The sequence below is a fragment of the Gorilla gorilla genome, chromosome 1, assembly GCF_029281585.2.
Source record: "Gorilla gorilla gorilla isolate KB3781 chromosome 1, NHGRI_mGorGor1-v2.1_pri, whole genome shotgun sequence".
Classification (NCBI taxonomy): domain Eukaryota; kingdom Metazoa; phylum Chordata; class Mammalia; order Primates; family Hominidae; genus Gorilla; species Gorilla gorilla.
Genome location: NC_073224.2, coordinates 181,282,209 through 181,354,297, shown reverse-complemented (window position 1 = coordinate 181,354,297; position 72,089 = coordinate 181,282,209). Strand labels below are relative to the sequence as shown.

Sequence of the window (72,089 nt, the reverse complement as noted above, 5' to 3'; positions counted from 1 at the left end):
TTGCCTGAACTATGTCCATGCGCAAGGGCTTTATGGAAGATGGCATTTAAGAACAATGAATTAGATCATTTGGCAGAAGAAGTATCTAAACAGCTAAGCACTCAGGCTACTGCCCAGCTACTTTTAACCACTTATAGTAAGATACTACAAGAAAGGAATGGTTTAAAGACAGAATTTATCATTAAAAGGGAAAGAGAACAGAAAGATTTGGAAAATTTGCAGCCTGGTCATGTAAAGAACAAAAAAAGTATGCAAGGGTGAAATCAAACAACCTTTTGCTAAAGAGATTAGCATGGATAGAAGGAAGACAGCTCTGTTCATCAAGACAATGGTAGAAAGACCCAGAAGGCATTTTAGAAATCTTCAAGGGTTCCTCTCCTATCACAAGCCAAGAGTTCTAGGAAGGCAGAATGGTTCTGGAGGATGGGCCTAGGGTTCCCTTCATGGGCTCACCGTCCATGGCTGCCTTGGGTCTCTGCATCCTGCATCTTGCTTGGGCAGTGCTCTTGGCTGCCCCAACTATGGCTCAAACAACTACAGGTGTGGCTTGACCCACTGCTCTGGAAGGTAGAAGTGGCAAATCTTGGCAATGTCCACATACTGCTAGGTCTGCAGGCACGCAGAATGCAAGAGTGGTGGGGGCATGGCTTCCTATACCAAGATTTTAAAGTATATCACAGAGAACTGGGGGCCCAGGCAGGGACTTGTCATAGTGATGGAGCTACTATAGAAGAGCCCCCACTAGGACAAGCCGAATGGAGCCATGGAAGCAAAGCCACCACAGAGTCACCACTAGGATAATGCCTAGTGAAGCCATGGGTGCAGGACTACCTAAGAACTGTAGAGCTACCAGTGTAAGCCCAGAAATGCCATGGGGCTGGGGTTGCCATAGGTCTTGGGGATTTAACCCCTATTCTAGTGTGCCTAGGATGCAGGACATGAAGTCAAAGGAGATTATTCTCCATCTTTAAGCCTTAATGTTATTTCAGGTTGGGTTTTGGACTTACTTGGGGACTTTCACTTTTTTGTTCTTGCCTGTTTTACCCTTTTAGAATGGGAATATCTGTTCTATGCCTGTCCCATCATTATAGTTTGGAAACAGATAATTCGTTTAATTTCACAGGCAAACAGCTAGAAGGAATTAACCTCAGGGTGAATCATGCCTTGAGTTTCACCCATATCTGATTTAGATGAGACTTTGGACTTTTGAGTTGATGCTGGAATGAGTTAAGGCTTTTGAGATCATGGGGATGGAATAAATGTATTTTTCATTCTGAGAATATAAATTTGTGTTGGGGGGGAGGGGTGGAATGCTATGGTTTCATGTATCCCCTAAAAGTTCATATGTTAGAAAAAATCCATAATGCCACAGTGCTGGGAGGTGGGACCTAATAAGAGGTGATTGGGTCATAAATGGTTTAATGTTGTCATCGTGGGAGCAGGTTAGTTATCATGAGACTGGGTTGTTATAAAGCGAATCTGGCCCCTGGTGCCTCTCTCTCTGTCCTTTGTGCTCACTTGTACCTTCTGCCCTTCTACCATGGGATGACCCTTGCCAGATGCTGGCACTATGCTCCTGGACTTCCCAGCCTCCCAAACTGTGAGCTAAATAAATTTTTGTTCATTAAAAATTACCCAGTGTCAGGTATTCTATTATAGTAACAGAAAATGGACTAAGACAAGTATCTTTGGTGTCTTGTACCAAATTTTGCATTTGATAGTTTTATTTTATCAATCTTTATGATTTATGCATTATGTCCTATTTTAGTAATCTTTTCCTACTCTAATCTCATAAATATATTGTCTTCAAAAAGTTTTATAGGCTATTTTCTTTACTCTATTTGTAATTTATTTTTACAAATGAGGTAAAGTAGAGAATTAATTTTGTTTATTTACTTGTATGTGTATGAATAATACACTGTCCTAGGACCATTTATTAATGTTTTTCCCCCACTGGTTTATAATACCACATCTGACCTTCATTCATTCAATAACTATGTATTAAAGAGCCAACTATATGCCAGGCTCGGTTCAAGTCACTGGAGAAAGTATTGACACTCAGAAGATTAGGAAGATCTAGGCACAGCTGCTGGCCCTGAAAAGATTTTCTTATGTGATAAACATTTTGCAACATATCTTAGATTCATGTTGTAACAAGATAATATATAAATAAATAAGCAGTTTCATTCTTTAGGCCCAACTTAGGCCGTCACAATTCTAGGAAGTCTTCTATGAGCTCCTCAAGCTGAGTTAAGTCCTTTTTTTGGTGCTCTTTCATTATCTTATAAAGTTTTCACTATAATATTGACCACATTATATCAATGCCTGTTTACATATTTTTTTCCCAGCAACAACAAAAATTTTGAGAACAGAGACTCTCCCTTATTTATTTCAGAATCTTGTACAGGGCCTTGGTTCCAATCATATTTGATAAATAAATAAATTACTATGTAACACTTTGGTTATAACTGTTTGACTTCAGGAGTGTGAAGTACATTACCAAGAAGAAAGCAATGTTGCTATTAGCTAATTGCAAACATATATGAAATCCAGAGGATAATGCAAACAGAAAACAGACACACACACACACACATACACACAATGATATGGTTTGGCTCTGTGTCCCCACCCAAACCTCATCTGGAATTGTACTCCCATAATTCCCATGTGTTGTGTGAGGGACCGGTGGGAGATAATTTGAATCATGGGGGCAGTTTCCCCCATACTGTTCTCCTGGTAGTGAATAATTCTCACAAGATCTGATGGTTTTATCAAGAGTTTCCGCTTTTGCATCCTTCTCATTTTCTCTTGCCTTCACCATGTAAGAAGTGCCTTTTGCCTCCCGCCATGATTCTGAGGCCTCCCCAGCCATGTGGAACTGTAAGTCCAATTAAACCTCTTTATCTTCCCAGTCTCGGGCATGTCTTTATCAGCAGCATGAAAATGGACTAATACAGTAAATTGGTGCTGGTAGAGTGGGGCATTGCTGAAAAGATACCCAAAAATGTGGAAGTGACTTTGGGACTGGGTAACAGGTAGAGATTAGAACAGTTTGAAGGGCTCAGAAGAAGACAGGAAAGTGTGGGAAAGTTTGGAACTTCCTAGAGACTTGTTGAGTGGCTTTACCCAAAATGCTGATAGCAATATGAACAAGAAGGTCCAGGCTGAGGTGGTCTCAGATGGAGATGAGGAACCAGTTGGGAATGTGACTCTTGTTATGTTTTAGCAAAGAGACTGGCGGCATTTTGCCCCTGCCCTAGAGATCTGTGGAACTTCGAACTTGAGAGAGATGATTTAGAGTATCTGGTGGAAGAAATTTCTAAGCATCAAAGCATTCAAGAGGTGACTTGGGTGCTGTTAAAGGCATTTAGTTTTATAAGGGAAGCAGAGCATAAAAGTTTGGAAAATTTGCAGCCTGACTATGTAATAGAAAAGAAAACCCCATTCTCTGGGGAGAAATACAAGTCAGCTACAGAAACTTGCATAAGTAGCAAGGAGCCTAATGTGAATCCCCAAGACCATGGGGAAAATGTCACCAGGCCATGTCAGAGACCTTCATGGCAGTCCCTCCCATCACAGGTCTGGAGGCCCAGGAGGAAAAAGTGGTTTTGTGGGCCGGGCCCAGGGTCCCCCTGCTGTGTGCAGTCTAAGGGCTTGGTGCCCTGTGTCCCAGATGCTCCAGCCATGGCTGAAAGGGGCAAATGTACAGCTCGGGCTATGACTTCAGAGGGTGCAAGCCGCAAACCTTGGCAGCTTCCACATGGTGTTGAGCCTGAGAGTGCACAGAAGTCAACAATTGAGGTTTGGGAACCTCTGCCTAGATTTCAGATGTGTGGAAATGCCTGGATGCCCAGGCAAAAGTTTGCTGCAGGGGTGAGGCCCTCATGGAGAAAATCTGCTAGCGCAGTGCTGAAGGGAAATATGGGGTCAGAGCCCCACACAGAGTCCCTACTGGGGCACTGCCTAGTAGAGTTGTGAGAAGAGGATCACCATTCTCCAGACCCCAGAAAGTTAGATCCACCAACAGCTTGCACCGTGCACCTGGGAAAGCCACAGACATTCAGTGCCAGCCCATGAAAGCAGACAGAAGGGGGCTATACCCTGCAAAGCCACAAGGGTGGAACTGCCCCAAGACTATGGGAACCTACCTCTTGCATCAGCGTGACCTGGATGTGAGACATGGAATCAAAGGAGATCATTTTGGAGCTTTAAAATTTGACTTCTCCTCTGAATTTCGGACTTGCACGGGCCCTATAACACCTTTGTTTTGGCCAATTTCTCCCCTTCGGAATGGCTGTATTTACCCAATACCTGTACCCCATTGTATCTAGGAAGTAACTAGCTTGCTTTTGATTTTACAGGCTCATAGGCAGAAGGGACTTGCCTTGTCTCAGATGAGGCTTTGGACTGTGGACTTGTGGGTTAATGCTGAAATGAGTTAAGACTTTGGGGGACTGTTTGGAAGGTATGATTGGTTTTGAAATGTGAGGACATGAGATTTGGAGGGGCCAGGGGTGGAGTGATATGGTTTGGCTCTGTGTCCCCACCCAAATCTCATCTTAAATTGTACTCCCATAATTCCCATGTGTTGTGGGAGGGACCCAGTGGGAGATAATTTGAATCCTGATGGTGGTTTACTCCATACTATTCTCGTGGTAGTGAATAAGTCTCACGAGATCTGATGGTTTTTATCAGGGGTTTCCACTTTTGCATCCTTCTCATTTTCTCTTGCCACCACCATGTAAGAAGTGCCTGTTGCCTCCTGCCATGATTCTGAGGCCTCCCCAGCCATGTGGAACTGTAAGTCCAATTAAACCTCTTTGTCTTCCCAGTCTTGGGGATGTATTTATCAGCAGTATGAAAAAGGACTAACACACAGTCCCATCTTCTTTTTAAAGGGTATACTCCAGCAAAACTAGGGAAAGAAAAAGACATGAAATCCAGGCAATAGAGGATGCTACCCAGGAGGGTAATAAAGAGAATTCCCCAAATGGCAGCTGTGCAATAGGCATAGAGAGCAGCCTGCCTAGTCTACAGCAGGCGGACAGAGCTCCTGGAGAGATGTCTCCATGTTGAAACAAAAAGAGAAGGTAATGAGATAAATAAAGAGTCTGATATGAGAGTTTTGGAAAACAATAATCAAAGCATAGGTAGATGGCAGATCTGATGAGCAGTCTGAGCAAAATTGAATAACTATATTTACATAGTCATTATAATATAAACCCTAATTTCCAATTAAATTTAACAAATGATATGGGGCAGGTGGGGGATGGGAGATTGTGTAAGAATGCTAAAGGCATGGATTATCACAGAAATATAATAGATGACATCTAATTTTGACAAAATAGGAAATATTAAAAGAAGCACATTTGTTTAGAAATATGAGATAACTGGTGAGATAGCTCAAGGAGTGAACTGAGGTTTCCTTTAGAGTGTGAAACTGGGTTTCATTATAAGTCTCATGACATTTTTTTAAGCTATGTGTATGTATAAATTGATGAAAAAATTTTTTTAACTTTTAAGTTCAGGGGTACTAATGCAGGTTTTGTGTCATGGGGGTTTGTTGTAAAGACTATTTCATCACCCAGGTATTAAGCCTTGTGCCAATTGGTTATTTTTCCTGATCCTTGCCCTTCTCCCACTCTTTGAAAGGCCCCAGTGTGTGTTGTTCCCCTCTATGTGTCCATGTGTTCTTATCATTTTGCTTCCACTTGTAAGTAAGAACATGTGGTATTTGGTTTTCTGTTCCTGTGATAATTTGCTAAGGGTAATGGCCTCCAGCTCCATCCATGTCCCTGCAAAGGACATGATCTCATTCTTTTTTATAGCTGCGTAGTATTCCATCATGTATATATACATTTTCTTTATCCAGTCTATCACTGATGGGCATTTAGTTTGATCTATATCTTTGCTATTGTGAATAGTGCTGCAATGAACATATGTGTGCATGTGTCTTTAAAATACAATGATTTATATTCCTTTGGATATATATCCAGTAATGGGATTGCTTGGTCAAATGGTTCTGTCTTTAGGTCTTTGAGTAATTGCCACACTGTCTTCCAGAATGGCTGAACTAATTTCTACTCTCACCAACAGTGTATTAACTGTTCTTTTTCCCTACAACCTTGCCAGCATCTGTTATTTTTTGACTTTTTATAATGAAAAATGTTGAAAAACTAAGTGAACCACTGTTTTACCAGGAGTTCTAGGTGAATCGACTGCTCCTCTATCTATGTGGAAGCATACAGAAATCTTGCTCATTTGGAGAGTTGATTCATCCTGGAGTGTTTATGTTGAGCCAGGGAAGCTGTTCTTCTGACTCCTTGCTCCTTGTTGAGAAGGGGAAGAAATGCCAAGTGGCCCCTTAGGGCTAATGACAGTGTCCCCTGTGAACATGTGTCAGAAGCAATAATATCTAATCTTGACAGCAGGTCTTTAAAGTGAGTATTATCGTGCCCCATTTAAATGATAAAGAAACTGGGATTCAGAGACATTGACTTGCCCAAGCTGCTCCACTAAATGGAGCTATTATATATTTAGTGGTGGAGGAGGGATCTGAACTCATGTATGCTGACTCCAGAACACAAGCAAGCCTGGATAGCAAATTATCTCTAAAGTCCTGCCCAGACTTGTTTTCTGTACTGCCATGCACTGCTCACATCTGCTGCAACCCCTTCTATGCCCATCTTCTCCCATCCGACAAGCCTAGTTCCAACCCTACCTCTACTCCAGCTCTGGCTGCCTCTCCCAGCCCCCCAGCTAACTCCTGCACCCATAGTCAACACTGGTTTATGTCTTTCCATTTATCTTTTTATATAGATACAAATCATTCTCTTTTAAAGATAAATGCCATCATAGGGTACATAGTGTTGTATTCTTCATTTTTCTCATATGTCTTGTCTTTCCACATCACTTCAGGTTGTTCAAGATCATTTTTTTCCATACATGATCTGTACTATTCTGCAGTATATATTTCCTTAACTCACTTATCTCCTTTATTTTTCTCTAGGGTCATTTGTCAACATTTTATCATTCTGACCCTCCTAGCAACACTTTTGACAGAGGTATTATTATTCTAGCATGTAAAGATGGAGAGTGGAGGCTTAGACAGTTAATTCTTTGGCACTAGCTAACAGCTCTACAATAAAGGATTGACAGGGACTATCCACCATCCAGAAACAACTCCAAAGACTTCAAAACGTGTTCCTTACTGGGCACTGCCTTTGGCCAGAGGGAGCTGTCTCACTCTCTCCCAGCAACGGCAAGGGATCACCACCTGGCTGATGCCCGGATATAAAGACCCTGCCGTTTCTGCCTCAATTTGGACAGCTCTGAAGGATCCTCTCAACTGCAGGGCCCACTGTAGGATGGGCTGAGGGCTCAGTTGCAATTATATTGCAGTTCAGCTTCTCCCTCTGTCTAATCCTTCTCTCTTCACTTCCTTAGAGTTAAATATCCTGAGAGCACCTCCCAATAAACCTGCATGCAATCTCAGGCTCAGAGCGTGTCTCCAAGGTACCTAGTCTGAGATATTTAGTTACATAGCTATATATCTATTCCTTTTTTTTTTTTTTTTTTTTTTTTTTTGAGCCGGAGTCTCACTCTGCCACCCAGGCTGGAGTGCCGTGGCGTGATCTCAGCTCACTGCAACCTCCGCCTCCCAGGTTCATGCAATTCTCCTGCCCCAGCCTCCAGAGTAGCTGGGATTACAGGCATGCACTCTTTGTATTTTTGTATTTTACAGGCCCGGCTAATCTTTGTATTTTTGGTAGTCACAGGGTTTCACCATGTTGGCCAGGCTGGTCTCGAACTCCTGACCTGATCTGCCTGCCTCGACCTCCCAAAATGCTGGGATTACAGGCATGAGCCACCGCACCCAGCCTGTATATCTACTCTTTAAATAGTGCTGTCTGTCATACTCTCTACCTTTGTTCATAGCACTTTCCAGTACCTGATACATGATATATTTATTGGGTTATTCGTTATCTGTTTTCCTGTCTTCAGAATGTATGCTCCGTGCAAACAGGGACTTTATTTTATTCTCTATTGTATCCCCAGCACCTAAAATAGTGCCTGACACTAATTAACAATAAGGAAATTGTTAAATTGATTGAATAAATGAATCCTTTGAAAATTGTGGAGGCAGCATAGACAAGTGGATAAAATCATGCTCCTTGATAGCAGACAGGTCTGAGATAGAGTTCTAGTTTGGCCCCATTCCCAGGGGTGAGCAAGTTCCTTAATCCATTTGAGCCTCAGTATCCTCACCTATAGAATAAGGTAAATAATAGGACCTACCTCATGGGGGTTTTGTGATAACTAAAGGAGGTAATGCATACAAAGCCTTCAGAATACAGCATACCCATTGTAAGCTCTCAAAACTGTTAGATGATGATGATTATAATGCTGAACAGATCCCTTGAAAAAGGTAATTATAAAAATTACATTTCAAAATTATTTTTCTAAACCATTGGGTTAAAATACTGGAGAAAATACAATTAGACAGTGATTATCTCTTCAACCTGCTGCAGGAATATTTTCTCTAATTGCAATGAAGATTTCATTAGCTGGGTCTGCAACATACAGTCCAGGACACAAAAAGCCTACTTGACAAATTACCTCCTGTACTCACTGGGCATGGAGCCTTCCATCTGAGCAACTGGGGCTTTAAGGCATGTAGCTATTACCTGTAGCAGACTGCAATGGCAGGTGTAATTTGGTAAACTAGGGAGGTTGGAGAACTGATTTTAAAGCTAGGTGATACAGAATTAAGAGTATGGAAAGAAGGCTTGCCTTTGGGTCCTTGTCACTCCATCTGCTGGCCATGGCATCCTAAACAGATCACCCATCAATCCATCCATGTATCCATCCATCCATCCATATATCCATTCATTCATGTATCCATCCATCCATCCATCCATCCATCCATCCATCCATCCATCCAACATTTACTATGCATTTACTATATGACGATGCTGTGCTAGACCCTGGAGATAGAGATGAGCCATTTCAGCCCTCAAGGAGCACCCCCTTTTGTGAAAAAGAGAAAAAACAACAATTTCATATTTAAGAAGTAAGCAGTGGCAACAAGTCCAATGTTGCTGGGGCTTAGTCCTGTGCTGGGAAATGGGAAGTCAGGGGAAACTTGTTGGAGAAGTTGATGATAACTGAGTCAGTCAGGAAGACAGAGCAGGGATAAAATGCCAGACAGAGCAAACAACACATAAATAGAGATGAAGTCTTGAGTGCCATGCTTTTTGTATTTTTATGATTTCTGTTGATTTTGCTGTTTAAAGTGACCCCCAAATAGAGGCTGAAGTGCTGCCTAGTGTTCCTAAATACAAGAAGGCTGTGATGTGCCTTATGGAAAAAATATGCATGTTAAATATGTTTCGTGAAAGCATGAGTTATATTGTTGTTGACCATGAGTTTAATGTTAATGAATTAACAATATATATTAAATAAGTTGCCTTTAAACAAAAACACACATAAGATTAGGTTATGTATTGATAGACTGAGAAAAATTTTGTGACTAGAGGCTCACAGGAGCCTAATTCTGTATATCCTGTAGGTGCAAATTTTCATAATTCTGTGTTCATAGTGATTTTATAGAATGGAAGTACTGTGAATAATGAGAATCACCTATATCTGTTATCTTCCACAAGACATAAACCAAGTCCCTTTCCTCAATTTCTTTCCCTGGAGAGAAGCTCTCACGTGTGAGGCAGTGTATAATTGGGTAGCGATGTTTTCCCAGATTCCCTGAAGGTCTAGGTGAACGAAACCACACATGTATTTCTTGCCTTTTAAATATGGGCCTCATCCTTGTTTCTCTAAGCCTCCCTCTATGTTGCCCCCTTGTCTACTTCCCACTAGACAAGGTTTATAGTGTTCTGCACAAGTATTGAGACTCTATGACACCAGGGAGTTTTGCCTCCTAAGATTGCCACCTCCACATCCCTACTCTCCATTCCTGATCTACTTTGCTCCATGCTCCAAGTAAGTTAGAATGAGAGGTTCTCACTATATGTGTGGGAGCACGTGCCTGTCCTCTGCTTCACAAGGCCCATCTACATTAGAGTATGTATTTGAATGTCCTTCTATGGACATTAGGCTCATTTTATAAAGCACCTCCATTCCCTTTGCCCCATTCCCTTTAGGGGATGCCTAGCTGGTTCTTCCTGATGTCTAGCTGCTTCTCTCTACTGGCTGAGTCTGGTGTCTTTACAGGCACAGCATGGGAGCTGGGCAGCCTGTAGGTAGTTTTGGAAAAGGCATCATTTGATTGGTAAGAGGACATTATTCAGAAAGAACAAATTGGGAGAGAGTGGGCACACAGGGATGGAAGTTCTCACTTTGGGCTGCAGGTTTCAGGTGAAACTTGTCAAGCTGATTCTAAAATTAACATGATTTATTAGAGGGCCAATATTAGCAAAGACAAGTTTGAAAAAAAAAAAAAAAGGAGGAGAACTTGCTGCATCACCTATCAGGACTTATCATAAAGCTCTAGAAACTAAAGTGGTGAGGAATTGTCACAGAAATTGACAACTAAGGGAACAGAATAGTGAGCCCCAAACAGCCAGGCATCTACTGGAATTTGACACTTGCTAGAGGTGGCATTAAAAATCAGTGGAAAAAGGACAGGCTATTCAACAAGTGAAATGAGACAATTAGTACACATGGGGAAAAAATAATACATAAAAATCACATTATGGGCCTTAGTATAGGAAATTAGACCTTCCCACCTAAAATCCCATATGTCATAATGTAAATAATAAAAACATTTTCAGCTTTCTCAAAATTTAAAAGTTATATGTGTAAAATAAAGTCTGAGAAAAAGCTGCAGACAGGGAGATAATTTTGCAATGCATATGAACAACCAAAGATCTGTAACTCAAATACAAAAAACTGCTGCAAATCTATGAGAAAAGCCAAACAACCTAATATAATGAGCAAGAAAAATGAACAAGTAATTCCCAGGAGAGGAATACACCATCACCCTCCACAAAAATGAAAAGATGCCCAAGCTCCCCAATCACCCAAGAAGTTAGAATTAAAACAATAATCTAATACCATTTCCCTCCCATCAGACTGGCAAGCATTTAAAAGTCCGACGATACCAAGTGACACTCTGATGCAAGGGTAACAGGAGTGTCTATGAATAATACAACTTCAAAGAGAAATTTGGCAATCCCGGTAAACTTGGAGCTGCAGATACCTTTTGGCTTCACAGTTCCATCTCTAGGTATACGTCTCAGAGAAACTCACACACATGCTCATGGAGAGATGCAAAAACATATTAACAGCAGCACAGTTTGTGACATCACAAATATTGGAAATGACCTACATTTTCATCAAAAGGGAAGAATAACTAAACTGTAGTATGTTTATATAATGGGATGCGATTAAGATGAATGAAACAAATTGACACATATCACTATGGAAAAAATCTATAAACCATCAACAGTAGAGTTTCATAGTTCAGGTTCCCAGACAGACTCTGATACTCTGGTGAGATTTGCAAGAGTTTTTTGGGAAGTACTCTTGGCAACAACACTTGTCTGGGGTGAGGGAGGCAGGATTGTTTGGACACAGGAAAAGCTGAACAGAGGCCATTGCCAATCCCATGAGCATCTCTGGAGCTGGCATGTCTCTACTGAGTTGTCCTATTGAGGCAAGGACTCCAGGTATTTGTACTCTTATAGTTACCAGTCATTGGATAACTAATCATTGGATACCAGCTTCTTTCTGTAGAGGTACAAGACTCAGCTGCCTTGGCAGCTGGAGAGACTGGCCCCCTGACCCTGAAGGACAATCTGGCCATGCACCTCAGTATCCACCACAGAGAGAAAATCAGGCAACGCATCAAGAAGATACATTACTAAGAGGGTTAAGATATTAATAGAGGGTTTCAGGTAGGCTACAGGGGAACTGCTCTTGACAGAAGATAGAGCACGTACAACACACCCGTCTATGGGAAAGCATGTAGGTGACCTGCTGCCATTGAATGTTTCAATCTTGTTGTCTTTAAGGGGCTCTTTATGTATTATGGATTTTAATTGTTTAATTTTTTTTACCATGAAAGGAAAAATATTTTTCCCTTGTGGCTTCTGATTTTTGTGCATTGCTTGAAAGGCAAGTATAAGAATATTTTCCAGTATATTCTTAAGTGATATATTTCTACTCACAACATAGGCCCAACTTCATGGTGAAGGCCAAGACAGCTATTAGAGCCCCCTGTCTGTTGTTATCTGATCTAAGACACCCTTCCCTTCCCCAGAGAACCTAAATCAGGAACGATTCCTCCTTCAGGTACTCTACTGTCCTCTGTCTATAGAGGGTACGCCTTCCACCTAGCAGGACCTTCGCATGCAGCTGCCTCCTTTGGACTGTGTGGATCGACTCTCCACCTGTATTCCAGGTCCTTCCTCTAGCTGGAATGGTTAGAAAACTAACCATTTCAAGTCCCAGAATATCAGAGTTCTGCATGCTGATTGGGTTCTGCCATTTAGATGTTCAGGAGATGTAAAAGGGCAGCGAGGGGGACGCTAGCAAGTGGGACTGTGGAGATGTGAATTTTCTGGAGAACTGCTTTGTAGGGCCCCTTCATTCACTGGTGGCAAGGGCTGCTTGCTTGGCTTCCTGATCCCTGGGTGGTCAGAGCCACAGCTTCCCAGTGTTCAGAGGCAGTAGAAATAGTAGTGGTCACTGCAGCAGTGGTAAATTCTTAATTCTAGCAGGCCCTAATGGTGGCCTCAGAGGTTCTAGTTCCCTCAGTTGGACAGTAAGAATCATCTGGTGGTCATTTCTGGCAGTCTTGAGTAGAACCCAGAGCTGCACCCCTTTCCAACAGTTTTATAAGCATCCAATTTCCTGTGTTAAATCCCCTCTTATATAAAATATTTACATGGTTTCTATTTCCCACACTGAAACTTTGCTGATCCAAATAAGAAGAGTGGCCGGGTGCGGTGGCTCATGCCTGTAATCCCAGAACTTTGGGAGGCCAAGGCAGGCAGATCACTTGAGGTCAGGAATTCAAGACCAGCCTGGCCAACATGGCAAAACCCTGAATCTACTAAAAATACAAAAATTAGCCAGGCATGGTGGCACTGGCCTGTAATTCCAGCTACTTGGGAGGCTGAGGCATGAGAATTGCTTGAATCCAGGAGGCAGAGGTTACAGTGAACCGAGATCACGCCACTGCCCTCCAGCCTGGGTGACAGAGTAAGACTCTATCTCTGAAAAATAATAAATAAATAAATAAATATATAAATAAGAATATAAACAACACCACTAGTAATACTAATAATAAATGCAACACTAATAGTAGCTAAAATTTATTGAGTACTTGCTCCATTCCAGGCACTGTTCTATATATTTCCATGTATGAACTCATTTAATCCTTGCCACAACCTTGCAAGTTAGGTACTATGAGTGACCCCGTATACATATGAAGAAACTGAGAAACTGAAAGATTTCCCAAGGTCACACATCTAGCAGTCGCAGAGGTGGATTAAACCTGGGCAATCCTGACGTAAATACCATAAGAATAACAATGGCCAAGAAGGTGTCTTTCTTACATGTCTTCTCTGTTTCTCCCACTAGACTCAGGACTCCCTAGTCCCTCATCACTTTAACATTATAAAAGTGCTTTATTAATTATTCATACAGAACCAATATAGGTGGGACACGGTGGCTCACACCTGTAATCCCAGCACTCTGAAAGGCCGAGACAGGAAGATCGCTTCAGCCCAGGAGTTCAAGACCAGCCTGGGCAACATGGCAAAACCCCATCTCTACAGAAAGTGCAAAAATTAGTCAGGCACAGTGGCATATGCCTGTAGTCCCAGCTACTTGGAGGGCTAAGGCAGGAGGATCCCTTGAGCCCAGGAGGTTGAGGCTGCAGTGAGCCGTGATTGTGCCACTGTACTCCAACCTGAGTGACAGAGGGAGACCCTGTCTCAAAAAACAAAACAAAACAAAACAAATCTGATTAGAGAAAATGCAATCATATTTATTATGGCTGATATTCAAACTCTTCTCGGAATCTACATTGCAAAACCAGCTCAGCAAGCTCTAGACTATGCCTTCCCTAAATCAGATCTAAATCAGTGACAGAAAACTGTATCTATTGACATAAGGAAGAAATCATCAGGCTTTTATGTGCTCCAGAGAGCTCCAGAAAGACAGGTCAGATCTGGGCTTAACCTTCAGGTTGAAATTCATTTAGGAGTAATTCTGGAGCAGTCGTCTCCAGTAAGAAATGTTTCCTTCTCTTACCCCTGAGTCATCAGCCCAGGTCTTCCAGGGTGAAGTGAAGATGATGTTGGCTATTCTAACTGCCTTTGTTGATCATGAATGTGCCTGGATAAAGCAGGACTTTGGCTCTGGATGCTCAGGGCTCTGGAGAAACTTGACAAGGCCTGTTAGAGAGGATTGGCAACAGGTCACAGGGAAGAGCTTGGGTTCTGGCTTAGATTTCAGGTCCTGGTGGGAGGCCCCAGGGGCAGGAAACAACATGTGGCCTTAGAGATGTGTCTGGTAGACAGGTGCTAGAATTGGGGTTTAGGTGGGGCCTTATCCACCAGATGGTTATTAGGATTGGGGTGGGAGTTCTAGAACAGTCCCCAACCTTTTTGGCACTAAGGACTGGTTTCGTGGAAGATCATTTTTCCATGGACCGGGGATTAGGGGACAGTTTTGGGTTGAAACTGTTCTACCTTAGATCATCAGGCATTAGATTCTCATAAGGAGTGCACAACCTTGCATGCACACTTCACAATGCGCTCCTGAGAATCTGATGCCACCACTGATGTGATAGGAGGTGGAACTCAGGCGGTAATGCTCACCGCTGCTCACTTCCTGCTGTGTAGCCCAGCTCCTAACAGGCCATGGACTGGTACCAGTCCACGGCCTGGGGTTTGGGAGAACCCCTGTTTTAGAGGAATCTGTGGCTGGGATGACTAGATACTAAAGACTCCAGAGCCCAAGATGTTCTATGTCTCACTCCTTCCCTACTAAAGTCAAAATGGATCCCAGAATATCCAGAAGGGCTGAGTCTGAGTAGGAGGGTGAAAGGTGCCAAGTGGTTCCAGTTTTCAAGGCCAGTGGGCATTTGGTCATTGGGTCAGGCCCTCAGTTATACTGCATGCCCACTTGGACACTCTGGAAAGTTGGTCTTTCCCCAAGTGCCCTGTGGTCATGGCTTGAAGACGAATCCCTTCCCCCAAGAGCAGAGCAACTTCCACTCTGGCTGATCACCCCCTGGCCTGTTTCTGGAATCTGACTCCACATCTCTGCTAACAGCACCTCATCCCCCATCTCTCTCAGTCTTGTCAATTCCTGCCTGGCCGTCGCTCCTGCTTGCAGGCAGGATCCAGGGTCTTTCCAGTCCACCTCCAAAATCTCTATCTGTCTCCCTCTCATTGCTTTTTCTTTTCTGATTATAAAAATAATGTGGCCAGGCACAGTGGCTGATGCCTATAATCTCAACACTTTGGGAGGCTGAGGCAAGATGATCACTTTAGGAATTCAAGACCAGTCTGGGCCACATAGTGACATCCTGTCCTACAAAAAAATTAAAAATTAGCCAGGAATGGTGGTGCACGCCTTTAGTCGCTGCTACTTGGGAGGTTGAGGTGGGAGGACCGCTTGAGCCCAGGAGTTCAAGGCTGTGGTGAACTATGGTGACACCACTGCACTGCAGCCTGGGCAACAGAGTGAGACCCTGTCTCTTAAAAAATAATAATAATATATGCTAATCAAAGGGAATGTAGAAACTATAGAAAAGCATGCTGGATTTGGGTTAACGGATTGGTCACGCACAATGAAATTCCATGCCCTCCTGAAACATCACTCAAGCACAGCAAGGTAGTAGGGGGGCTTTGTTTTGAGAGACATGACAATAATGAATCAATGCATGGGGTCTGACTTAGCAGGTCTGGAGAGTGGGAGAAGCAGACCCTCAAGAAGTGACCTGATTTACCTTGTGGAACCCCCAAAGCTCAAGAATTTGTAGCACCAGGGACATCTGGAATTGGGGATGCCAGTGGGGCTAGGATGATGACAGCTGGTAGAAGGTGGGTTGCGGGTTTAAGGCTAGGCACGGTGGCTCACGCCTGTGATACAGCACTTTGGGAGGCTGCCAGGGGAGGATCACTTGAGGTCAGGAGTTGGAGACCAGCCTGGCCAACATGGTGAAACCCCATCTCTACTAAAAATAGAAAAATTAGCCAGGCGTGGTGGTGAATGCCTGTAATCCCAGCTACTCGGGAGGCTGAGGCAGGAGAATCACTTGAACCTGGGAGGCGGAGGTTGCAGTGAGCCGAAATCACACCACTGCACTCCAGCCTGGGTGGCACAGTGAGACTGTCTCAAACACACACACATACACACACACACACACACACACACAGAGAAAGTGGGTTTAAGATGTAGTTATCCCTTAGTGGCTTCCTGCTTCCTTAGCAGGCTACTGACCATCTCACCCCCAAGAGGGTAGTCGCTGCCTGGTCAGTCTCTGGAGAAAGTGAAGCAGAACCTTTCTGGAGTTGGGGAAAATTGGAGGATTAGGTGAAAGTTTACATGCTCAATTTTGAGGTGTCTATATCTTTTCTCCTACTTGGCTCCCCAGGGATCTGGAAGCCAAGCTTAAAACTTGGGTGAGAGATTGGGCAGACACTGGAAATAAACAGGGCCAACCATAAGGGCCACTGTACTTCCCAGTGCCTCCTCCCTTCAGCCAAATCGGCTCTGCTTGGTTCCTTCCTTCCTTCCCTCTCTCCCTCCGTCTCTCTCTCTCTCTTTCTAGATGTAATTCATAGATCATCAAGTTCACCATTTTTAAGTGTGGTTTTTAGTATCCGGAGTGGTTTTTAGTATATTCAGAAGGTTGTACAACCGTCACCATCACCACTAATTCCAGAACATGTCATCACCCCAAAAAGACATCCTGTATCCATTAGCAGTCACTCCCCAATCCCTTCTTCCCACCTGAGACTCCGGCAACTTCTAATCTACTTTTTCTATCTATGATTTGCTTATTCTGGACATTTTCTAGAAATGGAATAATACAATATGTGGTCATTTATGTCTGACTTCTTCACTGAGCATAATGTTTTCAAGGCTCATTAATGTTGTAATATATGTCAGTGCTTTATTTCTCTTTGTGGCTGAATAATAATTCCATTGTATGGATAGACCATGTTTAATTTATCCATTTATCAGTTGATATCCAGTTGGGTTTTTTCTATTTTTTGGTTATTACTTGTTTTATATGCTTGGTTTTAATGCAAGATTTGTTTTCAACAGCGATTTCTAACTAAATAAAAGTCTGAATACTACTGGCTTAGAGAAACCTTTTCATTTTAGGATTTGAAGATGTTGGCTGTTGATTGCCTGAATCTCTTTCCATGAGGAACATGAATGCACCCCTCTCTAAAATAGCATTGGACACCCTGGGGGACCTGAGCCCATGTCCACATCACCTTCTGTGGCCCCCGACTCCTAGCCACACACGATGCACACCAGCCTCATGGAAATCTACACTTCTTGGCACTGTGCCACCGCTTCCGGGGCACCTTCTGCCTAGAGCGCCTTTTCTCTCTTCTCTTCCTGTCCAGATCTGGCTATTTCACCAAGAAAGCTTTTGACCAGAAATCCAGGGCTCCTATTGTACAGCCCTGTCTCTCTACAAAACCAGAAGGAACTTCATGCCACATAGAGCCCTGCAGGTCCCACAGCTTGTCCCAGGTCCCTGGATCAGGAGGGAGGGCTCTTGAACGCGTAAACCCCAGCGGCATGGCAAAATTCTTTCCTTCTCCTTTTGCAGCAACAAAAGGCCCCCAAGCCCTCCAAATGTCTGCTTTTTAGCGTTGCTATTTTGGTTCTATTGTTGTTCTCCCTCCTAAGGAGGAGATGGTAACTAACTGCATTCTGGGTCTGCCCAGAGTATGATATATCGTCCTCCACTGGGCCCTGGGCAGAGAAGCTGGGCTGCATTGATTTCCTGGGTGAAACGGAAGTGCAATTCACAGGCATCTTTCAAAGTGGAGAAAGGTCCTGGGTGTGGGCTGGAGCTGGACCTGTCTCTCCTGGCTCCCCTCAGCCAGGGCTGTGGATGATGCACCTAGTCCTGTTTGTGTGACAGAAAAATCACTTGCCCAGAAAATGCAGAACCCATCCCACTGCTGGACCTCAAATCCAGCATGACTAAGGCACCTTAGTCATCTTTAAATGGATTCTACCCTTTTGCCTGTTTTTTCTGTTGTTTTGTTTTTTTTTTCATTTTGTTTTCCATGTATGAACCCCACAGAAGAGAACACAAGGTGATGGATGAAAATGTTTGAGCAGTTGCTACCCAACTCGTAGTGATAAAAATACTCAGGATATAAAGTGGTAACACCGCTGACGCCTCATAATTACCCAAGTTATGTTGCACTTTTGATTAGAAAATGCAATTATGTTTATAGTGTTATAATCTCACCTGCCTTTGTGTTTTTGAGAAAATTGCAAGAGAATACCTCTCCTGGAGTAGGCTGCCCTTGCTAATCAGTTGATTCATGTCTCTTGAAGTGCTCATTGCACTTAAGATAATGAAGAGATGCGGCTTCTCCGGGGCTCTCAGCTCCCACCTAGACTCTGGGGCTTGTTTTTTAGAACAAACAGCTTTGTCTCAGTTATTTTCTACTCCTCACAGGAAATCCAGCAACTGATTGTCATAGAACTGATTTTTCCCCAAGAATCCGCCTTCCATTCTTTCTTTTTGGTTTCTTTCACTTATTCAATTATGTATCCATTCATCAAGCTGCCATCAATTAAGTGCCTTCCTAATCTATGCTAGGTATTATACTAGGCATTGGGGATATGAAGTGTGAGAAGGCAGGGTCCAAGCCCTTCAGAAGCTCCATCTCATAGAAGTAGTAGGAAAGAAAAGAGACAAGCAGAAGGCAGTGTGACTGGGGCCGAGATAAGAACAGGGTGTGAGAGGGGCCCAGTCAACCCCATCTGGAGTGAATGAAGACTCAAGGCAGGCAGGCTTCCAGGTGGAAGTGATGTTTGAGCTGAATTTTGAAGAAGGTTGGGACCAGGAAGGGTGTCGTTCAAGCATGGGGAAAGGGGTGAGCCTGCAGGGGTGAAGCTGCCCATTTTGGATTTGTCTAATCCAAGATGGGCAGTTGAAATGGGTTGAGTGGCTAGGGCAAAAAGCACAGGCAGGAGTGTGTGCGTGCGTGTGTGTGTATTTGAAGGCAGGAGCGGCAGGAGGTTAGGCTAGAGAGGGGTGCATCGTAAGTAAGGGTCTTCTGCGCTTCCGCGTAAGGAGTGGTGCAGAAAACTCGCCAAGCCATTAAAAAGCTTTTAGCAGCTGGGCACGGTGGCTCACACCTGTAATCCCAGCACTCTGGGAGTCCAAGGCGGGTGGATCACGAGGTCAGGGGTTCAAGACCAGCCTGGCCAACATGGTAAAACCCCATCTCTACTCAAAATACAAAAATTAACTGGGCATGGTGGCACACGGCTGTAATCCCTGCTACTTAGGAGGCTGAAGCAGGAGAATGGCTTGAACCCGGGAGGCGGAGGTTGTGGTGAGCCAAGATCACACTACTGCACTCCAGCCTGGGTAATAGAGTAAGACTCCATCTCAAAAACAAAAAACTTTAAGCACAGAAATGATGTGCTCAGATTTATGCTTCGTGAAGAAAAAAAAAAAATCCCTCTGGCTTCAGTGTAGAGGATGGAGGGGGACCTGTTGGAAGCAGGAAGATTAATTACCTGTGACAATGCAAGAGGCTCTTATGAAATAGAGAATAGAGAACCATGTCAGAGCAAAATTTCTATCCATAAGGTCCATTCCTTCTGTTGTCTGGGTAACAAAGACAATCCCTTGGTATCATCTACCATCTTTGGGTAAAGCATGACACAGGACCAACGAGCACAGGATTTCTTTTGTTGCTCAGAGAAGGCAAGAATTGCCATGAGGCGTGATCCAAGATCACAGGATAAGGAATGCACACACTTTGACTTCCCAATCTGGCTTTGACTGGGTCTGTGACTTGGACTTGGGTATCAGTTCTCCCATCTCAAAGTGAGGAGACTAAACTAAATTGTTCCTTAAGTTTCTTCCAGCTCTGAAATCAATAACGTAATAGCTTAATGAGCTGGCTTTAGAATTATATATGAATCTGAATTCTCTCTGCCACTTCTGGCTGCATGACGTTGGGCAAGTGACTTAAACACTCTATGGCTAAGTTTAAAATGGGGGTAGTAAGATTATTCTTGCAAGGCTGTTGTGGAAACTAAATGTGACACTGTTATGTAAAGCATTTTTAGCACTGTATCTATGTATAATAGATGGCTGTTACTATTATAAACAAAAGTGAAGATAGTTAACCTGGATACTATGAAACAAGGAAACTCATCCCTAGATCATACTATGTCAAGGAACTAGAAAAGTGAATGTATTAGTGCTTACAAATTCAGCTACACGTGCAGTCTTTTCTGCCTCTTAGGCTAGCCAACAGTACTGGGCTGAGATGGTAGTGCTGACACACTGTGACAGAGCACCCTCTAGTGGCCGTAAACATTAACATTTTCATTACAATTATTGAAGAACATGGCTTTGTGGACATGCACGCAAACATCGAGGATTTGGGTTTGTTACTCTTAGATAATGCCAATAAAGCGAATAAAGTCTCACTAATTATAGCACTTCCAATAGTAATTTCTTAGTCAACTGTTCCACAAAAATCATGTTCTGGGCATTGATAAGACCTTGCAGTTCTAAAAGAGACAACTACATTTTAAATTTAAATGTATTAACATTTGAATCTCACATAAAATACTAAGTAGTTCTTTATGAGATTGAAAAGTAATGTGACCACTCAAAAGGATGGTGCAGTAGCACTTGGGTTAGGTGGCAGAGCTGGGGTCTTTCTAGGGGCGATCTTGCTACAAACTTGGCTGTGACTTTGGGCAGCTTGCTTCATTTTGGGGAACCTGTTTCTTATTAAAATATAGAACTGTAAGCCTGAACAATCCTTTTTCCAGCTTTAAAATTCTCTGAATTAAGGGGGACAGGTTATCCATTTTAATATAGAGCTCTGGTTTCAAAGAAATTTGATGTCAACTTTTCTTTATGAACATGGGGTCTCAAGTACAGTAGTTTAAAGGCCATGCAAAGACAAGTTTATACTATTTTAGAAAATCAATCCAAGCCATCTGTAGCAGAGATAGCTAGTCACTAACAAAGATTCATATTTCCTTTCCATAGTGTAGAATTTTGCAGAAGTACCTGTCCAATCAGGACTCCATTTAGCGGCTCCCTTTGCATTCAGGTGGGACCGTATGTTTAGTTCTTCCCAAAGGAATAGCAAAAACCATGTGTATTTCCAAGTAGTTAAGTACCAGGTGCGTAACCCTCCACTCCTCCTCGTTCCCCTTGTCCTCCAAGGGATAACACTAATGTGAAAGGAATCTATCGAAGATGAGCTGCCCAGGAGGGCCACCCAATCAGAAATACCTGCATTGGATTTACTATTTCTTGTACTTTGCCACCTAAATTATTATCATTTAGGTGCCTGAGTTCAAACTGGTTCTATAACAAGACAGAATATGCCTGTACTACTCTAAGGAAAATTAGCTTATAGGAATAAAAATTTTTCTGCAGATACTAACAAAATTTAAAGGGTGCATAGTTGATCTAGCAACTAAGGTTCTATGACTCTTCTGAGAAGTATTAACTGTGTAAAAGAAAAAATATATTTTTAATAGAAAAATGGAAACAACCTGAAGTTCAACTGAAAACAGATCAAATAAATTAAGACAAATATCTACTGCAGAATACTATGTACTTACTGTAAAGGATGAATAGACTTTAGGCACCAACATGGAAAAATGTCCTCAATGAGAATTATAGAAGTTAAAGATATACAGTATGATTCTGTTGGGTTTTTAAAAAAAATTTATAGGTTTTGCATAAAGACTGGAAAGTTGAAGATCAATAAATGATGGAATACTGCTTTTAAGGTAGATTTTCACTTCCTTTACACCTTCTACAGCCTTTAGTTGACAGAATGTGTATTGCTTTCATAATGAACATCTTCATATACTCTACCCTTTAACCAAAACTCTCGCCATTCTCACTCCTTACCTCCACACCTATGCTAAACACTTCTCTCTGGAGCATCCTCCCACAAATGCTATTTAACCAAATCTGATTAGGCGGCTTCTCTTCCCCAGAAACTGATCTCACTGCTCATATTCCAGAGAATTTTCTCTCATTTGTTTAACCATCCATTACCCTGGAAGTCTTTTTGCATCTCAGTGTCTCAGCTATTCATGTTGGGCTTTATCTGTTTTCCCACTTACAAGGCTTCTTTTGGGAAGAAATTAAGATTTCCTCATCTTTGCTTCCCCTACAGTGTTCTATATAACAGATGCTCAACAAATCTTTCTTTGATAAATTAAAATGTGGCATTTTTTTTGCAATTCAATGTGTATATTGCTAATAATTTAGAAAGAATCCAAATGATCACTTTATTTTCAAAATTTTATTTTTATGGAATTTTCAGCATGTTTAAACTTAATTTTTAGAACAAAATCCAAAAGCTTAAAATCAGATATCTTATAATGTGTCACAATTAAGTATGGAGAGTTCTGTCATTTTTGAGGAAAATCTTTCATAATTCTTAAAATGCAGATATTTACAATATTTTTAAATACAGACATATACAACATGGCATATTTAAATGTACAAAATAGTTGAAATTATATTTTATTAAAGAACATTCCAAAATTGAAACTAATTTTTAAAAGTCCACAAACACTGATAGCATTTGGAAAAAAATAGCAACAAGTTTATCAATAACCATGCCGTATGTTTAGTAACTAACTTACTTATACACAACACATAATTTACATGTCAAATCCACAAATCTAAAGATATATGACTAATCTATTTAACTCACGCTAGAATCTAAATACTATTTTATAATTCATAGGTTTAAACACATGTTTCACAGTAATCTATGAAACAGGAATATAAACTATGAAAACATATTTAACTGACCTCTTAAGAGACGAGGAAATGTCAAAAATAGCAAATCAGGCATTTTTTCCCCTGAAATTAAAGTTCTTATGAATACCTTCATAAACACCAAAGGAAGAAAACAAAAACAACTCAGATACTATAACTTAATTCTCAGAACTTAATTCTCAAAAAAACGTCTCAAACTTCTGTTTAGAGCTCTTGGCATAATCACAGCTCCCCTGGGATATTTTTATTTTTTCCTGATTTAGTGGAGACAACTATTTATTCCCTCCCTTGTTCCAGGAAAAATGTAAGGTGGCTTAGAAGATAGACTCAGAATACACTAGAAAGTATAATTATAGGTTAAATAAAAAAGAAAATAGAGAAAGCAGAATTTGGGGGAATAGCACATGAAGCCATTTAAGAAAAGGTCAGGAAATATATCCTAAAGTATATTACATTATTCTCCCACAGTGATTTTTCTGGAAATATTGCAAAATACATTAATTTGTAAGAAAACTAATATTAAAGTACTGGTAAACTAGAGATGCTGACCAAATTGGTTAAATTATTTATTTACCCTGATGAAGCAGATGATTATAAAAATGTGTGTGCTTTTCTTTGTGCTTGGATAAAAGAAGTTTTCCTAAATACCATATATTGGTAGAGTATAGGTGAAAAAAAAATAAAATTTGGGCACCCTTACTGAATTTCTACTGAGAATTCCATCAACTGCTGTCTGCTGACTTGCGACTGGATGGCTTCAACTCAGGTGCTCATGTGTTACATGGCTGTTTTGTGAGCACAAAACAGAGCAACATCAATTCCAGGGCATCCTGACTATTGGTTCCTCCAGCTCACCTCATCAGGACCCAGCAAGAGAAATGGGAGGAAGGTAATGCAGAGGAGACCTGCTCAGGTTGGCATGTTGAAGCCACAGTCTCCTCTGTTGGGTTGAGAGCTGCAGAGGTTCTGACTGCTTACAGTCTGCATGTCACAGACCTCAACCCCACTCCTAGGGGCAGGGAAGGAATGGTATGGACAGAAGACTGGGAGCAGCATTAAATAGCTTCATGGAAACATGCATGGTCTGTCCATCTCTATTTTACAGGCCTAGCTTTCAACAAATAATAGAAAGAAGGGTCTTGTATCTATATGCTGAGAAGTAAGAATGCAGGGAGTGATGATGAAGGAAAGGGTTTGTGGGAAATGGAGAGGAAAGAAAGGTAGTAGGATGTTTCCCTTTCAAGTGTGGCACGAGTTTCAAAACTACAGATTAGGGACTGACCAGAACAAAAATATCTGAAGACTAAAACAAACCACTGCCTCCTATCTTTTTTGAGGATGAATGGTCCCAAGTAATCCTTGTGAGTTTTGGTTAGGTTGGGAAGGAAGTAAGTTCAAATCTATAGATCTATAACCGTGGAAACTGCAGTGCTCTTGGATGGAGTGGCAAAGGCTTCTCCAAGGACTGTGGTGGTGGGAGAAGGGGACAGAATAATGACTGCTATTTTTCCAATGATGCCCTTCAGAATACAGGCAATGCCGACTTATCCATTAGGCACAGTACCTAAGGCCCACAGTTTTTTAGAAGCCCACAAAAATGTTTTAATTTTTTTTAGCCTCATAAGAAAAAACTGAACTTCTAAACAAAATGTTTTAATCTAAAATATTAATACATTCATTTCATACAGATACAATTGTAAAATATCACTTTTAATTTTGTATGGAAGAAGGGGTCTAAGATGGCAAAACTATCTAGGGCCCACAAGAATCATAATGCAGCTCTGAATACAGGGTCAAACAAACTGTAACTGAAGCAATATAACTTGAACTGGAAACTGAAGATAATTTAAAAGGATTAAAGAAGAATGGTCAAGGCTAAAATAATGGAGATGGAGAGTCTGAGCTTACTGATCCTGTTCCACCGGTTTTTCTTTTCTTGAATGTTACTTTGGAATTAGATTAAGTCTAACATTGGGGAAGCGCTAGTGTCGATTTCCATTAGCCAAGCCAGAAAAAAAAAAAAAATTAGGTCATTATTTTATAGTCATTGTGCAATAACAAAGACAGAATCAGGATGAAGACACCTGCATGTCTTTAAGTCCTTTAGTCCTTTCTCCACTTCTGTAAACATTATTAAAGGCAGGTGTTCCTTTGAGACTCTGCCTCCTGAACTTCCTGTATCATAGGCCCCCTCAGTTCTAGACTTCCTCTGTGCTTCTACAAGGCCCTGGGGCTCCATTATCCTCAGTAGTAGCCCAAGGCTGGTAGTGCCAGCAATGTGGGTACCTGTGGTTGCAAAACTGTTTTAAGAATATGACAAAAGAAAAAGGAAGCAGGGAAAATGATAGAGGAAGAGAGAAAGAAGTAACCAAGTTTAACATACTAAAATTATACTGTCAAAAAAATGGGGAAGGATTTATATACTAATTGTGTTTTTTAAAATAGTAGCACTGAGGTATTTGTACTTCACACTTCTCTGTATTTTAAAATATACTTTATAAGACAAATGTACTCTATAGTCAGAAAATACTAAGTATTATTTTGAAAACTGTGCTCTCAAGGCCCCAAACTCTTGACAAGTATCATCCTTGAGATCCTCGCAATATGGCTTAGATTAGCAAATATGGTTAAACATTGGCACACAGGGCAGGGAGACTCAGATTTGAGAGCAGAACTTTTAACAATTTCCATTACTTTCCATCACCCAAATTCATCAGTATTATAGGGAAATGTCAATCAAGAAAGCTAGTATAAAACACTTTTTTTTAGTATTTGTTCCCCAATATATCATGAGGAAACAGGTCAAAAGGAAGGTGAGTACGAAGGAATCAATCACTGCCTTTCACAGAATCACGCAACTTCGGAGCTTGGAAGGGAATACTAAGCCATAAAATTCAGGCCCTTGATTTACTGGTGAGGAGCATGGGGTCCACGTTATGTGTTTTGATTAAGGTCACACAGCAAAGTTGGTAACAGAGTTAGGGTAAGAGCTCAGGTTTCCTGACTTTTAGTATCGTTCCTCTTACACTCTCAGCCCTCAAACTAATTGTTTTATAAGCTACACTTCATTGTTTATCCTAAGTGCACACAGAGAAATGGAAAAATACTACCCTTTTTTTTTAAAATGTATGTTAATTTGGAAACTGTATTAACTCAAAATATAAACTTCACATGCGTAGTCCAACGATTAGAATGAACAATAAAATTTTAGTTCTGGAAGGACATTAAGAAGTTAAGTTACAGTTACACAAGAATTAAGGCTCAGGGAAAGTAAACTATATCTCCCCAAATCACAAAGTTGAGACAAGAACCAGGTCACCTAAAGCTGGCTCACTGCTTCTTCCAATACTCCTTATTCTTCATTGGCTATTGATTACAAACAAAGCAAAATATAGAATCAATCTGATTTAGATATAAGGAAACATTAGTAAGAATGTTTGGTGAATAGGTATAAATCAATTATCTGACTACTAAGAAATAAACTAAAATCTACTGAATTTCAATAAATGAGGCAGCATGACTGCTTATTTTAAAATTGGCTTAAATGCAGATCATAATTCTGAGTTTTGGTGTCATTTGAAGATGACGTAAAGCTTAACAAATGTAAAACAAAATTCTAATGTTTAAAATTCTCTAGATCAGGGGTTGGAGAATAATAGCCAACAGCCTATGTTTTATGAGGCCTGTGAGTTAACAATGGTTTTTATCGTTTTAAAGGGCTGTAAAAACACACACACACACACACACACACACACACACACACACACACACACAAAGAAGAATGTCTCATAGACATCATATGTGGCCTGAAAAGCCAAAATTATTTACAAACTGGCCCTTTATATTAAAAAAGTTCACTGACCTCCATTATAGATTCAGAAAGCATATGAAACTGGGCTGAATATGTAATATGTCCTGAAAGGCTTGTTTTAAAAATTAAATCTCTGATTTATTCCAGCTTTATTATCATTTGCCTCTTTCTCCTAGTAGTAGGCAGTAGAAAAAAAGTTTGAGTTATGATTACCTATGTTCCAGTTAAATGAGGTTTTATCACACCTACTAATGTAAGTGGACTCACAATTGAAGCTAATTATTTTACGTGTGTAAAATTGGTTAAAAATTTGCAGATAGCTGAGAAAATGGCATATCTTATGATACTGTTGCTATACAATGAAATGGAAGCTAGTGTCTATGATTAGAAACCGGTAATTTAGTTCTCTCCTTTGGGTTTTTCCTGTTTTTAAGACTTTCTTGTCATGCCTCTCCTGGCCTCCTGTTAGATTTATTAATCAGTAGTTCTAAACCATATTAATTATCTCAGTGACCACCCATCCATATCTCATTTATAGCCATAAACAAATCTCAGCAGAATATATGGAAAGAATGGAAGTGCTTTTAAATGAAATATGCGATACCACAATGGAACATAAATGACTAGTTCAGGGAAGAAATGACTTAGAGACATAGTCCAAATCCCAAGCTGAACACAACAGTAAAGCCGACCAGGTTGCTAAGTTTCACAGCCTACAGCATTGCTCAGTAAAGGACTAGAACACCGTGGTGGACCCTGGTTTGCAGAACACTCTGATAATCACTATATGAAAACAAATTTGTATCTCTTCCTTTTCACATGATTTATGTGGCAAAGTTTGGATTCTGTGAAACAGAGAAAAAATACCAAAGCTGTGCCAATGTTAGCTACAATCACTTCAAGGTTATAACTTTGAAAGTAAGATCTACTGTGTCAAGATTAAAATGTCTTAACTTTAAAATAATCACATTAACAATTCCTTTGTACAGTTCTCTTCGGTTACTCCATTCTCTTGGTTGCTTTTATAATTGGAAAGGAACAAATTTTCTATTTCAGTCAAGAATTCTTCAGCCATAAAGCAATTGGTCACTTTGCTCAGAGTCTTCCTCATACACTCCAAAAGCTAGTTGAAAAGAAAAGTTTTATATTTAAATACAGAAAAAGTATGAGGGTTTGCATTACTATCACTATTTCATCCCTTTCCAGACCTCACATTTCCTAATGCTCAAATGAGAAACACTCTCCTTAAAAATGGTTGAAGATTAACTTGTGTTTAATAGTCACAGAGCTGGAATGTAGGAAATTGCTGCTGAGGAACACTCAGCTTAGTACTTTTATGATTTTACATAAGGAGACAAACCTGAGATTGTTTATGTGATGCTTTCTACTTTGGACGTATTTGTGACTTTTCTCCATTTGTAGTTATACTTACAAAGCAAAATAATCCTGAGTATACACACACACAAAAATCTAGGTACATAAAAACATAGGATTCTGCATTTCAAAATGAGGATGCTAGCTGGAGTCTATTTCCTTGGAAATGTGCACATACTTTTTCAACAACACACAAAAAACTGCATATAACAGAAAGGAGTAAAACATACTAAAAAGAAACTTAATGTTTAAATTTTCTATCCCCAACTGCTATTTAAAAAGACAAATGTTGCAGATCTACTAGCCTTCAATCATTACAGAAGCAAAACCTAGACGTGAACTGACAGAATTCAAAACTCTTATTTCCTATTAGAAAGTTAAATAAAATGACTATTTAAATTTAATCGTTGGATTTATACCATCATTCTTAAAAATGACCAATTGTTAAGGCTAAAATGGAAACATGGCACTTCAAATTTAATAAAATAAGAAAAATGTTCTCCATTGTGTATAATAATAATCTGCTAAAATCAGCCGACACTGACAAATTTATTCTAAAATAGAATTTTTTCTATGTGCAAGCTTGGGCAACAAAACACGTTACTAATTGTCTCCTAGAAATTAATTTTCCAAAGGAAAAACTAATAAAAGAAATATACAGAAAATTATCCACAAAGTATTAGGCATCATGGGAAAACACATTGAGATGAATAGCTTCAGAATCTGTGAACAATGGAACCAATTAAAATGAAGACAGCTTACTTTCTGCAAACAAGTCAGGTCAGAATCCCGGCGAAAGATTTTATCCATGGGGACGCTGCTGTAGGAAGAAATATGAAAACAAACTGGTGAAACGAATACTATAAACCAATCAGTTTCATAATAAACTATCACGGATGCCATACATCACAATTTTATATTTAACTTGGGTTTTCTCTGAAACATAATTTAATGAGCAACACTGCAGATGTGCAACCATCTCAAACCACAGTACATACCTATGGGAGAGCCTGTATTTTTCTATTATCCATCTTGTCTTTTCAAATACTAATCCCCACTGAGGTTCTTCTAACATCTGCTGTACTTCAAATTTGTAAGGTAAGCCTAGAAAAGCATAAAGAAGCACATTTTCATCAACTATTTCTTAACTCTCCAATCTCCTTTTAATTATACTTAAAATTCCCTTCGGTGTTTTTACAACCATAGCTTTGCAGATCAGCTGAACAGCACTTTAAACATAGTGGGCATTCATTAAATATTTATTGCCTGATTGTACTTGGTCCACTAAGCATATTAATGCCAAGCTATTAATAATAATAATGAGTAAAAGTGCCATTTACATGACAATTCTACGCATGGCACTATGATGGGATGATCACGTAATTTATCACCTAAACCAAGAGACTTTTTGAATGAAAGAAGGTACTATTAATAATTATGCCTGAACCACAGGTTTAAAGTGGGATTATCCTAGACAAACTAAGACATATTGCCATCCTAGTGATAATTAAAAATCTATATATATACAGGTTATTAAGCTTACAACAATGCCGTAAGGCATTTTTTTTTTTTTAACAGGTGAGAAAACTGAAGCTGAGATACATTAAAAAACATATTTAGGCTAGCAAAGTGGCAGGACATAGATGTTAAAACCCAGCAGGTTTGCCTCACTTCTGAGCCCAAACTCATTCCGCCTCCCTAGAAGAGCTAATCTAAGACTAGACAAGAGGATAGGATGAACTCTGGGGAGGCAACAACTGCTTTGGGTCAAAGTTGTTATACTAAACTCTGGAGGAAAGAAAGAAGCCCAAGGGGTGAACATCATATATTCATCTAGAACGGAAAAAATACCAAACGATGAGTTATCTTAGCAATTTTTCACATATCCTTCAAGACCCCCATGCAAATGCATCTATAGCATTTTTTTAAAAGCTCAGCTGATTCACTAGCAAAGGCTGATACCATCATAGTAACACTTATAATGAATACTATGTGCCACCTAAAACTTAATGTGAAGTCACTTAAATGAAGTAGCTGCCATTATTCACCCCCCACCTTTTTTTTTTTTTTTTTTTTTTGATGAGGACACTATGTCATAGAAAGGTTAACCTGCTCATGATCAGATATAAAAGGCATTGGCAGGATTTGAACCCAGGCAGTCAGGCTCGAGAGTTCTGCTTTTAACTTATACATAACACTGCCTCTCAACTGGGTTTCTACCATGGTAAGGAATAAATAAAATGCCAGCAAATCAGAAGGCATGGAAAAAAAAAAAGGGGAAAAAATACAATTATTTCCTCACAATGAAATAAAGCATAGCTTAACTGTCAATATGCTCTAAAAAGGCATTTTTTCAGGTGTTTGGAAGGAAAGGGGACCGCAAGCCTGATGATGATGACTGATCTTTTTTATTTAATTGCTCAATTTTCCTCTTCTCCAAAAACTTAAGAAGAGTGACACATTATAGTACAGGGGGTATTAAGCAAACTCCTTATGGTGATAACAGTCATTTACTTGACATGCTTTGATTACTTACTAAACATGGATACCATCTATATAATGATAACCACCCACTGAAAACCTATTATTTGCTAAACACTTTACATATATTACTGACACACCTTACAACCATATACCTACTGTAAGCAAGGTAGTAATTTTTTCTCATTTTACAGATGTAGCAAAGGAGAATGAGGGAGTAGACTGCCCAAGGTAAAATAAGCAATAAATGTCAGAGCTGGGATCTGAATCCAGTAGAGTGACTCCTACTCTCAATGAAAGTTGAAGATGAAAATAAAGAGAGGTAAATAATGCATTTTCAATCTATGCTGATGCAAAAACATGAAAACATACACACAAATTATATACAGGTCTATTTGGTATTTTTAAGAATATTTTTTAAGTTAAAAAAGGTACTTTTAAAGTCAATAAAAGTTTCCTTTTATACAGAATATTTTTATCCACTAAAATATCAGAAGAAAACTGATCACTAAATATATTTCCTGCCTGTCACAAGTAAAGAAAACATTAAACCATTAGAGATATTGTAAAGATATGACCTGAGTTAAAAGTACTGTAGCACAAGGTATCCCATGGCTTCTAGAAAACCTTAATTCTTGCACCAGAGGATTTCTAAGGGCAAAGCAAAAGACCTAGGATTAAGATCTAACACGCAGTGTTAAGCATGGACAAGTCATTTACAAGACAGCTCTGTCCAATGGTAGCTCACGGGAGCATCATGGATAGTTCCCTCTAATGCTTTCAAGTGGTTCTTTCCCATCTGGGCTAGTTTATTCACATGCATGTGCTGATCTGTACTTTGCTAAATACTCCAGGGATACTCTTCTACAAATCTCCAGAGTTCACTCTCCATTCCGCTTTCTGTTCTCTTGGGGCGCTGTCTCACAAACTCAGCTGTCTTGGTCTCCTTATCTCCATCACCTTAATTGAGTCTGCCTGGCTCTGGGTGGGTTTCTCCTTCTTGTGCCATATCTGAAAACCCTCTTAAGCAGTAAGCTAGGGTAATGTGGGGCTCTTTTCATTTGTTTCCCATCTCTTAGCAATCGTATTCCTTTGCTGCTCAATGTTGTGTTTATATACCATTATTTTACATATTTTGTCCAGTTTTTTTGGTAGTTTCAGACAAGTTCTTGTTACTTCATTTTGGCCAGAGTAGAATTCCATGAACTAAATTTTAAATTTCATGTAATTCTAATCAACTTACATTTAAAGTCACATGTACTGCTATTGTACTGGATAGCACCAGAATTGAGGTTCATTACCAAAACCTAGCAGTCCGTGAGATTATAAAATCAAGTCAGATGATGATTTAAAGATGGTTTAAAAATGATTTAAAGAGAGAACAAGTTAATTGCGATTCTTTTTATAAAACTGTACTGAGCTAAAGAATAATGTGTATTATGTGCTATGCTCAAAATGGACATTCCAGACTAAAAGCTAATACCAATATTATTAATTCAATAAAAACCCATAGTGTTGACCACCTCCTAGATGCAAAGCAATTTATTAGGTGCTACTTGAGAAAAAAGACAAATAAGACACAGTCCCTGCTCTTTGGGCATACAATTTATTACGACTTGCTAAATAGATAAATTGCATTAAAAGACAAAGTGACCATGAAGGCAGGAATAAAGTGTTGCAGATACATAAAGAATAAAGCAACTAACAGTAAATAACATGGGGGCAGTGCTGGTAAATCTATATCAAATATAGGGCATACAAGTGAGATCATTAAGAATGAAGAGAAATTAATTATTAAACAAATATTCATTTAGTATCTACTTTATGCCAGGCCTCATGCTAGAAACAGGATAGAAAAAATGGGTACAATACAGTGTTTATTCTCAAAGAGCTCATAATCTAATGGGGAAGAGTACAATGTGGGGTAACTGTAGTGGCAGTGTCCAGGGGACCTGACCTATAGCAGTGGTAGTAATGACAGAATAAATATCCTAGAGTTATTTAGCCTACTGTTTCCTCTGATTATTTGCTTTCTAGCCATGCTCCCTTCCTTTTCCTAGTCTGCTATACTAATTCCCTATCCGCCCAGGAATGTTTGGACTACAAGTGGACATAAACCTCAGAGGAATCAAGTCAGATGATGGTCTATGCCAACCAAATTCTTTCCTGAGATAGAATGGGAACAAAGAGAGACACAAATTGAGTTAGTCATTGTTAACCCTAAACTGGGAGGTGACAGAGAGCTGGTGGTCATTTTTTTTTTCATTTGCATGCCATCACAGAGAAAGCCAGTCTGCATTTATAAAAAAATTTTCATGAGAACAGAGACTGTTTTGTTTACTGCAACATCTCCAGTGCCTAGCATACACACTGCCTGGCCATAACTTTTCTCCATATTTCAATCCTTTTGCCCAGTGGCCATGGTAACAAAAGTGGGGACTTGAATACAGCAGGAGATTAAGAAACGGAAGAGGGTGGCTGCACTAGGGTGGCACCCAAATAATGATTCCCTAGTTGAGGGCACAAACTCTTGCATTAAATAATTTTGCACAGTTGCAAATCTTTTGATTTGTATGAGTCAAAGAAATAAGAGTAGAAATAGGATAAAGTTATTTTTGTTGAAAACTTACGATAAGAGCCATCTGGGCTAATTTCCTCACTTATAACCAGGCAGGTAATCTGAGAATATGGTAAGGGATTATTTCGATTATAGGGACTAACAATCATCCCAATGAACTTTGCACCTCCTCTGGAGAAGTAACTCTACAATTACAAGAAAAATACAATTAGTTTCAACTATATAAATTCAAAAGCCAATATTTATCCATACTAACATTTTAAACATCTAATGGGGAAAAGCAGGAACAAAAAGGTGCATTAAAAAGTTCACATCTGGCCCAGCACAGTGGCCCACGCCTGTAATCCCAGCACTTTGGGAGATTGAGGCAGGCAGATTGCTTGAGGTCAGGTCAGCCTGATCAGGCTTGAGACCAGCCTGGCCAACATGGTGAAACCCCGTCTCTACCAAAAATACAAAAATTAGCCAGGTGCGGTGGCACGTGCCTGTAACCCCAGCTACTCAGGAGGCTGAGGCAGCAGAATCCCTTAAACCTGGGAGACAGAGGTTGCAGTGAGTCGAGATCCCACCACTGCACTCTAGCCTGGGTGACAGAGTAAGACTATGTCTCTAAAAAAAAAAACAAGTTCACATCCAAACTGCAACTAAATCAAATGCCTTAGATATTCATCTCACACGGTACATTTTTCAGGCAAAAATGTGTTCAACCAAATCCGAAATGACCCTTAAAAATAAAAAATGGCCTACACAATCTGTATTTGCCATGAATATATTTACTAATTATATTCACCACCCTACATCTGTAATTCTTATCAATACAGTAATAATTTACAAATACCCTACAGCAAACCCAGTCACATATCAAGTGTAAAATCCCAGAATAAAACTTTTTCTTCAGCTATAAAAAATACATTATGTTTCTTATTATTTCAGTTGTATCTAGTCCCTGTCCTAGTTGTTCCTATCAATTTTTAAAGGCTCTGGGAGTATTTACCAGTGATACATTCATGGCTTGTTTGTACTTAATAAAATAACTGACTTTCTAAATGTTTACATAAACAATTATCAATCTTGCAATCAGAAAAAAAATGCATGTTCTTTTAAAACCCCCAGTATATGTATTTTTTTTCTTTCTTTTTTTTTTGGCTGGGTGTGGTGGCTCATGCCTATAATCCCAGCACTTTTGGAGGCCGAGGCGGGCCAATCACCTGAGGTCAGGAGTTTGAGACCAGCCTGGCTAACATGGTGAAACCCTGTTTCTACTAAAACTACAAAAAATTAGCTAGGTGTGGTGGTGCACGCCTGTAATCCCAGCTACTTGGGAGGCTGAGGCAGGAGAATCACTTGAACCTAAGAGGCAGAGGTTGCAGTGAGCCAAGATCGTGCCATTGCACTCCAGCTTGGGCAACAAGAACGAAACTCTGTCTCAAAAAAAAAAAAAAAAAAACAAAAAATAAACAAACAAAACCCCCAGTATAAAGAATATTAGAAATGTAATATGAAAAATGTTTAAAGTTTATCTATTTAAAAGGGAGCATTGAGGGGGTGTGCAACCATTTACAGAATATAAATATACATGTAATACCTGGTATTTAGCTTGTGTGTCAATATCTCGTAAGGAAGGATTAGGATCAAAAGCAGGATGAGAATGATACCATCCAATAACACTGAAGCCTCTAACAGCCAAGGTTTCTGAGGCCTGTGTTTGTGACACAGGATCCATCTCACACTGTAGTCCTGTACTCAGACTGTTACATGGTTCTGCTGCACAGACCTATAAACGATTGATCCTCAAATGATTATACTAAAATCCTGTTAATTCTATTACTCTAATGTTATAATTCTTTCAAAGATACGGAAACTTTTCAAGGCCAAGACTTTTATTTGACAATACCACAGGTGCCTTTAACTTGCAAATGACTTATACTCCAAAAGTCTGATTATATGCTAGGAACTTAGCATGCATTTTTCTACTCAAACAAGGTCATAATAATGGTTAGTTTTCCAGGTCAGCCCACATAATACCTGTACAAAGGTATTCTTTCAATGACTCCCGTTACTTATGACAATAATTTCAATAGAATGATGCATACAAACTTTCAACTAAAGTGTTAGTACCTATTTCTGGCCTCTTAGAAGTTGTAGCTTTTTACTAATAAAGGTAATGAGGACCCAAGGCCTGGCAATGTTCTCTCGGTGGTAAAAAGAAACAGGTGCTAGGCATATAGAATGTTAAGTCACTTCTGGGAATATATAACTTGCTACATTTGCATATTCTCATATATATCATAGGTAAAGTCTGTATTTTAATTATATTAACTGAATTCTATAAAAATATTTGGTATGGTAGCAGGACTAAATAACTAAAACATTTTTTTTAAAAGAGAGAACTTACTTCAACTACTTTATCAACTTCTGAGTATCTTCCTCCTAACAGACCAATCACTTCTGCCATAGAAACATGAGCATGCTAAAAGAAATACAAGACAGACTTAGCCCAAACGCACAAACCCACCTGACAAAGTAACAAAACTCACTTATCATAAGAAAGTCATTTGTAAGTATAGTCATCATGCTTTTATAAAATAAAGTAGCATAGGATAAGAACTAGATGCTAGGATCAGTGCACAGAAACTAAGATTTCAGGTCTATCTTCACTGCTGGCTGAGAAGCTTTCAACCAAACACTTAAAAATTCTCAGACTCTACTTTTGCAATTACAAAATGAAGATACCATTTACTCTCCCTACTCAAGGGAGGTATTATGTAAGGATACAAAGTAAAAATCACTCTAAATCCTTCTACACAAAGACATCACAAACACAAAAACTGTTGGAGGTATCGGTAGTTTAGTAAAAACAAAAAAACCCTCCAAATTACAGGAGTTGTGCTTTGTTTCAGTGATCTAAAAAGTGGCAGACACATATATTAGAAACTTAAAATAGGGTTAATGATGGTAAACAGTCTGCAAAAACTCACATTAATTTATTTTCTCTAAAATAGGGAAACATGCAATTGTTTGGCTTTTCTCCAAAAGAAAAGACTTATTTTTAGATTCCTTGTAAAAGAGGACAGTTAAGATCCAAAATACACGTCTTCCATACTCTGTCTTACGCCTGCAATAAAAATACACAAGAGTAGAAATCAGAATAACTAAGTAAACACAATAGATTATCCTTACCAAATCCATTATTAAAAGTGCTTCTGAAGCCACTTTCACCTGAAATGGCTCCTGAAATATAAAAAACAAAACAAAACGGGGGAGCATAAAAATAGAGATTTTTGTTCTCCCCACCTGGAATGCCCACCCTGTTCTCCTTTATCCACCCCACCAAGTTCTCAGCACTAACCAAAGATCAGCATAAACTAGACTTTTAAAACATTATGATTTAAAATACCAGCAGGGAGAAATTCTCTCTCATTTTCAGTCTTTTTATACATATGCCTTGCACATATGGAAAAAAGAGTAAGCATTTCCTGTTTGACGGGGGAAGCGGGGATTGTCTACTATCATTCATTAATGCATAAATAGTACCTGCTTTTCTTCACTAAAAAAATTACAAGGTATCAGTTGGAAGGGATCAAACGAGCTGAAAAAGAAAAAAAATTTTCAATACAATCTCAACAAGATTAGGAAAATAACATTTATTTGTAAATCTGAAAGTGTATATCAATAATCTAAACCCAAATTCTGTCTAAATGAGAGTTTTGTAGGAAATTCCATAAACCCTTTCGAAAGAAGCACTGTTCTTTTAGATTTAACAAGAACAAAAAAAACCCAGGAACTTTGAGATAAAGTTACTCTGTTGTCTTAATTTCCTTTAACACTCAAAGAGGACACTATAAACTATCAGACATATGTCCCACACTAAAAGCAGATTTCAAAAAGTCCAATGAAAATATAATTAACTGTCATGAGACCCAAAAAAAGGTTCAAGAAAGATGGAAGTTTATCCAAAACACTTGTCAGTTCAATAATGTGCCCACTATAGAATAGGAACTTAAAACATTTTTTGAATGAATGAATGACAAACAGTTCTGGTAAAGATATTAATGTATTACTCCTATGATAAACTCTTAAAGTGAAAAAGTGGCCAGGTGCAGTGGCTCACATCTGTAATTCCAACACTTCAGGAGGCCAAGGTGGGCAGACCCCTTGAGCCTAGGAGTTTGAGACCAGCCTGGATAACATGGTGAAACCCCACCTCTACAAAAAAATTTCAAAACTAGCTGAGCGTGGTGGCGTGTGCCTGTAGTCCCAGCCACTCGGGAGGCTGAGGTGGGAGGATCACTTAAGCCCAGGAGGTGGAGGCTGCAGTGAGCCATGATTTTGCCACTCTACTACTCCACTCCAGCCTGGGTGACAGAGTGAGACCCTGTCTCCAAAAAAAAAAAAAAAAAAAACAAAAAAGTGAAAAAGTAAAAAGAGGTGAAAAAGAGAGAACCTAAGCAAGGTCAAAAGCACACATAAATCTCAGAAATGTCAGTAAAGAATTGAGGCTTGAGAACTATATTAAGAACAATAAAAAGGTTTTTTAGGCTATCTTCAGGGAAAGAAAAACACACAGGAATACATTCGCATTAACGCAACTGGAAGAGAGCAGGGCAATTCCATTCCCATTCAACCACAGATGGTTAGCTTCAAGAGAACATTTTGTTTTGCTTAATAATGTACCCCAAGTGATCAGAACCGTGCCTGACATATACAGTACACATTCAAAGATACTTATTGAATAAAGAAAGACCTTTAAATTAGAAAGTGTTTAATCAACACAAAAAGAAACTGAAGGCCAAGATAGATGAGAAAATAGCACAGAAAGAACATCCTGGAGTACTTAAGAACCACGGATATGGAACTGCTGTCAGTGTTTGTTGAGGAACTGCAGAGAATGGGAAAGTTACTGAAGGACTAGAAGTAGACAATTATTGAGCTTGTTTCACAATACAAAAAAGCAGACTGCAGAAAAGGAGGAACTAGATGTTGAACAGTAGTAAAATTCTAGAAAAAATTATGAAACAGCTGATTTGTGATCCTTAACCAAGTGAAGAGGTGACTAAGTAAAATAATGAGTTCATGAAAAGTCATGATAAGTAGACCTTATTGTAGACACTATTGATAGGAATAATCTGTTAGAAACTAAAGACTTAAATATATTTTATCTGAAATTAAACAAGACATCCGATATGATTATCCTTCTGTATAAGATGAAGATATATGGGTTAATTGTGGTAATCTATATAGCTGATTGAAGAATGAATGTCTTCGTTGTTTAAATATATACAATGAGGTTTACATTTCTCCAATTAAACATTGCAATCAGTGAGTAATGGCAGGAAAGGCAAGCTTATTGAAATGTTAATGATACAGTGCTACAAAGGCTAAAATGAGAAAAGTGGATCTGGATTCAAAAAGATCCTGAAGACCTTGAACAATGACTTGAAAATCACAATAAATGTAAGTCTCACATATAGTCAGAAAATCAATTATCTGGATACTGGATGAGGAGTCCTAGCTTATGGAGGACTATTTTTTACATAGTTTATCTAATTTAGTCTCACGACAACTGTGTAAGTTTCATTTTTACTTTAGAGAGGTAATATATAATGTAATGATTAGGGGTATGAACTCTTAAGCTTAACACTTGGGTTTAAAATCAACAGCTCCACTACTTGATAGCATGAGCAAGTTATTAAACCTCTATGCCTCTCAGTTTCCTCATCTATAAAATGGGAGTGAGAATATTAACTAATGCACAGGGTTGTCATGAAGACTATATGAGCTAATAAATATAAAGTCCTTAAAATACAGCTAACAGTGTTATTTAAATCATTGTTTAATAAATGAGAACCTAAGGATTACCCAAGGACATTTATCAGGCAAAAATATGATCTAGTGGCATTCCTGGATATCTTCTTTTAAAAGGTACACTGACAAAACTACAGTCTATTCAATGGGGCATCTGCAGGAAGAGGGAATAGAAAATCGAACATTTAACTTATTTGGTGACCCTTAATTTTAAAAAACTCAAATTTTAGATTACACATGCATTAGAAAACAACAACAAACCATGCAACAACTTGCTAACAATTAGTACCACCCAAAGAAAACCCAATCATTTCATGAAGGTTCCTGTCCATAGTGTCTAGAGTTGAATGACCAACCTGTCCTAAACAGGGCCCCTTTACAACATATGTTGGATCATATGTTCAATGAATCTGAACAAATTTAAAACGTTTGTTCAAGGTCTTCCAAATTCATAATCAGTGAAACAAAAAAATCTAAAAAATTGTAGCAGTATTTTTTAAACTTAATGTGAACAATATAATGCAGCCATTGAATATTTTTTCATACATTATCTAGCCATTTGTGATAAATGTTTAAAAACCACATTCATGTAACACTACACCTTTTTGTTGGTCTTGGCACTTTTAAAGATTTAACAGGTCTGCCTTTTTCCTCTTCTCTTCTTTTTGCCAACTCCTCAGCAGAGAGATGCTAAAACAAAATGCCAATTGATTAAGGAGTCCATCATCTACTAAGAGGCAGAATAAAAATAGTCCTTTAAAATCAAATTGAAGGGCATGTGAGGACAAGAGAGACTAAATTGATATAGATGGGCTTCCTTTTTGCTACCAACATGTAGAAAGGCTGGACAGTATTTTTTAAAAATTGTTTCAAAAGACACGGCCATCCCAAACTGAAAATTTACTCCTTCTCTTGATTTGCCCATTTCAATCAATGGTACCAGTCACCCAGGTTCAAAAACGTCAGAATCACCTGAGTCTTTTATTTCCCATTTCTACTTACCATATTCTACTGTGTTGAGTTTTCTTTCACAACTGAGAGACAGTGCAGAGTAATGATTAAGAACAGATTCTGGATCTAGAATGTCTGGCCCAGTTATTTACTAGCTTGGTGACCCCAGGCAAATTCTAAAGCTTTCATGCTTCAGTTACCTCATCTTTAAAAATGGGAACAATAAAAGTAATGATAAAAAGTAAACAATAATACCACTGTCATGGTATTATTGTGAAGATTGAGTTAATGTTTATAAAATACTGACATTGTCTGACACACAGTAAGCCCTTTATAAGTGTTTATAAAGTAAATCTCTATTCCATTTCTACGACCAACTTACACCCTAGTCCAAATGAACTATGCACCTTTTCCAGAATATATCTAGTATTTTCCCATGTCTCCAGCTTTGTTCCCTCAGCCTAAAGTGTATTCATCTCCATTTTGAGATTCTTCTGCAGATCCTTCAGATCAGATTATACCCCACACACTCTACGAAACCTGCCCTGATCACAGCCTTTGGGAGAAACTTACAATTCTTGGGACCAACCTTATTGAACTTACCATAGGTTTTGTCTTTCCTATTAGAAATACAAGCCCCTTATGGGAAGGATGAATTACTAATTACTGTGCCTAGAACAGTACTCAGGTAAGAAGTTGAGGGCAGGGAATGCGGAGGAGGAAAGAGAACTCAAGTTTGAGTACTTTGTGCACGCAAGGCTTACTGAATACCTAGTACTAGCATCTTTATATAGTCTATCTCAGTTCTTTCTTACAATACTTTGAGGGAGGTATTATTATTATTCACAATTCGTAAGTTAAAAAAGCATGAGATTCTGTGAGATTAAGTAGTTGCTTAAAGTAACAAAGCCAGTACTACACATTCACACATTCTATCCATTCTACTGCACTAGCTGTTAAAAAAATATATATATTTAGAACACATGTGTGTCTAATGTCTAATGCTTAGAACAATATTTTAATTGGTATATCAGAACCTCTTCCAATAAATGTTTAATGAAACGAATTGGGCATACCAACTTCTTGACACCCTTATCTTGAGTTAGAGACAAGAATACAGAGACAGAGAATCCAAGTTCTGAAATGAGTTAAACTCCTAGTTAACTGCACCACCAATGCCTTCTACTTTGGTGTTTACTGGTGACTTCCAGAAAAATTAACATGGGAATGAACACATACATGTTAATGTATAAAACAAGTACAATACATATGACATTAAGATGTACAAATATATATTTAAAAACCAGTTTTCATGGATGAGCCATTTGAAAGGTCAAAGTTACCTCAAACGTTTGTCCTTCTAAGTCCTTTGCATCACACCAGTTTCCCCATGGGTCTCGGACCCTACGTCTCCTTGTACGCTGCGATGAGATTAAAGTAAAGCAAAAGGTAGCAAGATTAATATGGAGAAATCATAGCACATTAATACACAAAATGAAAACAATAATTATCTAAAAGTCAATTAATCTATCAATTTAAATAGTATAACCTCTGGCAATGACTGACTAAACTTTATTAATTTATGTTCAATAGTTAGCACTCTAGTTACAAATATAATAAATCAGTGATGGCGAGGTAATGGCAGGAGCACCAGTAGCAGGTGGGCAGGGTGTGGGCTGGGTGTTGGCACCAGAGGGCTATTTAAAAAATAAGATCAGTAATGATTTTCTGTATTTTGCTAGCATTTCTTCTTAGCTTTTGTATTTCCTTTCATCATGTAGGAGCTAAAACACTATGACAAAATTTTGGGTTTTTTTTGAGACGGAGTCTCACTGTGTTGCCCAGGCTGGAGTGCAGTGGCGCGATCTTGGCTTACTGCAACCTCCCACCTCCCGGTTCGAGTGATTCTCCTGCCTCAGACTCCCGAGTAGGAACAAAAATATTTTTAAGATTAAAAAGAACCACCAAGAAAATGGCTTCCTTTTCAACCACTTGTGGTAGAAAATCTGCAAGAACACACAGCAAGAGGTGTAATATTGAAAACTAGAAGCAAAATAATTATTATTTCCAGCTTTAGAAAGGAGGTGGCCTAGTTGATCAAATAATGAAAAATTACAAAGTTGGTTGACTACATTATTAAAATCCAGTTTTGCAAACCTCAATAGTGAGGCCTTTAAAATGGACCAGTTGCCAAAGGATAGTGTATGACTAGCACCATATCCAGCAACTCTAATTGATAACATCTTTAAGATAGTAAATCTAGATAGAAATGGTTTATAGCCTAAATACTCTGAGAAAAACAGCTATTTTAGCACCTATACTTTCTTTTTCATATCTTATTTATTACTAATTTAATCCATTAGTAAAACTAACAGGATCATATATGACTCTGCCTTATAAAGAGTGTTGGATCGGCTGCAAACGGTGGCTCACGCCTGTAATCCCAGCACTTCGGGAGGCCAAGGCGGGCGGATCATGAGGTCAGGAGATCGAGACCATCCTGGCTAACAAGGTGAAACCCTGTCTCTACTAAAAATACAAAAAAAATTAGCTTGGTGTGATGGCGGGCGCCTGTAGTCCCAGCTACTCGGGAGGCTGAGGCATGAGAATGGTGTGAACCCGGGAGACGGAGCTTGCAGTGAGCCGAGATGGCAACACCACACTCTAGCCTGGGTGACACAGCAAGACTCTGTCTCAAAAAAAAAAAAAAGAAAAAAAAAGTGTTGGATCACATTTTTATTTGTTTTTTTTTTCCCCTCAAGATGTTTCTTTTTCTCCTAGTAGGGCACTTTATTTTTAAAGTATGATTTACGAATTTTAAAATATTATAAAACTGACTCCAAGAATTAAAAAAAAGTCTAGTTATTCCAAAAAGGTGATTCTTAAGGTTAAGAATTTTAAAAGAAAAATAAATGAGAGAAAAAAAAACTGAACTACATATTTTTAAAAGACACATTAGATTTATAAATTAAAATGAAGCATCCCAAGACCACTTTAGGAAAACATTATGCTTCTGCATTAAGTTTGCTAGTACATTTTAAGGGTTTTTAGGTTTGTTTCTGCCTCAGAAAGCAACATGAAATTGAATGAAACCCAGAAAAGCGATTGCTAAGGTGAAACACAAGAGGAAACATGTTTTTCTACTAAATGGTCATTTATTAAACAGCTCAAGATAAGTACGTAAACCGCACTAAACAGAGTAAGCAGCAATGTGGAGAGATCACTGAGAGAGATGACTGCTTACCATAGACTGCAGACGCTGGGCAAGTTGGTATGCTTCTACTGCATCTTTTCTGTCTCTGATTCGTACTTTGTCAACTGTTTGTGGCCTATTATACACAGCCTGTTCTATTGGAATTCAGGAAAGATAAAACCATCTATTATTTTGTGAAACTCATTTGTTAAACAGTAAGACACATGTACACTGACTATAGTGGAGCTTCTATGACTCTTATTTCACGATCATACATTTGATGTGCTACTGAGCACCCCTCAAATTAAAAGTAATGCTGTTATTATAAGAAAATCTTAATAAATGGAATATTTAGAAAATGGGTAGTTTGCTAACTTTGGCAGTCTAATACAGAAAACATGATTTAATTTTTCTTTTGGTGGCTGAGGAAGCGAAAATCCTTTAGTTTTCCTGAAAAGCTAGTCTCAATATTCAAGGCTTTGGGAAAACAAAGACACTGAAATGAAGGACAGATTCCCGGGCAAACTAAATTCTATCTAGCTCAATATAAAAGAAAATCATATCTGACAGAAAATCTTCTTGTTAGTTGTCTCCCTTTCATAGACAAACACAGAATATACTCTTCTTAAACCATGGGTTACAAGGTTTTATGTACCTTATCACTTTGTAGCTATGAATGGTTGTGTCATTTTAATTCAATAAAAGAGTAGAGGTCAGGCGCGGTGGCTCACGCCTGTGATCCCAGAACTTTAGGAGGCTGAGGCAGGCAAATCACGAGGTCAGGAGTTCGAGACCAGCCTGCCCAATATGGTGAAACCCCATCTCTACTAATCATACAAAAATTAGCCAGGTGTGGTGGCATGCGCCTGTAGTCCCAGCTACTCTGGAGACCGAAGCAAAAGAATCGCTTGAACCCGGGAGGCGGAAGTTGCAGTGAGCAGAGATCACACCACTGCACTTCAGCCTGGGCAACAGAGCGAGAAAAAAAAAAAAAAAAAGAGTAGAATATATTTTAAAATATGTATATTCATTAACTTTAAATTTGAAAAAAACTAAGGTACAATTGTCTTCCACAAAAAATATTTTGACGCTTTTATCACATTTAAGTGTAGAGGCTCACAAATTATTTCCTTTATTTAAACATTGCTAGGCAGTATTTCTAGCATGAATACAGTATTTGCAAATTAAATGGGCTATTATTAGACTTTTCATAAAATAATTTTATCTGCTAAAGAACTGTATTCTTAAATTATTTCTATTACTTAGATTGAATATTTTACCTTTAAAGTTACACTCTCAATTTTCAGTGTAGGTCAAATGAAAACACAGTTTAACCAACAGTAAAATTTTAATAAAACATTTATTAAATAATGTTACAGCACCTCTGAATTCTATATACCTATAACTACTTGAATTCTAACCATCATAAAAATGAATAAGTGCTGTAAGGATAAAAAATGTCGAGTAAAAGATGTTGTTGGGTTTTTATTTTTACCACATCCAAAATTGATTGCTCCTATCAATTCGAGGTATGTATGAATCCGTCCAATACAATTAACATCTCCACAGTTCTTCAGGCCAGGACGTACTGAGGTCTTATTTAAGTATTTCGGTTTGCATATCTCCCTAATTAAGAGATAGAAGTACAATTATTTTGGATAAATAAAAACGTGAAAAAAGATTTCTGGGGAAAACTTTCAATATTTGAAATATCTTTAAATTTTAATCCCTTTCAATGTATAAATGTGTAATAAATACAATACTAATACATAATACCCATGTACTTTTTTTCTGAAATAAAATATCCTTAAATGATACAATAACTTATTAGCATAATTTTTTACAAGCAATATTTCTTCCCCAATGTTAAATTCATAGATTCCAGTTATCCCAGGACCTTGAAGTTAGAAATTTATGTACAGACATAAATTGAATCTTTAAATACAAAGAGCAGTTTGATAATATATAGAAAAGATTTAGTATTAGACATTTCCAATTTGTAATATATTACTTAGATTCATCTACTCTTATTTTGCTTAACAGTGTCTTTCAATTATTAGCTATCTTACAAATGCTTAAACATTTTATATTTGTTTTTAATTACGATGACAACAAATATTAAGTGCTTGCTATCAGTGGAAAACAGAAACAGACGTTATAAGGGATTCCAAAGGGGAATCAAGAAACTCCCAAAGATTATGAAAGAAATAAGAGGTTTATATAATAAAACACGTATTTATTGAATATACTTAATGTACCTTGCTAGATGGTACAACATAAAATTCGAGTAATAAAGAACTTAGTAGAAACTAATTACGGAATGCTTAAGCCAGATTATTGTGCTGAGTTACACATCCTTAATCTTTACAACTATACAAGGTAGATTTTATTAATATTATTCTCATTTTGGAAATGAGGAAGCAAGGGGGTCAGAGTAAAGCACTTACTTAAGGAAGGGACATAATCAGGATTCAAGTATAGATATTATAAATTTAGGTATTCAGATATCTCATATAACATGGGTATTTCTCATTTGATCATTATTTTATTCCATGAATATATTGTTCTAAGCACTAGAGATACACAGATAATGTAAAATTTCTAACCTTACAGATCTTACATTCTAATGGGAGGGACTGTCAATAATCAATGAACAATATATATTATACTTTCAGGTAGCAATAGTGCTAAGTAAGAAGGTCAAGGGGATAGAGTGGGACAAACAGGCATAGACTACTTTAGATAGATAGGGTGCTTAGGCTAGGCCTCACTAAGCAGAATAGAGGGTAAAAATAATTTGTGATGTGGGAGGGTACCACAACTTCCATAGAAACGTTGAGATTTCAGTGTGTCTTGCAAGAAAATGCAACAAAATTGTACAAATGAAAGCAATAAAGCAGGCAAGAGTATGGCTACCAAGAAACCAAAGGAGTCTGAAAAAACTAGACTGAGCTAACTGAAGACTACTCAAAGTAAAAGGCTTTAAACAGAACTCAGTAATCTAGCACAGTGCTGAACAAATGGTAAGGACTCTAAAAATATGTTCATGGAATAATGATTCATGTTCAATCTTTTCCCCCTAACAAATAAGAGTACCTTCTATATTCTGAGCATTGTTTAAGAACTAGATTCAACAACAAACGAAACAGATAAAAATCTGCCCTCATGTTGCCTGCATTATCATGGGGGTTGAGGGGAGAAGAGACAGTACACAAATAAAAATGTAATTATTTGAGGTAGTAATAAATTCTATAAAGAAAATAAAATACAGGGCAAGAGAATGAAAGGGAGGAGATATGTGAGATATTTTAGACAAGCCTCTAATTTCCCTTGACCAGATTTCAATGAGACAAGAAAGCAACACTTGCCAAAATACGGGGGAAGAACATCCAAAGCAGAGTGAAAAGTCAGGGTCAAGGCCATGAGTTGGAAGTGTGAAAATAATGAGTCAAGACTGCAGACTCCAATATCTCCTTTACCTAGTGTGACCTGGAAAAGTTTTTTATCCTCTGTGAACCTCATTTTTCATATCTATAAAGTGAGAACGAGGTTGTCAAAAGGATTGGAGATGATTTAAATACAGTACGTGGTATTCGGGAGGCATTCAGTAATGGTACTGGTTACTGTTTTAATAAAAATATTCCCCTAACCAGGGAATCAACTGCATCTGCTTTTATGAAAAGGATTTTTATCTATAAACAAATCTGGCAGGCTTCTTTTTATTTCAAAACTTTAACTCTTCTATTTTTTTTTAACACCACCTCCAGTGCCTAACCACTCACTCTCTTCTATTTCTGAACAAATGTGAGTTCCTGTTCAAAACAATTTTTGCTTTCACAATGTTCTGCTAAATCACCATAACGAAATAGCAATACCTAACCAGTTTCACGAACCAAGGCAAATGACTTAGGAAACTATTGCCATGTAATTTATAGTACCTATATAAATTAGTCTGCCTCATCTGGAATTCAAAATTCAAGTAACAAATATAGAATTTGATTAAAGTAACAAGAATATAGTGATCATTCATATGGACATTTTTAAGAGACAGGATGTTGCTCTGTTGCCCAGGCTAGTGTACAGTGGCATGATCCCACCTCACTGCAGCCTCGAACTCCTGAGCTCAAGTGATTCTCCTCCTTCAGTCTCCTGAGTAGCTACAACTACAGGCACACAACACCGTGCCTAAGTTTTAAAAAATTTTTTTGTAGAGACAGAGTCTTGCCATGTTGCCCAAACTAGTCTCGAACTCCTGGCCTCAAGTAATCCTCTTGTCTTAGCCTCCGAAAGCACGAGGATGAAAGTTGTGAGCCAGCTGGGCGTGGTGGCTCACACCTGTAATCCCAGCACTTTGGGTGGCCGAGGTGAGTGGATTACCTGAGGTCAGGAGTTCTAGACCAGCCTGGCCAATGTGGTGAAACCCAGTCTCTACTAAAAATACAAAAATTAGCCGGGCGTGGTGGCACGCACCTGTAGTCCCAGCTGCATGGGAGCTGAGGCAGAAGAATCACTTGAACCTGGGAGACAGAGGTTGCAGTGAGCTGAGATCATGCCAAGGCACTCCAGCCTGGGAGAAAGAGTGAGACTCTGTCTCAAAAAAAAAAAAAAAAAAAAAAAAGATTGTGAGCCACTACTCCTGACCAATATGGACATTTTTGAGTTAGTTATGATTTCAAGGTCCTTAAATTTTGGCCATTCACCCTCTTATTTCCAAAAACAAAAGTAGATACCAATAGAAATCTAATTTAACTAGTCTTTGTCATTAGTGTGAATTAGGCCATGTAGAATAAAAGAGTGATTTACAGACACATGAAGACTGAAGTCCTTCATGTGTCAGTGACTGGTTGTATAATCAAAGGCAGGTCCCTAAACCTCTCCTGATCTCAGAATCATTCTCTATCAGATAAACATAATACCATCTGCATTATTTTACAGGATTGTTTTAAAAAATCAAGTAAGATGATATAGGAAAGCTCTTAACTATAAAGCACTATGTAAAGTCAGGATTTGTTCCTTACAAGTATTCTCTACTATGATGCCACCCTGACCCACATGTTGTACTTTCAGCACCTCCACCATCTGTAAGATAACTAAGAGTCAAGAAAAAGAACAAACCTCCTCCTTTGAGAATACAGCCATCTTTAAAAACCAAAGACTTATATTGTGTGGGTAAAATGAAGGTTACCGATTTATTATAGCAAGTTGTTTTCCTTTGGTAACCCTTCTAGGTTACAGCAGAAAGTTAACTGCAATAGGACAGGAAGGCTTTCGATACAAAAGAGAACAAAGGACAAAGCAGAACCCCTGCTCAAGGAACTAGGAAGCTCTCTGTAAAGATGGCCCTATACAATTTGATAGCTTCTGAAACAGAATTAGCAATTATGATTTTTAAAAATAATTTTTTTTTTTTTTTTTTGAGATGAAGTCTCGCTCTGTGGCCCAGGCTGGAGTGCAGTGGCACAATCTCGGCTCACTGCAACCTCTGCCTCCCAGGTTCAAGAGATTCTCCTGCCTCAGCATCCTGAGTAGCTGGGATTACAGACACCTGCCACAGTGCTCGGCTAATATATATATATATAGTTATTTTTAGAAGGGACAGGGTTTCACCACGTGGGCCAGGCTGGTCTCAAACTCCTGACCTCAAATGATCTGCCTGCCTCGGCCTCCCAAAGTGCTGGGATTACAGGCATGAGCCACCGTGCCCAGCCAGCAATTATAAATGTTTAATGATGGTTTAATTAAGCTGTTTTAAAAAATTCAAATTAGGCTAGTAAGGTGGGAAATTTTGGGGTTTGTTCCCTAACCTTCATTAAATAATTCAAATAAATGGTACTGACAATCTAGAGAATAAGCTTCATCTATCAGAAAACTGTATCCTGATAAAGCTGGATGAAGAAATTAATAGCACATTATTGTCACAAGTTCAAAGTTAAAAGCATTTAAGATCACTATTTAGAAGTGTTTCTGCAATCTGGCCACATTTAATACTATTGCTGTCATCAAATTTTTCTTTCTTTGTACTCAAAGTACATGATAAACCGGAAAGAATTATTTCCCTTTTCCCGTGCAGTGGTGTTCTCTCTATATCTTCCTAACGCTGTCCTAGGAGACTGCTTCATAAAGCAATCGTCTATCCCTTTTATTCCAGGCCCACAATCTAATGAATAGGCAAAAAGATGGGTTATGAGACTTATAGGTGATAATGTTTACCAAAGCTTTTTTTCATTACAAGAAATCTTAAATCTTCCCTATGTAGTGATCTCTAGATTTACTAGCAAAATTCTAAATTCTGTATAGGCCTAATTAAAATACTTCAGAATATCACGTTTTAAAACAACATCTATAATGTAATTCTTTCTTACCATTGATCCAAAATATAATTTCTAATTTTCAAATAGCGTTCTGGTGTTTTAGCTTGGCGCCCCTCAAAAAACTCAGGAATTGCTTGTTTTTCTTCTTCTTGAATGATATTTCTATCTATTTCTATTTCCTGTTCTGGTGGCTTAAGCTCTTCTTCCTCATGGCTTTCCTCTACCATTTGGCAAGAATGAAAAAGCATTTCATTATCATTCAAATTTTTCTGAATTTCACAAGGCTCTGGAGAAGGCAACTGCCTGGCATCAACTATTATTCCCCTTCCATCATGCTTGTTGCAGTTTTTAATCAATTCATTAAATTTCTGGTCATTTAATTCAATTGATTTTTTGTCACCATTGCTCTGTTTCTCAGTCCACCGTGTAATTTCTGAGCTTGAAAGTGTTTCATCTTGCTTTTCATTTTGAAGACAGTCCCTGGAAGACTTAGAAAAGAGAGCTTCCTGGCTGTCAGAAGCAATCAATTCTCCTTGATTGGTTTCATGCATTTTACTATTAGGAAAGTCTAACAAGAGATCACTGCTAGAATTCTTCTGGGGTGTTTGAGAAGACAACTCGTCCACCTCATCTGTGATGTCTACTTCTTCATCATCAGATAACTTTTCAATTTTTACAGCATTCAAGTTGGGATCAGCACGTCCCCTTAAACATGATGGTGTCCATGCCTTTGTCCCTTTATCTTCATTTTTAACTTGAAGATTATGGCCGGTCTTCTGATTTGGTGTTTCTTTATCCAGACCGCATTTGACCTTATTAAAAATAAAAATAAAATCCCCATAATGTTAAGATTTAAAAATTTAATCACTGGTACACACAAAAAAGGATAAATATACAGTTATTAAACTGAGTACATGTAAATGGTACATTATACCTCTAATGCGCTTTTCTTTTTTTTTCCTTTTCTTTTTTTTTTTTTTTGAGACGGAGTCTTGCTCTGTCACCCAGGCTGGAGTGCAGTGGCGCAATCCCAGGCCACTGCAAGCTCCGGCTCCCGGGTTCACGCCATTCTCCTGCCTCAGCCTCCTGAATAGCTGGGACTACAGGCGCCTGCCACCACGCCCGGCTAATTTTTTGTATTTTTAGTAGAGATGGGGTTTCACCATGTTAGCTAGGATGGTCTCGATCTCCTGACCTTGTGATCCACCTGCCTCGGCCTCCCAAAGTGCTGGGATTACAGGCAATGTGTTTTTCTTTAAAGGGTTTATAATAACTGCATTTTAGACAAGGTTGAGCACGTTCATGGTGGTAGGACCATAGACTACAACTGCATTTCAAATGTAAAGGATCACCATTTAAAATTTCTATAAATATATAACTAATTCATGGGTCTGGTGATTTCTATTAATCAAATAATCATGACCTATATTTACTACTTATTTTTCAATATTAAGTTGAAAACAGCAGCCTGGCTCAGATCAACTGTATGGAATAAACCAACAACTATCATACTAAGGTATCGTACAATATATTGAAATATTTTTAAAGGCTTCTCAGACTATCTGATACCATAGCTGATTATTTCTTATAATGCTAAAATAATCCTTAATCTATCTGACATCTTCACTGAGTACATTAAAACTACCTTTCATTTAAATAAGGGACAACAGAAACAAACTGTCTTTTGCAGGCTTATTTAATGAGCTTATATTATAGAGATTATATTTTAATGTGATACTTGAAAAAAAAAAGAGAGATTGTATTTTAAGCCATAAAAGTATCTCCCATACCTGCTACTACAGACATAAATATCTGGTAATGTAACAACAAAAAAAAGGATAATGAAAGTGAATGAGCAAATATAACATGAAATAAAATCCTTACCTACGAAGTTTTTAAAAAGTCTTATAAATGACTAACATACATAAGGGATATGACAGCTCTCAGAAACAGGTTATTTATAGATCCTGTATCACACAGAATTCCAGGATTAAATATTTGAGGTTAACTGGCTTACTATGTAGAGAATAAAAGGGTTGCAGGAGGGAAAGAGATTTGGACATATTGCCTGAAACAGCTTTTAACATCCCTGCTATTTATTTTAAGTATCCTGTCTATAATTTTAAAAATTCAGATGAAATTTTGCATTGATTTCATAATATACTAGTCTCTGTTACAATATGAAAAATGTATCCTTCTACCCCAGGTCTTTGAGTAAAACTGGCACTCCAAGATACATAGCATATATCTTGGAAGCCTAAGAGTAAGAATGACCAAGTTAAGCTTTATTCTGTTCTGAGGTATTAACTAAACCCTGGTGAGCTGCCTTGAAAATGCTTCTGTTTGGTTGAAAGATGGAGCATACAATCGATGTACGATGAATCCATTCCATTAGTTACCACCTATGTCTAGACAACACCGAAACAAATCTTACTGGGTAGAACTCATTATCTACATGAAGAGATAATATCAAATTTCACTCAAGACACTTACCAATTTTATATAATTATGTTCCTAGGCTTCAAAGAGGATATATTAAAAAATTCTAGGCCAGGCACGGTGGCTCACGCCTGTAATCCCAGCACTTTGGGAGGCCAAGGCGGGTGGATCACGAGGTCAGGAGATCCAGACCATCCTGGATGACACGGTGAAACCCCGTCTCTACTAAAAATACAAAAAATTGGCCAGGTGTGGTGGCGGGCACCTGTAGTCCCAGCTACTCAGGAGGCTGAGGCAGGAGAATGGCATGAACCTGGGAGGCCGAGCTTGCAGTGAGCCGAGATCGCACCACTGCACTCCAGCCTGGGTGACAGAGCAAGACTCTGTCTCAAAAAAAAAAAAAAAGAAAAAAAAAATTCTAAATATCAAAACGACATGGTTGCATATAGCACAAATTACTTGAAAGATTAAGAAACCAGATCACAATTAAACCTTTCTTAACACTGCAGTTTATTAAAGTTTCAGACAATCTTTCATAACAATTGTAAAAATTTCATAGCTATTTAACAGATTTCAGAGTCAGGATAGCATTTACCTCCTGCAAGCTCTAATAATTCTTAAAAGTTTCTACAACACAAATATTTTAAAAGGAAAAGTTATTTTCTAGAGGAAACAATAAGATAAGATCTCTAAGGTTTTCTCTTTGAAATACAATTTGCTTTATAGTATATTTTTGAGCAATTACTATTTTGTCCATTTAACTTTATAAAATTAAATAGAGTAACATGATACCTATTTAATGGCAATACTCAAAACACTGAAGATATGCTCTGAGGTTTTGTATAGTACTATGTGGGTATAAAATACTTTAAAAACTTTTAACAGTAAGACTTTAATGTCTGAATTAAAGAAATACTTCTGCTTAGTTTTTTCTAAATATTATCATTATTAACTAGGATACTGATATTCTGCTTACCTTATTTTTAAAATACTGTCTTGCATAACTCTTCACTTGTAAAACAGTGCGGCTTCCAATTAGCTTTGAAATTTTGGTCCATCTTCGGCCAAATTTAGCCTGTATTATTAAAATGGAAAAAAAATTGCTTTTGATTAATTTACTTAAGAATAGTCCAAGCTACTACAACATTAAAAAAAAAAAATACATCTTTATTTTCTGAAGCACACAATAAAGTCTTCTATATAGACTATGCTCTTAAAATCAAAGCCTACATTCATTCTTTTGGAATCTGAACTACTGAAAACTAATGGAAATGATTTAGAAACTCCTTTTTAAAAAGAATAGCTATCTAAAGGAAGATATTGCCTAACTGAATGAATTCATATTGTAAGTTATAATGTTCCATATCTAAAATAACTTTTTAAAATAAATAAGTGCCTGAAAGGGGTACAGGTTACATTTTCCATTTATATGATCAACTGAACATGTTCTATGCTAATTTCAACACTTTTTTTTAACTCAGATTCCCTATTTTGCAATATCCATTAGGTATCTCACAGCAGAGACTTTTACTCTATCAGATATCACAGTGAACTGACCTAAAAGATTAAATCGATTAAATCACAAATGAGGAAGTCCTGCAACAAATGTCTTCTTTGTTAAGATGCTATAAGCCCCAAGTTCTAACTACCCGTTTCATTACTCATCAGAGTTTCTCTTGCATATGTATATGCTGCACACATCAACAAACTCTGGTTTTCTCCTGTTAATGTCGTTGTCAGTTTTTATTTCATTTTTGAGACAGGGTCTCACTCTGTTACCCAGGCTGAGTACAGTGGTGTGATCACGGCTCATGCAGCCTCAACCTCCTGGGCTTAAGCAATCCTCCCACCTCAGCCTTCCCAGTAGCTGGGACTACAGGTACGCACCACTTTGCCGGGCTAATTTTTTATTTTTTGTAGAGACGGGGTCTCACTCTGTTGCCTACCCTCCAATTAATGCCTTCTAACACCTCCCACATCCCGGTGTCAAAGGCTGTGCATGTCATAACACTGAAGCTGTGGAGGGAAAAAAAAAATGACAACTTGAGGGAGCTCCTGTGTGTTCTCAAGTACAGAAAGGAACACATAATTTGACAGCTAAAAGGGACTGTTAGGTATCAAGTCTAACTATAATTTAATACGTAAATCCTCTTTGCAATATCCCCAACATAAGATATTCTCTACTTCCTAAGGTAGCTAAATAATTCTAAATTTTTAGAATTCTTAAAACTATGAAAAAAACAAAAAACTAGCCACAACTTAGGAAAAGTTGTGTCAGATTTACGGGCCAGGCAGTCATGCCTTACGGTAGCAAATCATTTTCAAAGATCTCACCCAAGTGATAAACCTTAATTTAAGTAAATTTCTGATACTCATTAGAAAATATGACATATGGACAATTTCTTAAACTCAAAGTGCTTCTGAAAATTATTAGTAAATATAAATTAATTATTTAAGATTGCTCTTAACACCTAGCTGAGATCAACTTACTGAAAAACTACTTATCTTTATTGTGGGATGAAGACAAATAGATAACATTGGTAGGTAGCATGGAGCATTTGTAGACAGAGGTCTACATATCTCTATATAAATAAATACACATTTACTTATATATGGACAAATATCTCTGGAAGAAAGCACAAAGAAGACACTGGTTACCCCAGGCAAAGCGAACTGAAGGCTAAGATGAGAGTGAGAAGACTTAATACCCTATAACTTTAGGAACCTTTTGAATTTTAAACCATGCAAATGTAGTCCCCATAAGTACCACCAACATAAAAAATAACAACCCAAAAATGAACCTTAAATTCAATCTATTTGCATATGTATGTATATATGTTAGTACAAACTGCACCATGTTGTAAACTCCCTGCTATTTTGCAGACCTTTGTCGAAGTGAAACATTTCACAGGGGTTCAGGCCATGAGAAGTATCCTGCCTAACCGCCTGACTACAAGACAAACAAAGGCCCAGCTAAGGAAATATCCCTATTCTATCTTGCTTGACAAAGGTCCAAAAAACACCCGAACACCACAACGACATCCCGCCGGAACAAGGGCCAGAACTGCCTCAGCATGGGAACATCTTATCGATGTCCTGCTGGGCAGCAAGCCATACTGCCCAGACCTCTTCTGCCCATACCTATAAATTGCCCCGGGCTATAAGCAGCAGCGGGCTCTGGCATTAGGTTGGTCCCCCACTTCTGTAGGTTTTATGCTGGACATAAAGCCTGCATTTGCTGCTGAGCTGCCCTCCTTCTGTGTGTGTGTGTGTGTCTTTCTTTAACCCTCACCTCCTCTTTAAGACCTAACATTATGTATCTGGTCTTTGATAAGGGGCAAAACACCAAAGTTGTTAGGAATCTTAAATAAATGATTAATTAAAGTTAGATCATATAAATGATAATCATACAACACACTGAAATATCAATATATAAAAAAAATCACCAGTATAGGAACAAGTCTTGAAGAGATAAAAACCTCAAGATCATTTATATATTTATATAAGAATATCATACAGTATATAGATGTCATGGTGTTGACTAAAATACAAACACAAACATTTTATTCTCATCATCTGTAGAAATGTTAATGATACTTCAATTAGCATACATAAATTTTATATATACAAATATTCTATATATGTAATGTATAAATATACATAATTTCAAAATTACTTAGAACATTACTAGGTATCATGCACCTTAAAGGAAAAGATATAAACTAATCTTGATAGTAAAAAAATTTTAAAAAAAATCCTAAGTATTTTTTTTTAAAGTTTCTTCATATTAAGGGGTATTTTCAGAATTAGAAACCAGAATACGTTTCTTTTCCATTATGCAACTTGTGAACATTTAAATAGATTTCAGTGTAATAGACATTCACGCAAAAAAAAATGTTTCTGGTCTTCATTTAGAGTCGCTGAAATATTTAGACAGTGTATACAATGCCAAATTATCTGAATAAAAACTCAGCTGATCACCCCAACAGTTTCAAATATACAAGTTTTTATTTTGTTTCAAAAAAAAAAAAGAGATTACTAAATAATTTTGCCTTTTAATCCAGGTAGTTGGTGTCATGTATACAGATATACCTCAATTTCTTGGATTTTGATAATACCACAAGAATGTGAAAACTACAGATCTAAATCTATTTTAGTATTTTAGTACCTTAGATCTAAGTTAAAAGGAATTCTCTTGCACTACACTATAAACATCATTACTCTAACTACAGAAGAACTAAAGGTGTTAAAACTGTAATTAAAAAGAAAATTCAGGTCTCTATAAATTAATTTAACCTTATAACTTTACCAATATTTGCTTCTAGAATTATTTTACTAAAAATTTAAAATTGCTCTATTTACCAGCCCTTGTTCAAACAGCTCTTTTTCTTCTATCGTCCACTTTACTGAGTAACTGGCTGGTTTTGTAGGAGAGTGTACCCTGAGGGGAAAAAAAGGAATTGCAAAAAAAATTTCTGAAATGGAACATTCCATATTTATGTAACTAAAGGTTATAGATAGCCATGGGCTAAATTCAATACTTTGAGTCTAGGAATTAAAAATAAACAAACAAACAAAACAAGAAGGCTACAGCCTCTACCTGGGGGCAGAGATTTACCCTGTCACGTGTCTCTAGCTCAGGATGATGGGAGCCCCAAAAGACATAATCCTTGGGTCTGAGTGAGGGTAACACTAAAAGACATCAAAGGAAGTCAATGTGATAACAAACAAATAGGCTCCCTTAGACGGGATACAAAGCAGCAGGTGTTAATACATTCCCAAATCCTGAAAGGCATGTAAGAGTTTAAATTGGTTCCACAAATACTATCTCTTTAGTTCTTTCATGTAAATCCATGTAAATATTTAGAAAAGAAGTCAAAAACTACAGCATTGTATTTATTGCTTTTAAAATTCATTATCTCAAGGAATTAAAAATAAAACTGATGAAGCTCACTAATTTAAGCAACCCATTAATCCTTTTGTTAACTTCATTTCATTGTTTATTCAGCAAAATACAAAAGCAAAAGGCTGCTCAGTACTCAACCTCTTGGGCAATTGCAAATACGTAAACCACCCTTTAAAGGACCATAAACTTCCAAAGTCATAAATGCTAAATAACGTTTTTTCAATTATAGGGAAAGGATATTTTTAAAATAGTTAATTTCTCCAGATAACTTTTGAAAGCCACAAATCCAAATGAAAATTTTGTTGAAAGTAAGTGAAAATTAACTGACAGAGTAAAAGAAATCAAGTCAATTCCAATATATTACATAACAGCTTCTCAAAATTTCCCCATAAACCCCTGGACAACCATATTTTTCACAATCTGAAAGAATTGCCTACGTAGGGCCATGAAAGAAATTCTGGCAAGTAAATAATGCCATAAAATTATACTTGTGCCACTCCAACATCTTTATTAAAAAAACTGTTTTTATATCTACTTTAAGGTCAAGAGGGCTTTTCCACGGCCAACTATAATTAAAAAAAAATTCTTCCATAATTTTTAACTAATGAAAACAGATTTAGAAATATAAAATATAAGTACATACATGATTTTTGCTGTTTTCTGCAGACTGCATCACATGAAAAAAGAAAATAAGGAAGCGTGTGAGGTTTCTAAAAATACAATCCAGACTTTTAGAAATATTATAAATTGATTTTACCTCTTCATGTATTTTTTATCATCTTCCTTTTGATCAAGCCAGACTTTTTCCGGTAGTGATTTTTTAGATAAATAATATCTGTGTAACTATCAAGGAAACTTTTTAAACAATATCACAGTCATGTAATTTTTACATTGCTTATACAAAACGTGTGCTACATAAATGTTATTAATAGTTCCCTTGTCTTCCCAATTAGAAGTGACTACAAGAAACAGCCTCCATGTTTAAATCAAGCTTGTACAATCCTCTGCCTGCAGGCTACATGTGGCCCAGGACGGCTTCAAATGTGGCCCAACACAAATTCGTAAACTTTCTTAAAACACCATGAGATTATTTTGTGATTTTTTTTTTTTTTTTTTTTTGGCTCATCAGCTATCATTAGTGTATTTTATGTGGGGCCCAAGAAAATTCTTCTTCCAGTGTGGCCCAGGGAAGCCAAAAGATTGGACACCCTGGTTTAAATATTTTCTTCCAAAACATATGGAGAATGTAATAGGTAAACTTGGTTGGTTGTCCAAGGCAATTCAGGAATAATTTTCCACATTTCTAAAGCCAACAGAGAAGAATCCAAGGATCTTCTCTACCTTAATAAAAATTGCAAACATTTAGATCAAATCTACCAGAGAACTTCCCTCTTAAAGTTATTAGAACTAGCCTGATGAGGCCAGGCGCGGTGGCTCACACCTGTAATCCCAGCACTTTGGAAGGCTGAGGCAGGCGGATCACAAGGTTAGGAGATCGAGACCATCTTGGCTAACACGGTGAAACCCCATCTCTACTAAAAAATAGAAAAAATTAGCCAGGTGTGGTGGCGGGCACCTGTAGTCCCAGCTACTCAGGAGGCTGAGGCAGGAGAATGGAGTGAACCTGGGAGGCGGAGCTTGCAGTGAGCCAAGTTTGTGCCACTGCACTCCAGCCTGGGCGACAGAGCGAGACTCCGTCTCAAAAAAAAAAAAAAAAAACAAAAAAAAAAACTAGCCTGATGAAATACTTTAAGATTAGCCTGAGATATTCTTCACTTAACAAGTATTTATTGGCTATCTATTGCATATGTCAGGTACTATGCTAGGTATAGATGCTGAGAACAAAGATACTCTCATTATTTGTTTCCATATCTAGAAGTGAACCACTGACTACTTAAGCGTTTTATCTAGACAGTGGCCACCAACCACATGTGCATCACTGGTTTCTGACCAGTGAAAACACTATTTGCATGAACTAGGATGTACTCTAAGTATAAAACACAGTGGAATTTGGCCGGGCGCAGTGGCTCACACCTGTAATCCCAGCACTTTGGGAGGCCGAAGCAGGTGGATCCCGAGGTCAGGAGTTCAAGACCAGCCTGACCAACATGGTGAAACCCCATCTCTACTAAAGATACAAAAAATTAGCCAGGTGTGGTGGTGTGCGCCCATAATCCCAGCTACTCAGGAGGCTGAGGCAGGAGAATCGCTTGAACCAGGGAGGCAGAGGTTGCAATGAGCCAAGATCGCACCATTGCACTCCAGCCTGGGTGACAGGGCGAGATTCCATCTCAAAAAACAAACAAAACAAAACACAGTGGATTTCAAAGACTTAGTACAAAAATGTAAAATTATCTCACTAATGTTTTTATCTTGATTAAATGTTAAAATGAGAATATTTGAAATATTTTAGGTTATATAATATATCGTTAAAATTAATTTCCTTTGTGTTAAATGAGGATATCGGAAAATTTTAAATTATATGTGACTTTCTCTGAATAGCAATAATCTAGGCTACAACTGCAATGTCTGGGGAGAATTAGAGAATAAGAAAGCCTAAATGGGGTTAACCTATGATAATTAAAGGTACAGAGACACTCTAAAATCAACATGGCAATAAGTGGAAATAGTGGGAACAGAGAAATTCTGGCTTAGTGAGGAGAAATCCATAAAATGAAGATGAAAGAGATTAATAAACCACTACTTATTAGACTATGACTGGCTATCTTTATAAATCATAAAATCAGAAATCATTTCGTTCAATCCTCCTTTTACATGTATGAAAACTGAGCTATAAATAAGGATCCACAAACGTAGGGAAAACATCTTCATTCTATAGTATTTGTTTTGTGCTTTTTATTTAGATTCCTCCCACGTAACACCTGTAAATTATGAAGTGAGAAGAACTTTTACACGTTCCAACTCTGTGTCCTTGGAAAATTAACATCTCTGGGTTTCAGCTTATATAACTTAAAAATGCAAGCTTGGACTTAAGGTTCAAAATGACTTAAATATTCTATCATTTCTACTCAATATTCAGATATCATAAACAGTTGGCTAGTGACAGAAACTCAAAATATGCAATCAGATCTCAGATGTTACAGTAAAACAGAACCTGAGGAATAAAGTGCTGCTTTTTGCATACATAGGTAACATGAAATTATATAATAGCAGTCTGGGGCTGTATAAAATCCATCTAGTAAACAGTGGCCTCTTGTAAATTTTGCATTTATAGATTTTTTCACCCTGAAACCTGTACTTTCCTCATAATCATTAAAGGATACTCTTCTTCCAACAACATTTTCTCAATAACAGCTCTGTTCTCTTCACTGATGGTGTTATCCAAGGTCCAAGGCTATTAAAAAAGAGAATATATTTGTCTTTTTATTTATTGCTTTTTGAAATTATCTTCTGTTTTGGTAAAGAAAAATACATGTTATAATGATTACAAATGACAGTCACCATTTACTGAGCACACAGACATATTTTTGATTACCACAGTAACACTGAGATAGGCATTAATACTTTACAGAAGCAACCACAGCACTACTAGCATCTTAAGTGGAAGAGCAGAGACTTTACACCTGAGTCTGTTGGATTCCCAGGCTCATGCTCCTGCCCAGGATGAGGTAATGATCGCCATTCAAAAAAGGAATCATTTGTTAGGCATCAGACACTCTGTTAGACACTTAACCTCTTTCCAAAACTCACCACTAACTCTCCTTTTTCCTCAGTTACAATCTCCATGATCCTACTCATTTTCAACGCTCCAAGTTAAGTATTTTCAGCTCATATCTCTTCTTCAAGCTCTAGTCCATAACACCCAACAGCCCATCCAAGATTTCTACTTGGATATCTAATTGGCTTCTAGAACTTAACATATCTAAAACAGAACTCACCATCACTTATCTCCACCTGCTTCTCCCTCTGCATTCCCAACTCTACGAAAGGCACTATTACTCACTAAGTTATTCCATGTAGAAATTCAGGAATCATTGTGGATTCTTTCCTTTTCCTTTGATGCCCATATCCAATCTATCAACCAGTTCTACCTCCAAAATATAATTCAAATCTATCTATTCTATCTCTTCTGCTACTACCTCAGGCCAAGTCCCAATCATCAAATCTTGCTTCCATTACCGTGAATGTTTCCTAACTGGTCCCTTTAACTCCACTCTTACTTCCCTCCAATCTTTACCACAGTACCCAAAATTAATTTTATAAAAATAAATTTGCTAATCTCTATTAAATCTATATGAAATGTTTCAATGATGTCCCAGTTCCTTTAAAACAAAATGTAAACCCTTTAGCATAATCCGACTCATAAGTCCTGCATGACAGAACTCTAGCCTGCCTCTCCAACCTTGCCACATGCTGCCACTCCTCCCTTTCCCACCATATTCTAGACACTGGCCTTCAACCAGAGCTTCTGTAGTTGCTGTTCCTTCTGCCTATAATTTTATTTTAACTGTTCACATATCTACCTTTTTTCCCATCATTTTCAACTTAAATCTCACCTCCTCTGAGATTCCCTCACTGACAATTTAATCTAAACTAGGTTTCCCACTCTGGTACTCTCATTCAGCATCTTGCTTATTTCCTTCAAAATCTATTATTAGTTTGTCTACCTGTTTATTATCTAACTCCCTCTTAGAAAATAAACTTCTTGAGAGCAGGAACACGTCTGTCTTCATTGTAGTCGTATTCTCCAAGCCTGACCTACTGACTGGCACAGAGTAAGTACTCAATAAGTAACTACTACATGGCCGGGAGTGGTGGCTCATGCCTGTAATCCCACCACTTTGGGAGGCTGAGGCGGGCGGATCACGAGGTCAAGAGATCAAGGTCAGCTTGGCCAACATGGTGAAACCCCGTCTCTATGAAAAATACAAAAATTAGCTGGGCGGGGTGGCACACGCCTGTAGTCCCAGCTACTCGGGAGGCTGAGGCAGGAGAATCACTTGAATGCGGGAGGCAGAGGTTGCAGTGAGCCGAGATCACGAAACTGCAGTCCAGCCTGGCGACAAAGAGACTCCATCTCAAAAAAAAAAAAAAAAGTAACTACTACATGAAGAAATAAGCCCTGTGACTATCCCATTTTGTTTTTTTCTCTTTGAGACCGGGTCTCATTCTGTTGCCCAGGTTGGAGAGCAGTGGCACAATCAGAGCTCACTGCAATCTCAAACTCCTGGGCTCAAGGAATTCTCCTGCCTTGGCTTCTCAAAGCACTGGGATTACAGGCAGGAGCCACCTTGCCCACCTACCACTTTTTTAGGTGTAAAGAAACTGAAGTTCACAAATTTGAGAAGTGGTAGAGCAAAGACCTGTACCTAAATCTAGCTGGCTCTGAACCTGTTTCTCAACAGGCCATTTTTCAATGTCAAAAGAAAGAGGTTTCTATTTTTAAAGTAAAAAAAAATTCTAAATTTCTAAAAAAGAAAAATATTACATCTGTGATAGTTGAGAACTAGCACTAAATTTAAAAAAAAAAAAAGAAGCAGCACTCTAGGCAATAAATAACAGCTTAATGCACCTGATATTTTTATAAAATACTTACAATAAGGCCATTCTCTGTTCTCCAAGATGAATCAAGATAGTGATCTTTTTGTAAAACTGATGCTGTGTTTTCACCACTTCTGTAATAATTAAGAAAATAAGTATATAAGTGAAAATCATATTAGTTAATGAATGTAACTTACACAGCACAGAAGCCAGCAGGTAGTAAGGGAACTAAGCAAATACTTAGTTCCCTTCTCCCCTTAACAAACAGATTTAACACTGTGGAAATGCCTGCTCTACCTCTTTGGCCTGTGAAATACATGGTAGTGCTAAGCTACCCCATCTCAATTGTGAAACATCAAGTCTGACTGCTCACTTCTTTTGGTTCTCGAGAATAAACAATCTCATGAGGAAAACAATACCCCAAAGCAGTAATCACAACATGCTCTGTGACTTGAACCAACAATGCAGTTTCAGCTGATTAGTACCAGTACTCATGTGTATACAGGAATTCAACTTTGTGATTAAACCTTTTAGCTGTATCTAAATTATAAAAACCACCAACAATAGCACCACCTATAAAATGAAAGAAAAAAAAAAACTAGATGAGAGAACCAAAACAGAAAATACTCAAAGAAAGACAGTACAGTGAATAGATAAGAAAAATGTGGTTTTAATAACAACTCATATAATTTAAAAAATTAATTTGATTTGGACGCTTTTCAATGTCCATGGGAGATCAAACTTTTTAAATTATCTCACTCTTTTCATTAAGCTCCTAAGAGCTCTTTAAAGTTACATTGTTTACCCCATATTTGAAAAGGCTGAGTAAGTTTTGGGGGGCTCAATCCATGATATAAATTTAATCTTTTGCTTAGTTATTGACTTTTTCTAGACCTCATCTAGTGATAAGAATTTTCCATCTCTAAGACTGCAAAAACCTTTCAACAGGCTTATAAATCTGAATCTTTAATTAGGCAGTAGTTATAATAAATTGTGGGGCTAATGAACTATTCTCTAAAAGCAATCATTTCTCTCAACTGTTGATGGTAAATAGATTTAATCTTAAATGTCAACTATGATCTGGAAGAGGCTACCAGGAAGGGTAAATAAAGGATTCAGAGACTTTTATCAGCTCAAAGAAACCTTTGCTCAAATAACTAGGTCTGCCAAGAGTTCAGAAAACAGAACCACTATCATTTCAAGTTCACTGTAGAAGTCTTTTTATTCCTCAATAAGAAGAATCAGCAACACTCATACTCTGGTAGGTACTTCTGGATCTCTACCTGAATCTCCATAGGTACCACATATTAGCATGTTTAAAGCTTGAAATCACCTTTCCTCCCAAATCTGCTACTCTTGCATTGTTCACCATCTCACTCAGTGGCACCACCATCTCCGTAGTTATCCAAGCCAGAAATCCAAGCCTGTCCATTTTCTTCACAACCCCCATTTAATCTGCCCTAATTCTGTTGTTTCTCCCATTTTCCAAATCCAGTCCTTCCAGTATTTTCATACTACCTCTGAGGTCCTGTAGTTTCCAATCTTATATAATTTTCCTGGATAAATGTAAAAGATAAAGCTGACAAACCATTCACCTCCCCTCCTTTATCTTTCTCCACCCATCTCCATCTGACATATATATAGGATTGCTGTCTATGTCATCTAACAAGAATGTTCTATGAGAGCACAGACTTGGTTTTGATACACTGTTATGTATCAGTGCATGGCATGTAGAAGGTACTCAATCAAAATTTGTTGGACTAAATGAACAAGGTAGGTAGGGCATGGATCACTCAGATCTCTGGTAGTTAAAGAATGAGGATTTTATCAAAAAACCAACTGGGGAGTGAAGAGAATAACATGATCAGATCTGGATATAAGAAAGATTACTCTGACTTCAGACTAGAACAGAATGGGGCCAAGGAGACAAGGAGCAGTTAAGAAGGAGAGATTTTAAAAATACTAGAGAAAGGTGACAATAACTTATAGCTACAGGACAATGTGAACAGGAAGAAGTGAATACAGTTGAGAAGATATTTAGACAGAATCAACAGCCCTAAATAACTGATAGGGTAGAGGAGTAGAAGGAGGGAGGTAAGGAATGATGAAGTTTAGGTCTGTGCTTTGGGTGACTGGGTGTGTGTAGGTGCCATTTACTAAACTAGGGTACGGTGAAGAGGCAGATCTGGTGGGGAAAATTTATAAGGTGAAACTGAGGTGCTTGTGGGACATCCAAGTACAGATAGATTCAGAGAACTGGATAAATGGATCTGTCACTTAAGAGAGAGATCTGGGTTGGTAACAGATTCGGGAAACATCAGCTGGCAGGTCAAAAATGGTTTAACACTGGTAAAATTTCATATGGTTCAACCTAACAAAGAGAAGTTGAAGTCTTAAGAGGGACAGTGTGGTCAGTGAATGAAAGTCCAATGAGAAAACTCCTTGCAACACTAGGAGTAAAGAACATAAGAAAAGGAGAATGAGAAAGAATGGTAGAAGTAGAAGAGAAACCAAAAAAAAAAATTTTTTTTTTTTTTTGAGATGGAGTTTCGCTCTTGTTGCCCAGGCTGGAGGGCAATGGCGCGATCTCAGCTCACTGCAACCTCCGCCTCCCAGGGTCAAGCAATTCTCCTGCCTCAGCCTCCCTAGTAGCTGCAATTACAGGCATGTGCCACCACGCCTGGCTAAGTTTGTATTTTTAGTAGAGACAGGGTTTCTCCATGTTGGTCAGGCTGATCTCGAACTCCCAACCTCAGGTGATCCGCCCGCCTTGGCCTCCCAAAGTGCTGGGATTACAGGCATGAGCCACCGCGCCCAGCCAACCCAAAAGTTTCAATACCATCTTCTAACTTTGACATCTAGCACTTACCAAGTGCTTAAAAGTGTCTATTAAATTTATTCTCAACGGTTTCACAGATGCTATAATATCAACTGTAACTACATACTTCAGAGAGTACCATCACACTAAATTCCATATGGTTGGAGCTCCAACACCACTGGACACTATTTATCAGACTATATATATATATATATATATATATTTTTTTTTTTTTTTTTTGAGACAGAGTCTCGCTCTGTTGCCCAGGCTGGAGTGCGGTGGTGATCTCCGCTCACTGCAAGCTCTGCCTCCCGGGTTCACGCCATTCTCCTGCCTCAGCCTCCCGAGTAGCTGGCACTACAGGCGCCCACCACCACGCCCAGCTAATTTTTTGTATTTTTAGTTGAGACGGGGTTTCACTGTGTTAGCCAGGATGGTCTCGATCTCCTGACCTCGTGATCCGCCCGCCTTGGTCTCCCAAAGTGCTGGGATTACAGGCGTGAGCCACCACGCCTGGCCCAGAATATAATATTAATGATACTCCTTGGGGTTGTATAAGACAATAATTGTAACCATCATCAGGAACCAATAACCTTTGTAATCCTGCTTGTTACCACAAGTGCCACCAGTAGACCTAGGCCTCAACTAAAATAGGAAGAAAGAGAAAAGGGAGAAAAATGAAACACAATCAGAAAAATTAAGATAAATCTATGGAAGAAGCATACAGCCAATGCCCTCAGGTGACCAATCTTTAGTGTTTCCAAGGCCAGCTCATTTCTTTCTAGACTGCAGATAAGTATCCCTGCCAACCTATTTCATTAACTTGTTGCGAAAAGTAAATTAAATCAAACATGCAAAAGCACTTGGTCAAGATTTAAACACTACATGAATGTCAACAAGTATTGTTATTAAGGGCTCCCTACTCATCTGCAAAGCTTTGAGGGACAATGACCATATGAGTTTAATTACCCCTCACGTCTTTATAGGGCTTTAGAGTTCATGATACACTTCTAAACACACTATCTTAGTGCCTCAAGCGCTGGGTTAGTACTTCTCCCCAGTTCACAGAGGCCCGAATATTAGGCTGAACTACATGAAATTGCCGCTTTATAGAACAAAAACGGTCTAAATATTGGCAATTTCATATGGTTCAAGCTAATACAGTTCTAAGGGAATTGTACATAATTATAAACAACATAGCTGGCTGACTTTAGAACTCAGGCTTTCTGATTCCTGGCTAGTCTAGGACTCTTCATGACTAAAAGGAGACTCATTTTTCATTCAGAAAGCAAGGAGTCAAAGGAGGTTCTGTGTCAAATCACACTGGGCTGTTTGTTCTGCTGGAACAGGTATTTTAAAAAATGTGATCCCTCACTGGATTCTCACAGTACTGTCCCCGAGGGTAACAGGATGGTGAAGAATATATTCAGAGGGCACCTACCGTATGCTAAAGCATATCTCATAATCATTTCATTTGATCCTCACAATTTCATGAAGTACATATCATGACTCTCAGTTTAAATATGAGCAGTCTGAGGCTCAGACAAGTTAAGTGTCTTGCCCAAGGTCACATTGCTATTAACTGGTAGGGCGAGCAAATGCAGAAGGAAAACCCAGAACTGTCCAACTCTAAAACCTGGCCCATTTAAGTCAACCTGCTTCTCGGGAAGTTTTACAACTATCCCCATGTGGAAGAAGGGATGAAACGACTCGCCCAAGGTCACACGGCTAGCGAGCCATAGAACAAGAGTCCCTGACCTCAGGTCTCGTCCGTAGCCGCTCTTGTTCTAGTTACTGTCGATGAGATCCTGAAAAGGAGGGAACGGAAGAAGGAATCTAAATGTAAATCAAACGCAATGTGGTAGGCGAAATCGGTGCTCTCACAGCATCCGGCAAAAGGTGAAAGCGACACAGGAGTACCTGAGCTCCAGGTAACCGCCCTGCCCGCTGGGCTTGGGACAAGCCGGCGGGCGCGGTGCCTCCCAGGCCAACAAGAGACCCTGGCCCAGGGGACAGTCTTCTGTTCCCTTTTCCCTTGCCGGACCTGCAGCTTTCCCAGGGCCCTCTCCTTCAATCCACTCCCCTCTCCGCCCCAAAGAGACCCGGTCTTTAAGCCTCACCCTGGCTGTGCCCCCGCCGCCGCCACCACGTCCCCTTCGATATCCACATCCGCCTCTTCAGCCGCCATGATGGGACCTGACCCCGTCTGTCCTCCCGAGAGATCCCGCGAGACGAAGATGGCCCGGGGGCAGGGCCTAACGCGTCACGGGGCGGGGTTGAAGCGCCGTCCGGCCCCTCCCGTGCCGGGAGGCTGGGTTTCCAGAGCAAAGGCGCCCCCAGAGGCCTGGGGCTTGGTCCTTTCTAACTTGTTGACATGTAGAGACCTTGGGAAGTGGCCCACGCCTGAGCTTTTTTTTTTTTTGAGACGGAGTTTCACTCTTGTTGCCCAGGCTTGGGTGCAATGGCGCGATCTCAGCTCACTGCAACCTCCACCTCCCGGGTTCAAGCGATTCTCCTGCCTCAGCCTCCCAAGTAGCTGGGATTACAGGCATGCGCCACCACGCCCGGCTAATTTTTGTATTTTTAGTAGATACAGGGTTTCACCCAGCTGGTCTCGAACCCCCGACCTCAGGTGATCCGCCCGCCTCGGCCTTCCAAAACTCTGAGATTACAGGCGTGAGCCACCGCGCCCCGGCCCTCCTGAGCTTTTAAGAGCTTCTGTTCTTGCACACATTCTTTGGGACCTCACTGCTCTCATTGATAAAATGGGGATAACAGCAATATCTTTCTGGACTGATGAAAAAGTCAAGCTAGACCCGCTTTGTGAACTGAAGGTTGCATACCTGCTGGTTATTTAAGTCTCTCTCTTTGTTTTTTAAAGAAAAGGGTCGTGCAGCACTTATGTGAAGTCGTTCAGCATTTCACCTAAGTGCTGAACAACTTTTATTTTAAAATTCAACAAATATTTAAGAATATAACTTATGATTGTGTAATTTGTTTTGTAGACGTCTTTGCAATTTAAAAATCACGCTCATGACCATTAATCCTTACAGTATCCCAGTGAGGTAGGCAGAGCTAATATCACCAGTTATACTTTACAGGTGAGGTAACTGAGGCCTGGAGAGCTGAAATGACTGTCCAAGGACAGGTAGGTTCAAAGACAGAGCCAGGAATAGAATCCAGGCTTTGTTGACTCTCTACTGAGTGCTCACCATGTAACAATCATGTTGTTAGAAATTGGAGGATAAACACCACTTCTGTCTAGTTTATAGTTTCTCAAGAAATTAGATACTGACAGCCAGATGCGGTGGCTCACGCCTGTAATCCCAGCACTTTGGGAGGCCAGGGAGGGCGGATCACAAGGTCAGGAGTTCGAGACCAGCCTGACCAACATGGTGAAACCCCGTTTCTACTAAAAATACAAAAATTAGCTGGGCGTAGTGGTGGGCACCTGTAGTCCCAGCTACTCAGGAGGCTGAGGCACAAGAATCGCTTGAACCCAGGAGGCAGAGGTTGCAGTGAGCCGAGATCACACCATTGCATTCCAGCCTGGGTGACAGAGCTGGACTCCATCTCAAAAAAAAAGAAAAAAAAAAACCCTTCTGCATTCCCCTGCCTTAGCAGCTATCACTCACACCTTGTAATTTTTCATCCGTCTGCCTTCTGCACTGGACTGTGAATTCCTTAAGGACAAAGACCATGTCTGCTACTCCTTACACTACCAATATTCAGCATAGTGACACATAGCAGGTGCTCAATAAATATTGAACAGAGGAATGAATGAATTAATTAATTAATTAAATGACCTCACTTCTCACACTATTCCCAATTTGTCCCATCTCACCTTTGTTCTCAGGCTGCACTCCGAATATGATGGCAAAAGATAGAGAGAAAGAATGGTAAAGAGGGAGAGCCCAGTTCAGAAACCAAACACTGCTAGGGCCCATTCTCAGGCCACCATGGGAGTGCTGCTTCTGTTGTCAGTGGGCTTATCCAGTAACCAGTCCCACTGGTAACACCATGCCTGGAACAGAGTAGGCACTTAAAGATGTCTGTTGAATTTAATTTAGAGCAAAATTAGGGTTTCTTAAAAAGATGTAATGGGCTGGCCTGGCGCGGTGGCTCACACCTGTAATCCCAGCACTTTGGGAGGCCAAGGCGGGTGGATTACCAGGTCAGGAGATTGAGACCATCCTGGCTAACACGGTGAAACCCCGTCTGTACTAAAAATACAAAAAATTAACTGGGCGTGTTGGTGGGCACCTGTAGTCCCAGGTACTCGGGAGGCTGAGGCAGGAGAATGGCGTGAACCCAGGAGGCGGAGCTTGCAGTGAGCGGAGATCGCGCCACCACACTCCAGCCTGGGCGACAGAGCCAGAATCCGTCTCAAAAAAAAAAAAAAAAAAAAAAAAAAAAAAAAAAAAGGTGTAATGGGCTAAATCATCAAAACAAATGTAAAATGGTATGCTTTTCACTGATTTTACATAGCAGGCAGGGATGGGGACCCTGGCAGGGCTGTCTGGATATACATGATATCAAATGAGAATGGTGCTTTCTAGAGCATAATGCAGAATACCATGTGAACAGCATCTCTGGCAATGCAGACGCAAAAATGTTTCTGGTCCAGTGCCAGATATCAGTAGGCATTAAAATATATGTGGAAGGAAAGGCCTGTACAGAATTCAGAGTTGCCCAATTCGTCTCAAAACCCCCCTGAACAGAGACACTAGCAAAAAGCTTTCCCGTACACACCTCACACCCTGCACTGGGTCCACTGGCTTTATGTGAAACTGGCTCGTAAGGGTCTAGGTCTAACTCCTTCCAACAGGATAGAGCTATGAGCTCACATGCAGATGAACTCCAGAGGCCTGGTCTACTATTTAAAATTCCCTCTAATCCTGCAACCCTAGGACTTGTTGAAAGACTCATTTCTCACCAAGTAGTTTGAAAGCAGAATGAATAATTCAGAATTAGTGTTTCATGAAACTTGTAGCATTCCTACTGTGCTTGGTACTGATGCGTTGAATGAGATTGACTCAGTGTCTGCCCTCATAAAATCAATCAAATGTGCAATTTCAGGCCAGGCACTGTGGCTTATTCCTACAATCTCAACACTTTGGAAGGCTGAGGTGGGAGGATTGCTTGAGCCCAGGAGTTTAAGTCCAGCCTGAGCAGCATAGTGACACCCTGTTTCTATAAAAAAATAAAATGAAACAATTAGCCAGGTGCAGTGGTGCATGCTAGTAGTCCCAGCTACTCAGGGTGGGGTGTGGGAAGGCTGAGGTAGGAAGATCACTTGAGCCTGAGAAGTAAAGCTCTCTAGCACAGGCAAGAGTGAGACCCTGTCTTAAAAAAAAAAAAAAGGGCCAGGCGCGGTGGCTCACGCCTATAATCCCAACACTTTGGGAGGCCGAGGCAGGCAGATCACGAGGTCAAGAGATCAAGACCATCCTGGCCAACATGGTGAAACCCTGTCTCTGTTAAAAGTATAAAAATTAGCTGGGCGTGGTGGCAGGTGCCTGTAGTCCCAGCTACTCGGGAGGCTGAGGCAGGAGAATCGCTTGAACCCGGGAGGCGGAGGTTGCAGTGAGCCAAGATCACACCATTGCACTCTAGCCTGGGCGACAGAGCGAGACACCATCTCAAAAAAAAAAAAAAAAAAAAGGCAATTTCACAACAATGTAACAAGCTCCATGTCCATGTCTACATGTCCATGTAGCTCCACGTCTGCTACAGATGTGTGCTAAAAGAGTAATAATCATAATAATAAGCTTCATGATAGAGAACCTACAAATTGCTGTGGGATCTCCGAAGAGAGGCACTTAGCCCAGGATGAACCCTCTCCTTTACTGTACTTCTGAGGAAAACGTGGGTCAGTCAAAATTTGAAAGTACTGTCAGGCCTGTGAGCCCAAGCTAAACTATCATATCCCCTGTGACCTGCACGCATATATCCAGATGGCCTGAAGCAACCGAAGAGCCACAAAAGAAGTGAAAATAGCCTTAACTGATGACATTCCACCATTGTGATTTATTTCTACCCCAACTGATCAACGTACTTTGTAATCTCCCCCACCGTTAAGAAGGTTCTTTGTAATTCTCCCCACCCTTGAAAATGTACTTTGTGAGATCCAACCCCTGCCCCCAAAACATTGCTCTTAACTCCACCGCCTATCCCAAAACCTAAAAGAACTAATGATAATCCCACCACCCTTTGCTGACTCTCTTTTCGGACTCAGCCCGCCTGCACCCAGGTGAAATAAACAGCCTTGTTGCTGACACAAAGTCTGTTTGGTGGTCTCTTCACACGGACGCGTCAGACAAGTACCACTTTAGACCGTGGGAAATACAAAATAAAAACCCCTGTTTCTAACTTAAAGAAAGAAGCAATGGAAAAATACTAGAGGGCATAGTGCAATGCTGGGCACTCACACAGAGCCAGGAATAGTGTCTGCTCCCACTGGCCAGACTGAAAAAACCTCATGATTCAGGTAGACAATCTGAAGGGTGTGAAAGGAAAATAAACCTCGGGACCCCAAAATCACTAAGCCCAGGAGAAAGTCAAGCTGGGAACTATGTCAGGCAAACCTGCCTCCCACTTTATTCCTAAATAAGATAGCTGCAAAGATTAAAAAAAAAAAAAAAAGCTACATATCTCCTTCACAATTTGCGCACAAGGAAATTCCTTGTGGACAAGATCTTTACCCAAAACAGTTCTGTTGAATTTCACCCTGGCAATGTAAATTGATAGCTCATCTTCATAGGTGGGACAGAAAGTCACCCTCTGCTCACCTGAGACAAAGGTATATCTGATTGCTTCCTCTGCCCTATTGTTAATGTAAAAATGCAGATTCACTGAGCCAGTCTATGTAAAAATGCAGATTCATTG

At 38.9% G+C, this 72,089-nt stretch overlaps 1 protein-coding gene across 4 annotated transcripts; it reads right to left on the bottom strand.

Moving 5' to 3' along the window:
• Positions 1–22,532: 22,532 nt before the first annotated feature.
• On the bottom strand, positions 22,533–67,763 carry MYSM1 (Myb like, SWIRM and MPN domains 1). Of its 4 annotated transcripts, none has more exons than XM_004025879.5 (20): positions 67,322–67,763; positions 62,439–62,517; positions 60,166–60,236; positions 57,639–57,716; positions 57,525–57,548; positions 56,338–56,416; positions 52,952–53,050; positions 49,588–50,348; positions 44,721–44,851; positions 43,277–43,380; positions 41,376–41,453; positions 39,683–39,771; positions 36,811–36,865; positions 36,457–36,507; positions 35,672–35,746; positions 34,862–35,050; positions 33,329–33,461; positions 29,216–29,321; positions 28,980–29,037; positions 22,533–27,966 (listed from the first exon to the last, which is right to left on the bottom strand). In XM_004025879.5, the coding sequence occupies exons 1-20, from the start codon at positions 67,387–67,389 to the stop codon at positions 27,808–27,810; spliced, it is 2,487 nt and encodes an 828-aa protein (XP_004025928.2). In that variant the 5' UTR covers positions 67,390–67,763; the 3' UTR covers positions 22,533–27,807. The 4 variants fall into 4 exon arrangements, 3 of the variants coding, with proteins under 3 accessions (XP_004025928.2, XP_063554324.1, XP_063554325.1); XM_063698254.1 differs by having other exon boundaries at positions 28,980–29,034; positions 67,322–67,414; XR_008668199.2 differs by lacking the exon at positions 22,533–27,966 and adding an exon at positions 31,277–31,349 and having other exon boundaries at positions 29,020–29,037; positions 67,322–67,414.
• Between the last annotated feature and the right edge of the window lie 4,326 nt (positions 67,764–72,089).

Excerpts from the sequence above, each read along its gene's own strand:
- MYSM1 (XM_004025879.5), bottom strand. The coding sequence starts at position 67,389 with ATGGCGGCTGAAGAGGCGGATGTGGATATCGAAGGGGACGTGGTGGCG. Across the intron at positions 62,518-67,321 it reads GCGGCGGGGGCACAGCCAGG|AAGTGGTGAAAACACAGCAT; the intron begins GTGAGGCTTAAA and ends TAATTATTACAG. Across the intron at positions 50,349-52,951 it reads GACAGTATTTTAAAAATAAG|GTCAAATGCGGTCTGGATAA; the intron begins GTAAGCAGAATA and ends ATTTTTAATAAG.